The 72,089-nt window shown below is 37.9% G+C and overlaps 5 protein-coding genes and 1 non-coding gene across 7 annotated transcripts; 1 reads left to right on the top strand and 5 right to left on the bottom strand.

Moving 5' to 3' along the window:
- The first annotated feature begins 30,141 nt into the window (after positions 1-30,141).
- On the top strand, positions 30,142-34,725 carry LOC107776763 (derlin-2.2-like). Its single transcript, XM_016596681.2, has 6 exons — positions 30,142-30,445; positions 30,815-30,914; positions 31,292-31,506; positions 31,603-31,686; positions 33,428-33,481; positions 34,266-34,725. Exons 1-6 carry the CDS (start codon positions 30,347-30,349, stop codon positions 34,449-34,451), a joined length of 738 nt encoding a protein of 245 aa, XP_016452167.1. The 5' UTR covers positions 30,142-30,346; the 3' UTR covers positions 34,452-34,725.
- Positions 34,726-35,321: 596 nt separating this feature from the next.
- On the bottom strand, positions 35,322-43,986 carry LOC107776768 (tobamovirus multiplication protein 1-like). 2 transcript variants are annotated; one of them, XM_075250360.1, is made up of 11 exons: positions 43,650-43,986; positions 42,237-42,327; positions 42,104-42,156; positions 41,132-41,224; positions 40,985-41,056; positions 40,209-40,281; positions 40,070-40,115; positions 39,896-39,959; positions 36,475-36,528; positions 35,930-36,007; positions 35,322-35,861 (listed from the first exon to the last, which is right to left on the bottom strand). In XM_075250360.1, the coding sequence occupies exons 1-11, from the start codon at positions 43,797-43,799 to the stop codon at positions 35,763-35,765; spliced, it is 873 nt and encodes a 290-aa protein (XP_075106461.1). In that variant the 5' UTR covers positions 43,800-43,986; the 3' UTR covers positions 35,322-35,762. The 2 variants fall into 2 exon arrangements, with proteins under 2 accessions (XP_075106461.1, XP_075106462.1); XM_075250361.1 differs by having other exon boundaries at positions 35,322-35,855.
- A 2,304-nt stretch (positions 43,987-46,290) lies between these two features.
- LOC142179688 (U2 spliceosomal RNA) lies at positions 46,291-46,486 on the bottom strand. Its single transcript, XR_012708232.1, has one exon. It is a non-coding gene; the product is annotated as a U2 spliceosomal RNA (small nuclear RNA).
- Positions 46,487-53,506: 7,020 nt separating this feature from the next.
- Positions 53,507-53,911, bottom strand: LOC107785523 (uncharacterized). The gene has a single exon (XM_016606850.1). The coding sequence runs from the start codon at positions 53,909-53,911 to the stop codon at positions 53,507-53,509; it is 405 nt and encodes a 134-aa protein (XP_016462336.1).
- Positions 53,912-55,847: 1,936 nt separating this feature from the next.
- Positions 55,848-58,115, bottom strand: LOC107785524 (pentatricopeptide repeat-containing protein At1g77170, mitochondrial). The gene has a single exon (XM_016606851.2). The coding sequence runs from the start codon at positions 58,018-58,020 to the stop codon at positions 56,653-56,655; it is 1,368 nt and encodes a 455-aa protein (XP_016462337.1). The 5' UTR covers positions 58,021-58,115; the 3' UTR covers positions 55,848-56,652.
- A 1,544-nt stretch (positions 58,116-59,659) lies between these two features.
- On the bottom strand, positions 59,660-70,696 carry LOC107813178 (phospholipase A I). The gene is made up of 18 exons (XM_016638406.2): positions 69,748-70,696; positions 69,108-69,255; positions 68,861-68,939; positions 68,595-68,748; positions 68,281-68,490; positions 67,957-68,202; positions 67,689-67,851; positions 67,351-67,611; positions 67,091-67,212; positions 63,955-64,116; positions 63,621-63,813; positions 63,381-63,517; positions 62,587-62,725; positions 62,130-62,333; positions 61,566-62,040; positions 61,271-61,487; positions 61,079-61,168; positions 59,660-60,542 (listed from the first exon to the last, which is right to left on the bottom strand). The coding sequence occupies exons 1-18, from the start codon at positions 70,366-70,368 to the stop codon at positions 60,096-60,098; spliced, it is 4,068 nt and encodes a 1,355-aa protein (XP_016493892.2). The 5' UTR covers positions 70,369-70,696; the 3' UTR covers positions 59,660-60,095.
- Between the last annotated feature and the right edge of the window lie 1,393 nt (positions 70,697-72,089).

Raw genomic sequence — 72,089 nt, 5'->3', positions numbered from 1 at the left:
CGCTGCTGGCTCGATGGGCCCAATGACATCCATGCCCCATGCTACAAACGGCCAGGGTGCTGACATCGTATGTAACTCTGTTGGCGGAGAGTGAATCAAGTCTCCATGTATCTGGCACTGATGGCATTTCCTCACGAAAGTGATACAGTCGTGTTCCATGGTGAGCCAATAACACCATGTTCGAAGGATTTTTCTTGCCAATACATATCCACTCATGTGTGGCCCACAAACTCCAGCATGTACTTCTGCCATAACCGTTGTTGCCTGCCTGGCATCTATGCATATCAACAATCCCAGATCCGCGGTTCTTTTGTACAATATTCCCCCACTGAGGAAGAAACCATTCGACAACCGCCGGAGGGCTCTTTTTTGGTCTCTAGAGGCATGTTCTGGATATATCCCCATCCTGAGGTATTCCTTGATATCATGAAACCAGGGTTCGCCATCTGCTTCTTCTTCTATGGCATTGCAGTAGGCGTGCTGATCACGGACCTAGATGTGTAGAGGGTCAACATACATTTTGTCAGGGTGGTGCAGCATTGATGCTAAGGTGGCTAAGGCATCCGCAACCTCATTGTGAATTCTCGGGATGTGTTTGAACTTTACCGATCGAAATTGCTTGCTCAGATCATGCAAGCATTGTCGGTATGGTATGAGCTTTAGATCTCGTGTTTCCCATTCACCCTGAATTTGATGTACCAAGAGGCCCGAGTCTCCCAAGACCAAGACGTCTTGGACATCCATGTCAGCAGCCAAGCGCAGACCCAGAATGCAAGCCTCATATTCGGCCATATTGTTGGTGCAATAGAAGCGCAGTTGAGCCGTAACAGGATAATGCCGTCCTGTTTCAGAAATGAGTACTGCTCCTATTCCAACCCCTTTTGCGTTTGCAGCTCCATCGAAGAAAAGCTTCCAACCCGGTTCCTCGGGTAATTCCAACTCATTCGTATGCATCACCTCTTCGTCAGGAAAATACGTTCTTAAGGGCTCGTATTTTTCATCAACGGGATTCTCGGCCAAATGGTCTGCCAGCGCCTGGGCTTTCATGGCCGTCCTCGTCACATAGATGATATCAAATTCTGTGAGCAGAATTTGCCATTTTGCCAACCTTCCCGTGGGCATAGGTTTCTGAAAGATATACTTCAATGGGTTCAAGCGTGATATGAGATAAGTAGTATATGAAGACAGGTAGTGCTTCAACTTCTGAGCTACCCAAGTTAGGGCGCAACACGTTTTCTCGAGTTGAGTGTACTTGACCTCATGCACTGTGAATTTCTTGCTAAGATAGTAGATGGCCTGCTCCTTCCTCCCTGTGTCATCATGTTGCCCCAGTACACAACCAAATGAATTTTCCAAGACCGTCAGGTAAAGGATTAGGGGTTTCCCGGGCTTAGGCGGGACCAATACGGGTGGATTAGACAGATACCCTTTGATTTGGTCGAAGGCCTCCTGACACTCTGCTGTCCAACCTACTGCAGCGTCCTTTCTCAGCAGCCGAAATATGGGCTCACAAGTTGCTGTGAGTTGAGCGATGAACCTGCTGATATAATTGAGTCTACCCAGCAAACTCATTACCTCTGTTTTGTTCCTTGGCGGTGGCAAATCTCGGATGGATTCAATTTTGGACAGGTCTAACTCAATTCCCCGTCGACTGACGATGAATCCTAGCAACTTTCCTGATGGAACCCCGAATGCGCATTTGGCCGGGTTAAGCTTGATATCATACCTCCGGAGTCTTTGGAAAAATCTCCTTAGGTCTGCTACATGGTCCTCCTGACGCCAAGATTTGATGATCACATCATCGACGTACACCTCGATTTCCTTGTGTATCATGTCATGAAACACAACAGTCATTGCTCGCATGTATGTTGCCCCAGCGTTCTTTAACCCGAACGACATTACCCGATAGCAGTAGGTTCCCCACGGCGTAATAAACGCTGTCTTCTCAGCATCCCCTTCGTCCATTAGGATCTGATGATAACCCGCATAGCAATCCACAAAGGATCTGATCTCGCGCCCAGCGGAATTATCGATCAGGATATGAATGTTGGGTAACGGAAAATTTTCCTTGGGACTTGCTTTGTTGAGGTTGCGGTAGTCGACACACACCCTGATTTTTCCATCCTTTTTTGGTACTGGTACCACATTGGACAACCACTCGGGATATCGAGTGACCCGAATGACCTTTGCCTGCAACTGCTTAATCACTTCTTCTTTGATCTTTACACTCATTTCTGTTTTGAATTTCCTTAGTTTTTGCTTGACCGGAGGATATGCCGGGTCAGTGGGCAATTTGTGAACCACTAAATTGGTGCTTAATCCAGGCATATCATCATAGGACCAGGCAAAAACATCTTTGAATTCCCTGAGAGTTTTGATCAATTCTGTTCTGACATTCGGCTCAATGTGGATGCTAATTTTGGTCTCTTGGACGTTATCAGCGTCTCCTAGGTTCACAGCCTCAGTGTCATTTAGGTTAGGCTTGGGTTTCTCTTCAAATTGGCACAGTTCTCTGTTTATTTCTTCGAAGGCTTCACCTTCGTCACATTCAGATTCATCGTCACAAACGACCTTTTGCATCATTGAGTCGGTTTCAGATTGATTTATTAGACTAGGTCGCAGATCCGCTGTGCATGCCATGTCATTAGGACCAGTAAAAAGAGAACTGTTCAGAAAGAAAAAGAACAAGACAAAAATTAGAATGAGACAAAAGAAAAGAACTTTATTAAATTTGCGGGATAAAAAGGGTTCACACTTTTACAAAACGAAAACAAAATTTGGATTACACCCTTGAATAATCCGATCAAACAAACAAACAAACAAAACATTAATCAAAGCCTACTACCAAGACTCCCCTCGGACAGGAAGAGGAGTAACCGTCCAATTGTTGGTCTTGGCCTCAGGCCCCACAAATTGTATCTCTGCTCTGCTGGAACCTTCTCCAGCTTCCACCATACTGACATCCGTGAATAGTCTCTCAAAACTCTGATTCAGGTCTTCACTTATGCCGATCAAAGGTCCTCGAATCTTTGGGATCGCTGACCCCTTGGCACTAGCTTTAACAAAAGACCTTGAGAGGCGTGGCACTGGTTTAGGCAGAGACCAGACCCTCTTCTTCATTTTTCGCGCTTGCTTCCTGTCTGCTGCGGTTGGTTTGAACCCCAACCCGAAAGTTTCCAGATTCTTAGGAAGGGAGACAGGTTGGACTATCCCTTGAAGTTCAACTCCCAGGCCTTTTCCCGGCACAAACCCATTACCCAACATTTCTGATACCATCATGACTGTTGCGGCAGCCACCCTAGGGTGCGGGATGATTTCTCCTTCAGAAATTTTGTTGGCCGACCCTGTATCGAGAATCTGGTAGACCCAAGGATCTTTGTCATCAGCGGTCTCTATGAAAGGTACAATGGTTCCGCCCATGGTGCATGTTGTATCCTCGCCGTGCAACACGACCTCTTGTCTTTCCCACTCGAACTTCACTGTCTGATGTAGGGTGGAAGGCACCGCTTTAGCTGCATGAATCCAGGGTCGTCCTAACAGCAAGTTGTAAGATACCGCGGCGTCCAATACCTGGAACTCCATGGTAAACAGGACCGGACCAATGGTCAGTTCAAGTACAACATCCCCCACAGTGGCTGTTCCGTTTCCGTCAAACCCCCGGACACAGATGCTATTTTCCTGGATTCTTCCACGATCAATCTTTAACTGGTCCAGGGTGGATAAGGGACAAATATTGGCGCTTGAGCCGTTATCCACCAATACTCGGGTTACCACCGAGTCTTCACATTTGACAGCCAGGTATAGAGCTTTATTGTGCTCCGTACCTTCCACCGGCAGGTCATCATCTGAGAATGTTACCCTGTTCACCTCGAAAATCTTGCTGGCAATGGTTTCTAGGTGGTTTACAGAAATCTCACTGGGTACATGAGCCTCGTTCAATATCTTTAACAGGGCCCGACGATGCTCCTCAGAATGGATCAGCAACGACAACAGTGAGATCTGGGCTGGTGTTTTTCTCAGCTGTTCGACTACAGAATAGTCATGTACTTTCATCTTCCTCAGGAATTCTTCAGCCTCTTCTTCGGACACTGGCTTCTTGGTTGCCACTGGGTTGGTTTTTCTTAGCTCCACCGGAGCAAAACATCGACCTGATCGAGTCAGCCCTTGCGCTTCACAACTGACTTCTTCCACCGGTTTTCCTTGGTACGTCACCACTGCTTTTTCATATTTCCAAGGCACCGCCTTGCTGTCAATCATCGGCAGTTGGACCACAGGCTTTATGGTCACCCATTCTCTCCATACCCCTTTCAACATGACTGCCGGTGTGGGCAGGATCCCTGGTATTACCAACTTGCTTGGCTCGGGTTTGCTTGCTATGACGGATGGGCTTTTCCCCCATATCACTACCGGCTTGACGCCTTCTCCCTGCGACTGTACACTCGTTCCTCCACTGGCTAAGACTTCCTTCGGGGCGGCTTGGATCATCATCACTGTTTGTGAGGGTTTTCTTAATTCTCCTCCCTCACACACCAACTCAATCATGTGAGTTTCGTGGTGTGCTGGCAGTGGGTTTTGGTTGATGTTAGGAGCCTCCGGTGTCTGGACCTCGATCTTATTGGCGTCAATAAGATCCTGTATAGCATGCCTTAACTTCCAGCACTTCTCGGTATCGTGCCCGAGCATCCCTGAATAGTATTCACAACTGATTGAACGATCCAAATTCTGAGGCGGGGGATTTGGTTCCCGAGTATGGACAGGACTAACCAAACCCAATTGCCGCAGCTTGTGGAACACTGCGGTGTAGGTTTCTCCCAGCTCGGTGAAGGTTCTTTGCTTCCGCAACCTGTCATTCCTAGCATCTGGATTTCCCCGGAAACCTGCCCCTGAAGGGTTTCTATATGCCCTTGGTGGAGGGTAGGTGTTTTGTGGCGGTGCATATATGTTCTGGGGAGCCGGTGCGCGCCATTGTGGGCGAACCGGAGGCTGAGTGTATACCTGGGCTTGGTGTACGGAACAATGTGGTTCTCGAGGTGGATAGAAATTTTATGGTGGGTTGTATGGGTAATTTGACCTGTGAGGCCTGGGTTGGTTGTAGTGCGGCCTGCCAGCCCTGGACCAACTGCCTGCCTCGATCGTGGCAACCTCTTCTTTCTTTCTTCTCAGCGCACCTCCCGTGCCGCTTTGAATAGCCTGGGTTGTGGCCTTAAGCGTCGAATAGTTCAAGATCTTGTCCGACCTCAAACCTTCTTCTATCATGACCCCTATTTTGACCACCTCGTTGAAAGATTTTCCAACCGTTGTCACCAAGTGACCAAAGTAGGTTGGATCCAACGTCTGCAAAAAATAGTCCACCATCTCTCCCTCTCTCATGGGAGGATCGACTCTAGCTGCTTGTTCTCTCCAGCGGAATCCGAACTCGCGAAAACTTTCCCCGGGTTTCTTCCCAGTTCTCAATAACGTGAGACGGTCAGGGACTATCTCTAGATTGTACTGGAAATGACCTGCAAAAGCCTGCGCCAGATCATCCCACGTGTACCACCTGCTGAAATCTTGCCTGGTATACCATTCCAGTGTAGATCCACTCAGACTTTGGCCGAAATAAGCTATCAAAAGCTCATCCTTGCCTCCTGCCCCTCTCATTTTGCTACAGAATCCCCGCAAATGTGCCATGGGATCACCGTGTCCTTCATATAAATCAAACTTGGGCATCTTGAACCCAGCCGGGAGTTGGACATCTGGGAAAGGGCACAGATCTTTGTATGCCACGCTGACTTGATTGCTCCAGGCTTTTGAACTTTCTCAACACTTCATCCTGTTCAGGGGCCTTAACTGGCTTTTCAACCTCTGCCGGTACTTCCAAATGTGGATTGTAAGCCTGTGGTTCCGGTGCGTGGAATGTAGGCTCGGGGGGATAGTATTGGGTGTCGTGAGCCTAAAACAATGGCTCACTAGTCGTTCGCTGCAAAGGGGCTGATGTAGGTCCCACAAAAATGGGAATGTTGGGTGTTGGGAGAGGTTGATGGGGTGGTGGAGCTTGGGAATCATGAGGGCTTCTTTCTTGATGATAGAGGGGATTTGGGCGGCTTGTGGAAGGGCCAGAGTGAGGGTACTCCGGCATGTGTCCCAGTGTCTCAGGGCTCTTTTGTGTTTTGGCCAGGGCTAGCTGCATTGCATGCATCTCTAGTCCCATCCTTTCAATCTTTTCCATTGCCTCTTTTAGCAACTGGCTCATCGGCCTTTCTTCCTCATTACTATTCTCTGAAGTAGTCATGCTTGTTGCTACCGGTCCTTTGGATCTGGTTTGGTATGAATGTGTTGCCAGAATTCTTTAACAACTAACTGTCTGATGTCAGACAACAACAAACTTTGTTAGTGTTAGAGCTTAACAGATTTGATCGTAACACATAGAGGATGCAATGCACCTAGGCAGTTAACCGTTTCTACATGCTTTGCTTCAAACCACATGCGCCATTCCGGCTTGTTCATTCGTCTCTTTTAAAGTATTTTGCGAAACTCTGCGTTTTATTTTATTTACATTTTCTTTTCTTTATTTATTAAAAGCGGTCGAATCTTATGGGGATTGCCTACGTATCACGTCCCCGCGTGAATCAGACCAGGCGTAGTTCTGCCTCAAAGCAAAGACACACAGTAATTCTTCTGGAGTCACTTAATTTTATTATCAAAATTTGCTATTACACAGTACTTAAAATAAAAATAGCAGAAGTACAGACTCCACGGTTTTAAACTTGGTTTAATGAAAAGAAAACAACATATGGAAAAACAACCAAAGCCAAATAAACAGGACTTGACCAAAACTAATTCTCCAATTTAAGGGCCCGCGAGGCATCATTCGGCCTTTCCGCGGCTCTAGGTGTAAGGTCTCTTTGCAGGTTCTTCAACTCGTTCATAATCCGGCGGACGCAGCCCATGATGGAAACAAGGAGGGTCTTCCGAGGTGTTCGCTCACATGCCAAGCATTTCATGTAGATGTAATGCCCTATTTCATCAATCCTTGCTCGAATGCTATCTCTTTCACTGAGCAACTGCCTGATTTGTTGGTTTTTTAACCCCAGTGCCTGAGCATCGTCAGCAAGTTGATCCTGAAACAACTCCATTTGTCTTTCCATGCAGGCCATTGCATCGTAGCACTGTCTTCTGTCAGCCTGGGCGTCTCGTGCTTGTTTGACGATCCGATCATATAGAGTGGAGCTCGTCTCCCTTAATATTCTGATGCTCATTTCATAATCACTTATGACCTGTTGCAAACGCTGCTTCCGGGCCATTGCGTACTTTGCCCATCTGACCTTCATCCTTGTTATGCAAGCTTTTGATTGTTCTAATTCCTCTTGGCTTTGGCCGACCTGATTTCTCAATCTTGCTATCAATCTTTCATCAGAGCGACGCTTCTGTCGGTCAACGTTACTCTTACTGGCTTGGCGAAGGCGGGCCTTCAAGGTTTGGTTTTCTTGGGCTAACTTGTTTCTTTCAGCCTGCTCCGAGGCAACTTGCACATTGTTCTCAAATACAAGCCTTTCAACTTGTTGCTTTAGCTTCCCGATTTCGACCCGGTAACCTTTCTCCCTTTTTAACCATCCCCATTGCTCTTGTGAATCATTGGTGAAGTGTTGGACGTGGGCCCTTTTAGCAGGTCTTTGCCGAGTCTGAAACCTCCTTTCGAACCAAGCATCGTACTTTGGGTCTACCTCACCCTTAGCTAGTTCTCGTACCATAGTTTTGGGCTCCAAGAATCTACATTCATGCCACAGTTTTCTAATCTTCCCCTCGGGGAATATGACTCCCGGGCTCAATTCCAAGGCATGCTTGCTCAGATTTTCATCATTAGGGACTACTTGAAACCTGCCCAGTTGTCGTAATACCCTATGAGGGGCATATGGCTGGATGCTGCGAAGCCCCATTAAGAGAACATGACATTCTTCAGCCGACATGTAGATAACCTCAGTATCAGTCAACCAACCAAATGCCCATTCAATTTGGTCAGATGTTGTTGACCTTAGCCGTGTAAACCATTCTTCGACACCTTCAGGAAATCTGGCGCCTGTCATGCGCTTCTTGAATCCGCTGATACAATTCCTCTCGGTCAACCCGTGGTTCATGTATCCTACTCGGTGATGGAGGTGTTCCTGCATCCATAGCTGAAGTAATAGGTTGCAACCTTGGAAGAACGTACCTCCTTCTCGGCATATAGTTAGAGCCCGGTAGATTTCGGACAAAATCAAAGGAACCACAGTACTATTGGTTCTTTTGATTGCCACGCCGGCCATCCCTACCAGACCTATCTCTATCTTTTTGTCCTTCCTTGGGCAGACCATTACTCCCAAGAATGCTGTGATAAAAGCCAAAGTACGTCTTGGTTCCCATTTGTTTCTGTTCCCTCCGTGAGTTAGCCCAAGGTTCGGTTCCTCGAAACCCTGCGGGGTTCCGTACCGCTGATACAAGAAATGGAGATCACAACACCCTCTCGATAAATCGTCATGTTGTACTTTCCGACTAATGCTTAGTAGATCCAGAAACGTATGCGGGGACACCGGCCTTGGCAAAAGCAAATATTGCCCTCTTAACTTCTCATTCAGTCCCGCATATCCGGCAACTTCCTCAAGTGTCGGTGAAAGTTCGAAATCAGCAAAACGGAATACATTGCAGGTGGGGTCCCAAAATGGTATTAGAGCTTCAAGAATATCTGTCCTCGGCTCAACACCCAACAAATTTACAAAACCTCCCAATATTCTTCCTATTACCCCTTTGCTATCGGCTTCCAAGTCATTCCACCACATGTGGAGTTGTAGAGGGACCTCGCTGAGGGCTGAGAATGGTTCATTTTGCTCTGTGTTCATCCTGCACATTTATTAGGGTGACCTTTTAGGTGAAAACAAAAACCTTTATTTGACTTTAACCAAAATCTTTGGACGAAACAAAAAAAATTTATTTATATACATGTGTATACATATATAACTATGCTTTATGGTATACCATTTTTGGTAAAAACGGGAAAAGAGTTGGACCCGATGAGGGTTGCCTACGTATCTCACATCCGGTGAGAATCAAACCGACGTAGTTCGGGTGATAAACTAACTGGTTTGTTTATTTCTATTTTTTTATTTTATTTTTATATATATTTTTTGTAAAAATTTCCCAACATTCAAAACCGGTCATCATGCATGTTTGAAGCAAATAAATGCACAAGCAGTGAGTAGGATGCATCAGGATGGCCCTTTCTATTTCAGGTTGCTATTCCTAGACGGACCCAACCCCTGTGTTGAGTCCCCTAAGTCAAATGCACATGATGCAAATAAACGTTCCTACTAGGGATCCGGCATGTGGCTTTGTTACACTAGGTTCAGAACCTGGGTATTTGTTCTAGACCTGGCTTACCCTAGCGGACAGCTCGAGCCGAGGGGGGGCAGCGTACCGGGAATACAGAAGCTTCACCGGCTTAGCAACTTATCCGAACCTCGTTCTAAATTGGGATTTGACGCTATACAGAAAAGAAGTCATACGAAGTATGCCCTTCTTCATGATTTAGAAGACTCAGAAAGTATAGGGGTTTCGGCGTAGTTTTATATACACAATTCAGATAATATCAAAGCGGTAAAAGCATCATTTAGCACATTAGGCATATATCATGTAAAAATCAGATAATAAATAAAGCCAAATAACAACAATTATTCTAAGCTCGAATTCTTAACCCTGAACCAGTGGTTCTGGGTCAAAAGGCTCCCCAGCAGAGTCGCCAGAGCTGTCACACCTCCTTTTTCCGCGCCCGAGAGGCGCAGGGGGAGTTTTTCCAATTAAAGGACAATCGAAACGGGATTTGTTTATTTATTTCAGAGTCGCCACTTGGGAGATTTAGGGTGTCCCAAGTCACCAATTTTAATCCCGAATCGAGGAAAATAATGACTCTATATTACAGTCTGTATACCAGAAATCCGGATAAGGAATTCTGTTAACCCGGGAGAAGGTGTTAGGCATTCCCGAGTTCCGTGGTTCTAGCACGGTCGCTCAACTGTTATATTCGGCTTGTTTATCTGATTTTTAATACAATTATGAACCATGTGCAAATTTTATCTTTTAACCACTTTATTAATTATTATTATTAGGAATGTGAACGTCGCTTAAAACATGTCTTTGGACTGCGTCACATGAAATGCACCCACAATCCGGAACATATCTTATTTGACGTTTTGGGATTTGGATTTGGGTCGCATGAAATGCACACCCCAAGTTTTAAGAAAGTAAATTATTAAACACGCGCCTAAAAGACTATCGCGTTATTATTTTTGGGAAGGCTACGAAATTCACTAAGCGGCCCTCCTGAATTCTAAGTAATTTAAAACAAGTATTTACTGAGGGCCCCGCAATTTGTATTTTTATTCGGCGAGGCTCATCTCATTCTTATTTTAAAAGGATATCCTATAGCAACTACGTTTCTTGTCGTGTTTGTCTCTATCAATCGAAAGCAGTAGATAGTCCTAATTAATTAATACTTGCAAGTTATTTTATAACAGAATTCGGAAATGCTAAAATCAGGAACAAGGCTGCGCGCACAGTCAGTCGAATAAATAATCATGGGCCCAAATTCGACCCATGCGTGATGGGCCAAACCTGGGCCACTGCTTGCTCGAAGCAGGCCGGCTAGGCCTGTTTTGGCCTGAACTCGACCTTTATGGGGTTGAGATTGCAAGTTTGGTGTTCTTTGTCTTAACAGGTGGTTTACTAGTTATATGAGACCATCAATCCGAAAAGGAAGAACTTAATCCAGGATGTACAGTGTTCATACTTGGTATACATTACAACATATACTGCAAAGTAAACTAAAATCTGAGACGCAACCTATCTCATTGAACATATTATCACCTATCAGCATACATATGTAAGCTACCATTTAGCTAACTTATATTGATATACACTAGGCATACAGGCTGCTTCGAGTGTCAACACAAGAATGAAAATTATCATACAATACATGATATCTAATATAACAGTATATATATGAAAATCAACTTCAAGTCTTTTTCCTTTTTTTGCATTCATGCTCAATGTTCCAATTACATTTGATAGTGCCTTGGTTGTGTACCTGATGTAGAGGAACAGAAGAAGAAGGAAAAGGATCAGCTGAGTAGCACACAGCAAACAACAGCAATCAGCAGATTCGCAGCAACAACACAGCAACAAACAACCAGCCAATAATGATGAAGCTCAGCAAAGAGTCGAACAACAAATGGACAATACCAGTGGTGTCCACAGTCCACAGACAAACAACAATACTTCCCAGAACCAAAGAGAAACCAGCAAATAGTCGAATACCAAACCAGTGATCCCAGAAAAACAGAGTGGGGAACAACAGAGATAGCAAAGTGTTCAATGCAGCAAACACTAACAGTTCAACAAACAACACACAACTCAGTCAATGCAGACGACAGAACTTGGCCAAGGCAGCTTGACCAATATGAGTTCTTATTCAACTTTCAGATGGTGTTTAGTTACAATCTATTTGGAAACTAACTTATGTTTTCAGCTTTCTTTGAACTCAGTAAACCTTTCTTTAGACTAAAAGTTTCAGCTTTAGGACTAAAAATTTCAGCCTTTTTTCTCTTTTTCTGAAGACTAAAAGTCCAGCCCCCTTTAAGTTCTCAAATGGCCTCTTTATAGGCCAAATGCACTAGTGCAGCTGAGCTGCCTGCCCTGCCAATTGGCAGAATGCCCATACCCTTTAAGCCCATGCCTAAGCATCTTTGGTGCCAGCCCCTTTGTTCCCCACGCCTGGTCTTTTGTTTAATCAAGAGTTATGGGCTCATTTTATTTATTCATTTTAAGCCTCATACTCTTATGTCTTGCTCCCCATTAGTATTAGTTTAATCTTAATTAGTACCCTACTTGCCAGCTTCATTTAAACTAACCTATTCTGCCTTTTTCAAACCCCAGAATACCCCTGCTTGACCTTGATTATTACTGCCCTGCCTATTGCAGCATCAGGGCATTTTTGAACTGATGAAAGTTCAAATTCAAGACTGCCTGGACTGAACCTTTTCAGTCAGTTTCACAATGCAAACAAACCATTTCAAACAATGCTGGGGCATTCAGTCAATGGCAAGGTTCAATTAGTCATGCGACATTATTAGCTCATTCGATTCATTAGTTATAGAAAACTGATCGACGACATTTATCGAGTCGACTATACTAATCATAACAGGTAATGATCAGTCGTTCAAATAAACAACACCTACAGGGACCTAAAGGGCTTCGGACAACTTGGTCAGTCACTAGGAACCTATATAAGTTTATTCATGCGACGACTATACTAATCGGACATGCTTATCATAGGATACATTTAAATCATACACAGAAACCAATCGACCAAATAAAAGGTCTTTACAGAGATGAAGAAATCCGAATGAAAAATAACAAAAAATAACAAACAAACACAACGAAACATGCTGACCACTTAATCAAAACTAACACAAAAGAAAGGAAAACTTACCGAAAATGTTTAAATCAAACAGACCCAAATCTGATTCAACTTCGAACTTTTGAGGCCGAACAAACTTTAATCAGGGTGTTCTCACATGAGAACACCTTGATTAAGGTCTATTAGACCTCAAACCCATGTCCAAACCGGCCGGATTCCCCGGGTGCATGTGTTCTAAAGTCTGGATTTCCAGATCTGATTTTTAGGGAGTTGTGGGTAGATTCGGACCAAACCAAGTTTGGTTTGGTCACGAGGAAGGTCAGGGGAGTGTCTGGTATGAAGATGGGATGGTTTGGCATAGATCCGGGTTCGACTCAAATCTTCAAATGAAGATTCGAGACGAACGAAAGTGATTCGAGGCTCGTGGTTAGTGGATTCGTGTTCAGGACAGTGAGGTGGTCCTAGGGTGTTCAGGAGGCGGTCATCGGCGTTCATGCCGCCGGCTTTAATGGCGAGGGATACTGGGGCGGCTGCTAGGGTTCGGGGGGTTTCAGATTTGGGTTTGGGGACGATGAAGGGTGGGGTTGGTATAGGGGGTGCGGGGTACGATAGGAGGCTTATATACGGGGAGGCTGATTGGATCTGAGCCGTTAGATCAGATGATCTCAACGGCTTAGATCTGATCCTGAGAAATGAGACGGGGTCGTTTGGTAGTTAAACGAGGTCGTTTGGTTTAAGTGGGGGGTTGGGTCAGACTGGTTATTGGGTCGGGTTTGAAAACGGGTCGTTGAAAGGGGTCCTGAGCCATTGGATCGGCTGGGACGGACGGCTCAGATTGATTTGCCTGAAACGACGTCGTTTCAGGAGGTGCCTGGGCAGGCCTGGTCTGGACTGGGTTGAGTGCTGGTTTGGGCCTGTTTTTGTTTCATTTATTTTGGGCCCAACCGATTTTCTTCCCTTTTTGTTTTTCTAGTTTCATTTTTCTTTTAAAACAAAAAATAAAATAATAGACAATAAAATAATGAAATTAAAACTAAACAATAGTGGAACATTTTAACACAATTATCACCAAATATTCAAGTAAGTTAACTAAAAGCCTAGAACGAACGATGCACACACATATATATATATTTTATTTTTTTTTGAATTTTCTTTTACTGACACATATTTTTGTATTTTTGTTTGATAATGACTAGATGCAAAATGGACATACCCACAAATGACTAATAACACATGTCACGGAAAAAAAATCGAAAAATTATACAGCGAAATCATCCGTCACTATTTTTATTTTTTGTTTTCCTTTTGGAGTGATTGCTCGTGAAGCAAAAATCACGTGCTTACACCACCAATTGAGGTTGAGATAACCACATAGCTTATATATTTTCTTGTAGTATATATTGTATGTTATGTATATATATTCCCTTATATATTTTCTTGTAGTATATATTGTATGTTATGTATATATATTCCCTTATATATTTTCTTGTAGTATATATTGTATGTTATGTATATATATTATAGCTTATAAATAATTGCAAGTTAAAGACAAAAAAATATTGCAAAAAGATATTCAAGGGCATGTCTTATAATTTTTATTACCAAAAATGGCATATCTTTCTTAGTCTTCCTCCCCCCAATGGAATGAGCACAACAAGGTACTAATACCACCATTAAAAGGGAAAAAAACTAAAAGAAGATATGCCAAAGTACAAGTTACACCATAATCTACATTGTATCTCTAACAAATTTTATAATTTTTATTACGAAAAATGGCATATCTTTTTTAGTCTTCCTTCCCCCAATGGAATGAGCACAACAAGGTACTAATACCACCATTAAAAGAAAAAAAATCTAAAAGAAGATGTGCCAAAGTACAAGTTACACCATAATCTACATTGTATCTCTAACAAATATCATAAATCCTTCAAGGTTCGGAGGAGGTTGCGTTGGTGGTGGTGGAAAAGAAGCTTGTTCATCACCACTTCCGGGCGAAGCAGAATCCTCCGCAAGTTCCGCCATCATTTCTTCATAATTTCATCTATCGCCGGTTGTGATTCCGCAATTCCAAAGTTTCTTCTTTCCGAGCGGATCCAATCTCTAAATAGTATTGATTTTTCCAAGCTCTCCCTCATAGACGTTCTATGATCACCTATTTGAAGTCTTGCTTGACTGAAAGCGCTCTCTGATGCAACAGTTGAAGCTTGAATAGATAAAATATCCCGAGCCATCCTTGCAAGAACCGGAAAATATTTTTCCCTAGCCTTCCACCATTCCAAAAGATCAAAAGAGCCGTCTGGATTCTCCTTTTCAAGTCCCTGAGACAAATAAACTTGAAGCTCATTTAGATGTGAAGTTTCATCATAATTATCACCTTGAGAACCCCTGAACTCCGTCCAAGATTTAAGAGCTTTTAAGCCCGCAGCTCTTTTAGACGATTGTGAACTAGACGAAGTAGGGGTTTGAATATTTGGCCTAGCATGCTCTAAGGCAAGTTGATAAGCATTATAAACTGTTTGAGCATTAATTTTAATTGAGGCTTTTGCATCTGCAAGTGTAGCAAGTTCCTCATTTGAAAGATCTAAAGCCTTATAAATATTTGAATATCAAAAATGAGGACCTCCCAATTTCATTGTAGGATTTAACATTGCAGCAAGACCATAAATAGGAGGGATAGGAAAAAAATATTTTTTAAACTTTTGTTTCATTTCATTTATAGCAAGTTGATAAATTTCCCCACCCTCCGAAAATTCAACAAACAAATCAGATAGTGCTGCAATATAAACTAAACAGTTTGAAATAGTAGGATAATATTGCCCAGAAAATGCATTTGTAGCATATTGAAAATGTTCTAAAAAATCTAAAAGAATTTTAACATTCGTCCAATCTTGAGTAGTAAGCATTTCATCATCATCCTCACCACCTACCCGAGCATTAAACGTTGCATTAATTGGGTTTCTATATTCATATGCAACTACTAAACTTTCGTACATATAATTCTATCTAGTCGGGCAAGGTTTAAGAACCTTTCTTTCTCTAAGGTCATATTCATCACATTTTTTAAAATATTCTCTTAGTCTACTTCTACGGTTTGAATTAAAAAGCCAATTAAGAGCCATTCTAACCTTTTCAATTTCTAAATTTAAAATTCGCATACCATCACCGACAATTAAATGATAAATATGACAAATATATCTAACATGGAAAATATTACTAAATGCAGGATTTATTGTTGTTGTAAGTATGCATATAGCACTAGTGTTACTAGAAGCATTATCCATGCCATTATTTTATCTCTAAAGCAAAAATATCTACAAATATCTGCAACAGTGTTAGCTATAAACTTACCTGTGTGACGTGAATTAATTATTCTATACGCAATTATGCGTTTTTGCATTGTCCACTCCTCATCTATCCAATGACTTGTAACAGTTAGATAATCACAATCATTACCACTTCTACCAATATCAGTAGTAATAGAAATCCGATTAGGTATATGAGTAAATAAATACCGCAAATATTGTTCATATTCATGTTTATATTTATAAATATCGCTCTTAACTGTTGCGCGAGGCCAACCTTTATAAGTAGGATTAAAAACTCTTCGAATATAATGAATCCAATTAGGATTAGAAACAAAAGTATAAGGTAAGCACATAACGGTAATCATCTTTGCTAATTCTTCACGATCTCTATTAGGATCGTAGTATAAAATACCTCCGGTCACAGTGTTAATTCCTGGTTGAACTAGATTTGAAACTGTACTAGGGTTAACCGTAGAATCTACACTTGTCCCCTCTAGCTGCGCTTTCATTTGTAAAAATCTAGCTTTATCTCTAGGGTGTGTTTTTATGTGCCTAGTCAAACTACCCATGCCGCTACGGTCTCCAGTATATTTATGCGCCATTAATTTCCCACAAGTTTTACACTTAACCTTATTTTGTTCTCTTACTTGAGTAAAAAAATTCCAAACTAATGATGTTTCTAGGCGTTTAGCAGGTTCTCTATTAAAAGTAGGAGTTTCTACATGTGGGTCAGCCGGTGCATCAGTTGGGTTATTAACAGAACTAGTAGGTGTATCATCTAAATCCGGTGCTTGAGTTTCATCATCATCCTCATTTTCCTCATTATTTTCTAAGATAGTTTCATTAGGATAAAGAGCGTTCATAATTTCATCATCTAATCTTTCACCTGGTGCAACATTATGGCAAAATTCACTATCGATAAATTGAAAACAAGGGTGATCACTATCAAGAATTACGGGAGGAGGAGGACGTCTAGGTTGGCGACTACTTTCAACTTGCTTATCTTTTCTAAGTCGGGGAGCCGGGGGAAGGGTAGTTGGTTGGCCACTACTTTCACCGGTTTTATCTTTTCCCTTACCAAACATTTTTTTCAAAGAAAGTGCCATATTAATTACAATTATGCAAACTAAAACACACAAAAATATATTCTTAAAACTTAAGAGTTGAAACGAGTTTACCGGATTGCCGAACAACTTCTTGAAAATTGAAAATCGTTGAAGACTTGAAGACTTCAATTCACTAACTTCACAATTTTTCACGAAGTTTCAACAATAAAATAAGCAATTCTAGTAGAGAGATTGAGAGAGATTGATGAATTGGTGAGTAAAAATGAAAGAATTAGGGGGTATTTATAGTTGAGAAATGGGGAAAGTATAATTATATAAAGTTTGGGGGCCAAATGACTATTTTATAAACTACCAAACGGTCAAAAAAAGCCCCAAACGGCTACTTTTTAAATATGACCGTTGGGCTATTTTTTTTTAAAAAAAAAATAAATTATAGCTGTTAGGCCCGGACCAGGCCCGCCAGCCGGTCCCGGGCTAAACGGTCCCGGGCTTGTGGGCTTAACGTTGAAGACCAACCCGCCTCGGGCTTTAAGGGACCGTTAGGACCGGCCCACCAGGGCCGTTAGGCCCGTTAGGACTGCGGGCCCGATCCGGTCCGGTTCAGGCCCGGCCCACAGTGCAACATTACATTACAATCTTCAATCACATCCTACTTATAACTCGCATGAAGATCATAAAGTGGTGAAACACATATTTATTTAATTTAAAAATAGTCTCATATGAGATAATAATTCATTTTAACCTATAATAATAATAATAATACAATAAAAAATTATCTTCACTTAAATTTAAAAGGTATTTTAACTCAGATGTACCCAAACATTATTGTCCAACATATTTTCTAATAAAATACTAACTTCAATACCTCGATTTATATAAATCTTAGTCTTATAATGATTAACATGTGTCATTCTATACTATACTAGTCAATTTATCCGCGCTTCGCGCGATCCTATTAAACCAATAAATAGCTAATCTATACCTATATTTTAATCTATATACGCAAATATATACCTCCAATTAGACCCAAAACGCTCCATATTATTAATCCACATTTTTTAAAAATAATTATTGTTCTCTAGTAAATGATCATCCACTTCACTAATTTCTATAACGAAAGTTCATGTAACCAAAAGAACATTAAATAATTGAGTACTACTTCTTTTTCTGTTACTCCTTTCTTAATTTTTGTGTACTTTAAAATGATCTTCTTTTCTTGTCAAAACTTTGACAAACTAAAAACTATAAAAGCATTAAAAAGAAAGTTGATATTTTTAATTTATCTTGTCAAAGTGTATTTATGCTCAAATTGCTACTATCCAAAAGTGACTTCCCATTCTTAATTTCTTTTATCATCTTTGTTAAAGCTCAAGGGCTTAAATCGTTTGATAGCATATTTATAAATATTATTTGTCATCTAGTTGTTTTAGAGAGATATTTTGAAAATTGAGATTCTAACTTAGAAAAAATTAGAATATTAGTTTTTTTTCTTTGTCTCCCTTTAATTGGGAGGAAATTTTTTGCTTAAATGAGACACACATTATAATAAATAACATATATATAATTCGTGAAATATTGTAGTTACTTTAGCATTCCAAATTAAATGTTAAGAACACTAACTTCTATTAAAAATACATATGAAAAAATTAAATAGAAAAAAATCTTGTGAAAAAATAAAAGTAGAAACAGAAAAAAAAAAGTCGGCTTCTTGTCGTCGGATTAATTTGCTATTCCCTTACCTTTCTTTTCCGCTTTTTCTTTTTCAATTTAACTCATACCTCAATCCTTCTTCCTTCTTCCCTCACCGGCCTCTCACCTTCTCCCCTTCAATAACAGTGGAAGAACATCTCATCTCAGTACAAAAATATGATTCTTTCTCCATATAATTATTATTGCTTTTGGACACTCTCCCATATGAGGAATTACATCTTTCCGTAAAGCAACTTGACCCTTCTCATTACACACACCTTCAAAAGTATTATGAGATAATCTTTGTTTGTCTTATGTTAATAAAAAAAATCGTTTGAGAAGTAGAGCAGACAAAATTATGGAAATGACTCATTGTTATTGGTTACAAATGCTAAAGGCCTTTTGTTATAATATGCTAAAATAAACCGTTTTGAAAAATGAAAAGTTTTTCTTTTCATCTTCCCTTTACTTTAATTTGTTTCATCCTCACTTTTTAACGGATGTAACCGAAGGGATATGTGTTTCTCATTAATTAGGTAGCATTTAGACACTTTTAGATTTTTGAAAATAAGATAAATTAGAAGAAAAAAAGAGATAAAAAGCCAAAAAAAGGAGGAAAAGGATAAATGTGTTATGAAACAATAAAAGAAGAAGAACAATATTGCAGAGAAAGAGAGGGGAGGAGAATTCTTATTGAATTTTGGGATGAATTACAATGAAATAGAACCCTTTTATTTATAGGGGAAGAATGACTTAGCCATCAAGTAACAAACCCTAAGATCTCTCTAAATATAGACATTCACCATAAATAAAATCTTATTTATAACACTCCCCCTTGAATGTCTATTCAACAGATAATGTGCCTCGTTAAAATCTTAACTAAAATAAAATCCAATGGGAAAAAAATTCTAGAGAAGGAAAAAGAGTACACATATCTAACTATACGCCTTTTGGTTGCCTCGTTAAAATCCTTGCAAGGAAAACCTAGTGGGACAAAACCTTGTAAGGAAAAAAGAGTGCAACGCATATTAACTCCCCTTGCTGAGAGCATTAATTCACATATTTGAGCCTTCACATTCCAATCTTGTGCACCATCTTCAAGAGATCGTTGGTAGAGATTTGATAAATAAATCCGCCATATTAACTTGAATGAATATATTGCATCTTGAAATTATCATTCTTGATAGAGATGTAATGTCTTCATAAACTGCCGTAGAATGACCTTTTCAATATCTCCGTAGAGGTTTTCTCGCTATCACATTATCATGCTTATAGTTATAGCAAGATACATTTGTACACAAATTGCACTGAGGAAGTGGTACTTCAAGATCAAGAATTGTATATGCTTTAAGCAGTTTAAATCCTTTGGGGATTGTCATATAAGTATATTCAAATAAGCCATTTAAAGAGACTTTAGATGCATATCAAGTTTTCATGTCATGCTAGACATATAAGATATCAAAAACTGATTGCACATACCATTGACTTTATACTTTCAAGTGTTTGAACTGCAGATCCAAATACTTGTCTTTCATATGAAGCCAATTCTATTTGAATTGTGTCTCTTCTATTTGGCCAAAATTTTTGTGTCTATATTCGATAGACTTAAGATCCTCATTTATACTTAGCGCTATGATAGATGTCATCGACGAACATTTTATATCGATTCCAACATTTTTTCATAAAGACATAACATAGAGATCTCTTCATTCATATATTCAGGTACCTGAATCTCTCATGAGATTTTATGAAGTGTTATGTCATATGATCTTCTAGATCACTTACCTCCTTATTATGATCACTTTGATCATTTGCTCATCTTCTTTATCAAGAAGTTTATTTGAAACCGATTTGTCTATACGCTTTAAGCGTACCATAGACTTTGTCCTTCTAGGACTTAATATGAGCATTTGTAATGAGAATATAGTTACTTTCTTTGGGTCAACAAATGCGTCTAGCATACTTTGCAATATATTGCAGATGGATTATCTTTTTATGAACTTCAAGTTCATATTATCGTATTCGAGGATCTAGATATACAAATGATTATTCATTCCACGTAATTTTTTCTCAACTGTTTATCATGTCTCCCCCTCATGTTAGAAAAACTAACTTGCTTCCTCAACTTTGAAAGCCCATCTTTATGTGTCATGGAGTTAATCAAAATATACACCGCACATCAATAATAATAAGATGGAATTATTTGGTTCCTGACCCTGAACCACTTGTGAGGGGAGAAAATAATATACTTTCGTATATAACGTATATCAAACTGATATAGATAACTTTGTTCTCACAAGCAATAGTTTAGCTATTAAGTGGAGACACTCAATAAATTATTTTTCTAAACCAACTTTGATGTAAACTAACTTATCAAGATGAACTATCTTGAATAAAAAATCTGAAAATTATGCTCTAAATCAAATTATTGAGCAAGTTACCTCGCAAAAAACACCATGTTGCAGATTAATAATAATCGCACATGTAACCATCTCATAGATGCATCTTATGTGGTATACATGACAAGTGAATGGGTTCATATTCACCTTTTATATTTCCAGCATTCATGAGATTCAATCCCAGTTTTAGTTGGTCTATTAATTAATGAGAACAAACAATATAAGAGAATTCGTAAAGAACTTTCTAGTTCTTTAATATTTACCCATGTAGATTCTCTTTTATTTTTGCACATCATACTTAAATTAATATGGCTAAACCAATTATGCCAACTGAATAAATTATCAATATTGATAAACTTCAGATTTACACATGACATGTGCATTATCAATAAACTCCAAGTTTATTATGATATGAGTTTTTATATCAATAAACATCCACTTTATTGTGCCATTCTTTTATTTATGTAGTACAAATTGGAGAATAAAACAGGTAGCTTTTTACATACATATTATCCCGCTACAAGTTGTAGTAATAGAAGATATTAAATTTTTCCTTTATTTATAGTCTCAATATAATCAACCGCTTTCGCGTATACTTTAGAAACTGAATAAGTTTCTTTGTGACTTACTACAACACAATACCTTATTGGTAATCAATTGTGTTTCTCCAAAATATTATAGTTGGCTCTTGAAGAGTTCTCAATTAATTTTGTAGTACCACATATTCATAAACATCCATATGGTAAATATTTCTTTGAAGAAGGAAGTTATACCATTATGGTAATTGTCAAAAATATATGCAAGATTTGTTCCTTGCATCACTGTTGTCCTTTAATAATCACATTACTAGATTATTTTGGCGTACAATAGGTACATGACCAGTGATCATTCATGCCATAATGATGACATTATTTTCTTATTTCATATCAAACCTTCCTCTAGAGGTGAGTGTGGTATATTCACTACCACTAGCACGTTCATATTCTTCCAATAATGAATATGTATTCATAAATCACATGTTGTCACATTCACATCATGAATGGACCATAATCATCTATATGTGCTTTACAAAATCTCATGTCAAATCGATGACAAATATTATTTTCACAAAGTGAAGGATTATTTTGAGAATCATTATTGTTCTCATTACCACAATGATGACGATTATAATTTCGTCTATTTCCACGTCCACATCCACATCCATTGATACATTCATAGTAATAATTTTGTCTTCTTTCAGACTTATCACATACTGCTATCACATTCTCTAAAGGGAATGAGAATGGAGTAAATTCAGTGGGACGGATTTTAATTTTTTGCCCACAATCATACATGAATTTGATCATGGCAAGGCATAGAAATTTTACCACGTTGGGTGGTTATAATTTCTTTCAAACTCCATTAGAGTTGCAATCAAAATTTATCGTCTTTGCTTGTATTTAAAATCAACTTATAGAATGTCAAGAATTTGAAAGAGAAAGGTAAAATACTTACCTTAATTTAGAATTTAATCATGAAGGAAGTTCATAAAACAATTGACAATCATTATGCTCAATTCCAAAGTTTCTACCCAATTGGTTAGAGTCTCGTGCTGATAACATGTTATGAAACAATAAAAGGAGAAGAACAATATTGCAGAGAAAGAGAGAGATGAAATTCTTATTAAATTTTGGGATGAATTACAATGGAATAGAACCCCTTTATTTATAGGGGAAGAGTGACTTAGCCATCAAGTAACAAACCCTAAGATCTCTCTAAATATAGACATTCACCATAAATAAAATCTTATTTATAACAAAATGGCTATTCTAGCATATAAGAGGTGACACATCAGATTGTCAATTCCCAACTTTATATATATATAAAGATACATATTGACTTTGCATGATTAATAGCCCGTTTGGCCAAGCTGCAAAAATCGACTTATTTTGAGAAGTGCTTTTTTTCAAAAGTGTTTTTCTCAAAAGTACTTTTGGTGAGAAACAGTTTGTGTTTGACTAATTAGTTTGAAAAACACTTCTGAGCAGCAATTAGTGTTTGGCCAAGCTTTAAAAAACTGCTTCTAAGTGTATTTTTCTCAAAAGTGCTTCTCAAAAAAGTGTTTTTGGAGAGAAGCTACTTTTTTCTGCTTCTGCTTCTCCTCAAAAGCACTTTTTTTCCTTCCAGAAGCTTGGCCAAACACCTCAAATTGAGGCCAAAAGTGTTTTTGGCAAAAAAAAATACTTTTGACCAAAAATAAGCTTGGCCAAACATGCTATAAAAGATAGGGGAATAAGAGTTGTCACGATATAAAGGATCTTCTTAAACAATCTATGTCTTCATCCCCGATTCTTCATGATAGATTTCATTTTTCTCCTAAAAACAACTAGTTTTATGTCAGTCACATTGCAGTTAACCATCTTCGTGTCATCTTCTCTTTTTATAGGTGAAGTATTGTGTAAATAATTCTTATTTAGTTTGTCCAAAAAGATTGTCATATTATTTTACTTAGAAACAATTTAACTTTACAGTTCTCATAACTCTATTCTTAATGAGATAAATTTTTGGCTGCATAAATTCTTATGGCTTGTTTAGACCACACGCTGCAAACGTATTTCTTTTAATTTTTAAACATCGTGCCTAGTTAAATACCACCACATAATTTGGGATGAAGCAATAATTTATTTTTTATGGCATCATAACATTGTTGTGCATTAGTGGGGTTTGACAAAGAATTTATTTGCATGGTAACTATATAGAAATATATTAGCAATAAGTATTATATAACCCAAACTCATAGCATATATACCACAATTCAAATTGTTTCTTCTTCTCTTTTTTTGTGTGCGGGTGTACGCGTTTTCTTTTTTCGCTTTTTGATCATGACTACGAACATTTTAGCAATGAGTCTGAGCTGCAAAATGTAGATGGATACTAGATTGCTACTTAGATAAATGGAATCCAAATGACATAGACTAAACATCATTGGCATCTTGGCATTCGAACCTTACCCCTATCTGGAAAGGTAGTGTGCAGACAGACCTTACCCCTACCTGGAAAGATAGAGAGGCTATTTTTATAGACTCTCGGCTCAAGAATATGTAGAAATGAAGGAAAGGGACGAATAAGAAGAAGAACAAAGAGGGGGAAGAAAGAAGTTAATTGGAATACAACAAGTGAAAAATGATAAAAACAGGAAGCTCCCTTCCCTGAGAAGACATAAGAGATTAAATCCTAATTACACAACCACTTCTATGCCATTTCAAGAATTACTCTCGTGCACTTACTATGAGTCGTGCTGGATAATTACTCCATACTAGTACTGTCAATTTACAGGATTCTAGCTATGAAGATTGGTAATTAACAGTGAATTATAGAGAGAAAGCTAGACAGAAGGAGGAGAGAAAATGAAGGTCTTCATTATTATCGTTATCACTGTTGGATCAATAATTGATCCTTTTTTTTTAACAAAACTAACTTCCTAACTTTTCTTCATTGCAATTTTGTATTCTAACTTTCTCTATTTACACTTTAGTCCCTAACTCTTAAGTAGTATCAAATATCACAAAACTCCCCTTCAAGCTAGAGGGTGAAAAACATCCAACACTCCCAGCTTGGACACAAGAATCTGGTGCAGTGCAGTGCAGTGCCTAAGGCTTTAGTCATCATATCTGCAACTTGCTCTTTTGTTGATATGTGTTCTGGTGCAATCAGTCCACTTTTGATTCTTTCCCTCACAAAATGACAGCCTATCTATATGTGTTTAGTCCTTTCATGATTGATAGGATTGGCAGCAATCTGTAGAGTTGCATTGCTATCACAAAGCAGCCTAACAGGTGTTTGAACCTCAATCCCAAGCTCTTTCATCAACCCTATAAGCCAAACTACTTCAGATACCACAACTATCATGCTTTTATACTCAGCTTCTGCTTAACTTCTGCTCACAGTCTGTTGCTTTTTTGACTTCTATGAGATTAAAGAATCACCCATCTTCACCACATACCCTGTAACAGATCTTCTTGTGTTTGGACAAGCTACCCAGTCTGAGTCACAATAGGTTGTGACTTGTTCTACAGGTTCCTTTTCAGCAGTACTCCTCTTCTTGGACATCCCTTGATATATCTTACAACTCTCAATGTTGCCTCTAGGTGTGAACATTTTGGATGTTGCATAAATTGACTCAGCATTTGAACAACAAAGCATATGTCTGGTTTGGTTATGGTCAGATATATCAGCTTTCCTATAAGCTTTTGATATCTACCTATATCCTGTAACTCTTCATCTCTTATTGCCCCTACATGTTTGTCATAGTCTATTGTGGTTAGCTTTTGATTTTGTTCAAGTGGGGAACTTTCAGGTTTTGACCCTCCCAGTCCAACTTCAGATATCAGACTAAAGGCATATTTCCTTTGATTGAGAAGGATTCCCTTTGGTGGTCTCATAATCTCTATACCTTGGAAGTATTTCAACTCCCCCGGATCCTTTACTTTAAAATTCAAATGCAATGTTTCCTTTGTTGCCTGTATCATTGCTTCACAACTGCCTATAATCAATAGGTCATCAATATAGACCAATATAATTACTACATATGTACCACTTTTTTGGTGAAGATTGAATGGTCATAGGCACTTTGCAGAAAACCAGCTTCTGTCAAAACATCAGTTAGCTTAATATTCCATTGTCTAGATGCATGTTTAAGGCCATAGAGTGACTTGGACAATTTGCAAAATTTGGACTCCCCTGCCTATGAAAACCTTAGGCAGATGCATGTAAACCTCCTCATAAAGGTCTCCCTGCAAAAAACTTATTAACATCCATTTGAAAAAGATGCCAACTCTTTGAAGCTGCCAGGCTAATCACAGTTCTGACCATCACCATCTTTGCAACGGGTGAGAAAGTTTCATGGTAGTCTGGGCCCTCTTGTTGTGTGTATCCCTTTGCCACAAGTCTTGCTTTGAGCCTTTCTATTTCTCTATTTGCCTTGTATTTGATCTTGTATACCTATTTAGACCCAGTTGCCCTTTTCCACAGGGCAAGTCTACTACTTCCCAAGTATTGTTATCTTCTAGGGCCTTGATCTCATTTTGCATAGCTTCAACCCATCTAACATCCTGTGAAGCTTCTGAGAAAGACCCTGGTTCTACTTCTGTTGAGATGGTTGTTAGATAGGCTTGATAATGAGTTGAAAGATGATCATAAGACACATATTGAAAGATAGGTAGGAATTATGATTGAAGGAGTTCCCAGGAGTATAGTAGTCTTTCAGCCAAATAACAGGTTTGACCCTTCTAGTTGATCTTCTAAGTGCAACTGATGGTACAAGTTGAAGCATAAGAGGATCTACAGTAGGTACAGTTTGAGGCAATTAATCATTGGGCTGAATGACTGAGGGATCTGCAATAGGTTTTGGCAGTGTATGATGCATTTGATCATATGGATCTTCCTGTGTCATTTCTCCTGATGCAAGTATTGAAGTCTCAGATGCTGGAATGACTTCATGTTCTTGGGAGGATTCAGCTTGGTCAGCTTGATTATCATTGTGATCACTAGCATGATCAGGTGGCATATCCCTACTATTTTTTTCAACAACTTCAGTTGTGTCTATAGTATTAAGAAGGAATAGATCCTCATGTTCCATGTGATTGTGATCAGTCTTAAAGGGAAACCCATTCTTTTTGAAGTTGACATCTCTGCTAACTAGGAAGGTGTTATTGTCTAAATCAAGCAACTTGTAGCCCTTTTGAGTCTCTGAATACCCTAAGAAGACTGTTCTTCTTGCTCTTGGGGCAAACTTGTCACCTTTAGGCAATGTGCTTGCATATCACAAACAACCAAACACTCTTAAATGATCCACTTTTGGTGGCTTCTTATGTAGCAATTCAAAAGGAGACTTCCTTTTCAAGACATCTGAAGGTAGCTTGTTGATCAAGTACACAATTGTCTTCACACAGTCTCCTCGAAACTTCACTGGTATACCACTTTGAAATCTTAAAGCCCTTGCTACCTCTGGAATGTATCTATGCTTTCTTTCCACAACTTCATTTTGTTATAGAGTACATGGACATCTACTTTGATGCACAATACCAAGAGATGCATACATATCATTGCACTGAGTATTGAAAAACTCTATGTCATTATATGATCTTATAGTCTTAATCATTGTGTTAAATTGGTTTTTGACCAAGGCAAAAAAATCTTTCAACGTTACTATTACTTCACTCTTTAAATGCAACAAGCAAATCTAAGTATATCGACTGAAGTCATTAATTATTGTCATAAAATAATGCTTCCTGTCATAAGTTGGGATCTTATATGGACCACATACATTAGCATGCACAAGTTGAAAGATACTATCAGACTTACTACTACTATTTGGAAACTTGAGTCTGGTTTATTTAGCTAGTGGACAGACTTCATATAGCTTGTGCCAGCCTGTGTCAACTTTATTTTTTAGTTCCTCTAGTTGCTGTAAAGTACTTGGTGGTGCATGTCCTAATCTTTGATGCCACAATTCAGTATATGTTATCTCCTCTTTAGAAATCTTAGCTGCTACCACTCCTTCCCTTCTAAGTATGTAGAATCCACTATCTTCTCTACTAATTCCCAGAACCTTGCCATTGTAAAGCCCCTGAAACACATAGAAATCAGGGTAGAAGGTAGCCAAGCAGCACAACTCTTTAGTTAGCTTGGATACTGAAAGTAGGTTGAATTTAAAATCTGGCACCTGTAACACATTTGTTATCCTTTGTTTTTCCGGGATAAGAGCATCTCTTGAGTGTGTGATTTTTGACTTATCTCCTGTAGGTATCTCTACTCCATAATTGTTCTCACTTTCAATTTATTTAAGACTTTCTAACAATTCTTTACAGAATGCTATGTGATATGATGCACATGTATCTATTATCCAATCATATACCATGTTATTGGATACACTAGATATCAATGACACTATACTTGCCATGTTTGATGAACTTGTTGCAGCAACAGATCCTTCTCCAATAGAAGATTTGGTTAGCAAATTGATTAAGTATTTGTAGTGCTCCTTTGTCATGAAGCTTCCGAGGATCTGTACTTTGACATCTGCTTCTCTTTCTGCATTCACATTGTTAGCATAAGGTTTGTATCCACCTGGTTGCCCTTTCTTTTTGCTTTTAAAATCAGCTGGATATCCTATTATTTTATAGCAATTCTCCTTTAGATGACCTTTCTACCCACAGTGTTCATAGATCAACCTAGGTTTCTTTCCTTTGAACATCTGTTATCTACCTGCTAACATAGTCAAGAGATCTTTATTTGTCTCAGCTACTCCTAATGCTCTTTGGCTTTCCTCCTGTACTGCAGCTGAATATGCTTGATTTACAGTGAGTATTGGCTTCCTATGAAGAATGTTGCTTCTTATTTGGCTATAGCTCTCATTCAGTCACATAAGGAAAGGAACTGCAATAACCTCTGTCTCACCAAGTGATCAATATATGGCCTTGATTCTTCACAATCACATGGAGTCAAGTGTGCCAATATTTCCAATTCATCCTAAAATCTTTCATCTTTTGAAAAATAAAAGGTAATTGAATCTGTACCTTGTCTAAGTGTCGCAATTTCTGCCTAGAGTTGATAGATCCTAGTCAGATTGTCTTTGTCAAACCTCTCCTTGAACTCATCCCAATCCTTCCTTGCACTCGCAACGTACATCGGTACTAATTCGCTTGACACTGTGCTACTTAGCCATGAAGGTACCACCTGGTTACACCTGTCCCATTGTGTAATTAACTCGCCTCTGTATGAGCTCTTAAGGCAGCTTCTATCCATAAACCCTAGCTTGTTCTTCACCAAGAGTGCGACCTTCATCGCCGTACTCCACAACGTGTAATTCTTTGGCCCTGTGAGCTTTAGCGATATTACTGCTGTTCTAGGCATGTCAGAATCTCAAAGGAAAAAAGGATGATTATGAGGTAATTGATTAATCTCACTGTCCGCCATTGTTGAGCTTCAGATCTACACAATTACAGTGATCGCGGCTCTGATACCATGTCAATTTACAAGATTCTAGCTATGAAGATTGATAATCGATAGTGAATTATAGAGAGAGAAAGCAAGAGAGAAGGAGGAGAGAAAATGAAGATCTTCATTATTGTCGTTATCACTGTTGGATCAATAACTGATCCCTTTTTTAACAAAACTAACTTCTGAACTTTTCTTCATTACAATTTTGTATTCTAACTTTCTCTATTTACACTTTAGTCCCTAACTCTTAAGTAGTATCAAATATCACAAAAGGTACTAGGTGTACTTGTGATATTTTAGGCAATGTGTACAACTCTCGTTATTAATTCCGCACTTAACTAAATTTGTACCGCTAAATAAGTTGAAAACGATGAACTAACTTTCGCAGATACTCATTACATTTATATTTGTAATCTTGTACAGATTATATGGTTTTAAGTGACAAAACATTCACATTCTCTTACTTTTTAAAACACGATATCACAAATGAGATAATCAATGTTAAACATTCGTATAAATAACGACAAATTTACAGTATAGAGATACATGCCATTTATGCACAAATAAGTATATGTATCTTACTACATAACTAAAAAGAGGGATAGATGCGATTTTCACAATATAAATATGAGAAATTCTCATAGTTCCCTATTTTTCTTCGCTTCATCTTTGCCTTTCTCTTCTCCCGTCTAATGAAAAAAATATAAACTAAGTAATCTCAACTAAAAACAAAATAATTTAAGAAAAGTGGATGGTCATAGTAAATTTAAGTTGTATACACTATACATTGAGAGAGTAAAACTTTTATAGTGTAAGTGAATTCTAAACATATGATCATAGGTTAATTATTAATTTTGTCAGATAACTTACTAATATTTATTCCAAAAGTTTACTCGTGTCACTTTAAAATTTCCGCAAATGAATCTTCTCTTTTAGATTTTGGCCTTGATGTAACTTATCTTTGATTGAGATTTCAATCGAATTGCCCTATTATTCCCTAATAATAATAATAATAATAGATTTAATGAAAATATCATATAGTTTCCTCTTTGAAAGGAAACTTGAAACCACAAAAATCCAACAGCAAGGGCCATTACAAACGCGCCTCTGACATCAATACCATTCTCCCTAACAATCTCATTGGCTTTTACTCGTCACTGGAACATTTAATTGGCCCGTGTGTAATACGCGCTCAAATGCTCGTGGAGCAGCATACCTCAACGAAACAAGATTAGATTAAACCAGAATCCTATGAAAGCTTCAATAGCATTTCCTTCGCCATTCCCCTGTTTGCCATTCATCTTTTCATTTCCTTTGGCTAAATAAAAATACGACTACATACATATATATGCATGTCCGTGTATATATGAAATCTATTAGTTGATCAATTTCCAGATAATTCAGAGTTTTCTTCCGGAAAGTTTTGTTTTGGGGAAAATTTAATTTTACTGAAGATTGAAAAGGGATTTAGGGGAAAAAAGAATGGCACAAGCAGTGGAAGAATGGTACAAACAGATGCCAATAATCACGCGTTCCTATCTCACTGCTGCTATAGTCACCACCATCGGTTGTTCTCTTGAGGTATTATGATCCATCTTAAGGAAAAAAACATTGGATTTATCAAGATTGGATCTTTATTGTTTTCTTGTTTGAGGATTCTGTATTTTGGTAGGAATGAATTTGGATTTTTCTTAATTTTCTTTTCATTTCAAGATTTTTACCGATAATGGATTTTTTTTTGGGGGGGGGGGGGGGGGTTGTAATTTGGGATGTCGAAATTAGGGTAGAATGGATACAGAGGATTTATATAGCTGCCACCAATTAATTTGGTATTGTGGCATAGTTGATTGACTTTTGTACTTTTCTTGAGGCTGACTCTAACTAGTTTAGGACTGAGAGCTTAGTTGATTCATGATTAATTGATAATAGTATTTTGGGTGTAAATTGCAGATTATATCTCCCTATAACTTGTACCTGAACCCCAAGTTGGTGGTGAAGCAATACCAGGTCTGGCGCCTCATTACAAATTTTCTCTACTTTCGGAAGATGGGTAATTTCTCCTCTCCCAGCAGCTTTTTTTCCCCCAAAAAGATTATATCCTCCTTTATTTGAACAGCCATGCATCTATTAAGCCTTTAATGCCGCTCATTTGTTCAAGAGCTATCGTGGCTAAATAGTGGGTTTAGCTAGATTTAATCCATAATGGAAACTAGGCTTATCCCTGCCTCCTATCTAGTGCAGTCTGTGAATTTCCTGTCAATCCTTTATACAAGTTTCTCTTTCAATTATGTATTTTATTTGTGAGTGCATCGGAGATTATGAGATGAAGGCAGGATGACTTGCTATGAGGAACACATCAACATGAGAAGATATTTTCTCGCTCTTTTTCTATATTCTGATGTCCTTTTTTGGTTGTGGTGTTTTCAGACTTGGACTTTCTCTTTCACATGTTTTTCCTAGCTCGGTACTGCAAGCTTCTAGAAGAGAACTCCTTCAGGGGAAGGACAGCAGATTTCTTCTACATGCTCCTGTTTGGTGCAACTGTTTTAACTGGAATTGTTCTTGTCGGGGGGATGATACCTTATGTCTCAGAGTCGTTTGCGAGGATCATATTCCTGAGCAATTCACTGACATTTATGATGGTTAGATCCTCTGCAGCAGAACTCCATTTCCTACTCAGTATTTGTGGTCTGTCTTACCTTTTCCTTTTTCATCTTTTTGTTTCTCTCTGTTTGTAGGTTTACGTATGGAGCAAGCAAAATCCGTTTATCCACATGAGCTTTTTGGGTCTCTTTACTTTCACAGCAGCTTACCTGCCATGGGTTAGTGTCTATTACTTCATCCATCATATTTTGCTTTCACAAGTCTTTAGCTTTTAACTGCGGGAGCTGCTTCACCTGTGATTTGTCCTGTAGAATCTTTGTTTTTCTTCTGCTAGGTATGACATTAGCAATTTGCCTTTGCTTTGGTGCAACCCTTAAGTAGGCTGCACTTACTCCAGATATTTCCTCACTAGAGCTAAGCTGCTGTAAAAGTACATGCTGCAACCAGACACATTGCAGAACTCACTTGGTTCTTTTTTTCATCTGACATTTTACATGAAAGAGCTACACTTCAAAGCTCATGCCTAGTGGATTTGGTTTTCCTTGTTTGTATATGCTAGGAAGGATTTGGCTCAATGCATTACAGATGAAAATGAACATATAATCAAGGGAAACCACTTAAGATTTTTTTTGATACAAAGGACTTGTGCATTTTGGCGCACAGGATGTGTGTTGCATGGTCTACTTATGCTGGCATGGTCAAGGATGCTTCTGATGTGAATTACTAGGAGATAATCATTTATTTGGAGATAGTACTCTGTTCAAAATCTGCCATATATCTTTCCAGCCTTACCGTTGGTTCCATGACAACAGATTTGGAATTGAGGATGGCTAATATAACAGTGGACTGGCATAAAACTTGGGAAAACAATTTAAGTTTGATAGCAGGTGTGACAACTAATTAGGACAAATGCTAAAATTGTAAAGATTAATGGTTAACTCTCATGAAAATATGCAGGGCGAAGGAATATGTTACACGAATGTTGTAAGTTGATAGTTTAAAAGACCACCAATTAGATGGTTGCAGTCATGTCTACCTGTTAATATGAGCAATCCTTATATGTTGTGGCTTTTTTACTCGTCTAAGTACCTAATATCTACTTTTGGTTACTTGGAAGAAAGAGTTAAAGTGTTAAACTACCAGGAATCTACCTTTAAAGGTATTGGTATCAACTTGGCAAATCAGTGCATTATAAACTATGTTTTTAAAGAAGACTTCATAGGTTGCAATTGGGGTAAAATATTTTGTAGTTGCTAAATGTGAGCTGTCAAACCCGAAGGGTTACAGCAGATCCATTACCAAAATATTTCCCCCCTCCATTCTTTTTTTATTTTTTGTGATAAGGTAAAGGTTTATTTTTCTCTTCATCCCTATTCAAATGTGCTTGGATTTGGATGTAGGCCCCTTATTCATTTAGTTGTGGGTGTAGCATATGCAATCTTAGGTGGTGTTTTGCAGTCAAGACGGTAAACCTTGCAGTATGTTGATTTTGAAAATCAATGTTGACATGCTCAGCTCATTGGTTGTCATTATTACATGAAGGGGCTATTTCCAGGGCAATTTTCTTAGTCTTTTCATGTTTTTAGTGTATAGGATCTAACTGGCTTGAAACCCTCTCTAGGACATAGTATGGAAATCTTCGTCAGCGTAGTCTTGCACAAGAAAAAAACACAGAGAAATCCAGAAACTTGCTCCTTAGATATAGCTCAGCCAGTAGCGTCTCAAAGCACTCAGAAATTTGAGAGACAAGGATGTTCTTTCTTGAGAGGACTGCTAAAAGGATAGTGACATGCTAATAGAAACACTTAATTGTTGAATTGGATAGAATAAGGAATCCATGATACTAATATTTAAATGACGGTCCCAATCTTTTTATCCTGTTGTAGTTTCACTTCCATGAAGTTTGATAGGTGTACTTGTCGCGGATAACTTAATCACACTTCTTTCCCCTTGTTGCAGGTTCTTCTGGGTTTCTCTGTGCTTGTTGGTGCCAGTGCTTGGGTGGATTTACTGGTACACTTCTTGCGACCTGTGTGCTTCTATTAGGTTTTTACTTGTTTCATCCTTACCTATTAAAAAAAAAAGATTTTACTTGTTTCATTCAACAATATGAAACTCTAAGAGGTTTAAAGTTACATGGTTTTTACTCCTGGTTGAGCCTTCCTGTTGGATATCTTGCCTGAATCTTAGATAGAAATCCTGCCAGCTAGGATTTTTGACTTTCTCATTTAGTGAGAGAGCTTCCACTTCTTATCTGCTTTTCTTAACTTTTAAGAATGTGTGAGCGTCTTCACCAACCAGCAATTTTCATGTTTTCTGCTTAGGATTTAGCCAAAGGTGCTGATACCGTAGTATATTCTTGGCAAAGCAAAGCAATTCTCATTTTTTTTCTTAATTCTTAAATTTTGAGAATATTCTAGGCTGCAAAGCAACTCGGTTGCACTAGGAAGGGCAGAGTCTAGCATTTTAAGGCAGATTACTGTTTAGCTTACCAACTTTTCCTCATGCATTTCTTATATAACGAGATTTGAAATGGATAGTTGAACTCATGGATTTTGTACATTTACTTTTGACTAGTTTCCTTTGTTGTCACAATACAGCATTATGCTAAAGGATGCTTTTCTGTTTGAACTTTCTACCTGCATCTGTACCTGTTGTTTTTATGCCAGCACTCTGTTACCTGTACCTTGGTTTTTTAAAACTCCTTTAGAGGACTTTGAATATTCCTATTTCCTTCCATTTACTGTCTATGACAAGCAATTTTGTGCTATACTGAAAGTGAACATTCTTGTTTCAGGGAATGATTGCAGGCCATGCTTATTATTTCCTGGAAGACGTCTATCCACGAATGACTGGTCGTAGACCCCTGAAAACTCCAGCTTTTATCAAAGCAATGTTTGCTGACGAGCCGGTAGTGGTGGCTCGGCCAGCTAATGTGCGCTTTGCTGCTCCTCCTGTCGATGAAGTTCCACAAATTCGATGAGCTCATTATATAAGTAAACCAGTGGCACTGGCTTCAGTTTCTGTAAATTGACCCTAGATATTTGGTTGGAGGGAATCAAGGTTATAGGTCGATGATGATTGTGCTGATTACCTGTCTTCATTCCTTGTCAAATTGTTGGTGTGTTGTTTACACTTAGCAATTTGGGTTTGAAGATGCTTTTTGTGGGAGAATTGCGGGCTGGTAGGGAAAAATGACTTTTCTAACAGAAATTATTTCATTAGTGTATACATGAATGGAGCGTTCGTTTTCCTCTCTCTTGGTCTTACAAATCCATTGCTTGGTGTCACTTTTCCTGCCGGCCAATTGCAGATTTTTGGTATTAGAGGGGTGCATTATTAAGTTTTAACCAAGAAAACTGGTTGTACCTAAAAAAAATTTTCCAGTTTGGGAGTAGTTTATCCATCGACAAGCGGAAAACCAAAAATTTATCAATTTGCTGTATTAGAAAAAAACCAAAACTGTGTTATTGTTGACGCTGTAAATTAGAAACAACTGACTACCTAGGCCTTTGATCTAGTGGTTGGATTGAACCGTATGATTCGAACTTTGTTAAACGTAAGTTACAAGAATGACTCTGCTGCATATAAAAGCATGATACTTAAGCGAAAACGAGCAGAGGAGCACACCTTTTAGTCATTGAATTTCAACGCACACTGGCTCTCCAGGATTTCGAACTTTGTTAAACGTAAGTTACAAGTATGACTCTGCTGCATATAAAAGCATGATACTTAAGCGAAAACGAGCAGAGGAGCACACCTTTTAGTCATTGAATTTCAACGCACACTGGCTCTCCAGGATTTCTCAGTTAAAGAAAAGATAGAAGGGGGAAAAAAAAAGAGCTCTAGCCTAGTAGGTAAATAGTCACTACAGAGGGCATTGCCATTATTCAAATGGTGAAAGTTACATCCGTACGATCTTACAGTAAGGAAATGCTCAAATGCAGAACATCACAGTTAGAATGAAACAGTACAATAGATGACACTGAGGTAACCCTGTTGCATCATTACATCAGGACTTCGATACTTTTCACAAACTTGTGGAACAATTAATAACCAAAATGTTAACGATTCGTCTGATGCTTCACGCCACGACCACAGAAATAATACAATATAGGTAAAACAGCTTAAGCTTTGTTCAACAACTGGGGAAAGAGTTGACATCATTGGCCTTTCTACAAAATTAATGCACCTGGATCCTTTTCGCAGCTCCACTTTTCCTGCAGAATTCCACTTAGCTTCTGCAGCGGCAACCATGTGAAAGTGTAGGACTGACGATAAAAGTCTGCTGCAGCTAACTGATTGGGTGGTATTGTGCAGATACTCTTTTTGGAGGCAATTTTCGCAGGATGTATAGCACAAGTGCTGAAGGAAGAATTTCTACCAGCTGCCACTGAGAAGAATGTGATCAGAGAGAGAGAGAGAGAGAGAGAGAGCATGGAATAACGGAATAAGACATACCAGGTAGTATATCAGATTGAGAACAGGATGGTCCAAGACATCAAGAGATACGTCAGAATCAAAAGCAGATAACACAACCTGCAGTGAGTCACAAATTAGACATAACAAAGACGCTCATGTGCACAAAAGCAACTGCTGTTTAGAGATTTGAGGCAGGTCTGGCTCTCAAGTTCAAAGCAACATTTACTTTAAACCTGATATACTTTCCCTTTTCTTGATTATGTTCCTATTAAGGTCTTCCTTTTTCGTTTCTTTAATTTTTTCCCGGGGAGTAGTTTGGGTCATTTTCGGCTGAAGCCTGAAGACATATGTCACAGCCTTTTATCTCATAAAAATAGCCTCAATGTTCTCACCTCTTACAAGCAAAAGCACCAATTGTATAAAACCTCGTTTCCCTGTTTGGACCTCCCCATGGGAAGCTAAGAGTACCTCATTTTATTTACCAGTTTGCAAAAACTTTATAATGGAGCTAGGATTATTACACTATGGACAATAAAATGTTGACCAGCATTGAGAGAAGAAGAAACATATGCATAAAGCCTTACCACAAAGCAGCTAATGAGGAAACAGGTGAAACATATGGCAGTCACAGATCCAACCTGCAATCATATGCATACATCATATTATGTAAACCAATTTAGAGTAAGAATTGTTAAAAACTACAAGTCATGCATTATCTATCATGTTATGCATGTGTTAAGCAACATTGAGCTAACTGAAACTTCAGATAACACAAACGTATCCACATCACAATCTTTAACAGTGATGTAGAAGAGGTTGTTAGAACAAACAGATAGATCATGAAAATATTTTCTGGAGATTGGCCACTAATTATCAATTAAGAAAAGGAAATTGACACTCCGTTGGTTCACCAATAATGACAATAAATTTCTCTCTTTGTAAAAATCATAAATTAAAATTGTGTTTCCATTTAGTCGCACCAAACTTAGATATACTTTCACCTGTTGATTATTCATCAGCAGAGAAGAAAAGGAAATCGGCCAAGAGTAGTTTGTTTTCAGTAAATGTTGATTATGAATATGATAATCTAACAAGTATTCTGAGAGTGTGAAGTACTTCCCCGCAAGTTTATTTGGGGCAGTGACTAGGAGCTGAATACAAGGATTCAAGGGTGTGACAGGGGAGTAATTTTTTGTGTGTGCGACTATTCTATCGGGCAACTATATCCTCCCACTGGTACAGGTACGGGGATAAGAAGCAATCACCCAACAGGCCAACATTGCCTCTACTGAGGTACAGTGAGAAGTTATTGAAAGATGTGAAAGGAAATCAGCCCCTTGAAAGAAGCAATATCTCTCACATGGGTAAAGGATGAACTTAAAAATAGGGTATGACTTGGATCCTTACATATCTAAAATCACAAGTTCCAATTCCTGCTAAAGTTGAAAAACAAATGAATAAGTTGAGAAGTAACTTTTTATGGGGATTTAATTGTGAGACAAAGAGGATGCATCTGTTAGATAGTCAACTATGAGTAAACAATAGGGGACTAGGTGTGGAAGCTTTAGACTATTAATAAGTGTGTTATGTCTAATGGTTATGGAGATTTAATATCAACAAATTGGAGACGTGGAAAGGGAGGATCAACGCATAATATTGAATTGATGGACAATGATGCGCTAAAGCAGCAGTCACATCTTCTTATGGAGTTTACAGTAGAGAGACAAATAGGAAATTCTTGGAGAGAGTTTGAAGAGGTGGTAGGGTCAAAGTGGGTAACGACAGAAGAGCACGACTATGGCAAAACAAACCTCTGCAAACCAGCACTCTGAAAGAACTATTCCCAGATTTATATATTGTCTTTAACAAAGAGTGTTCGGGTGTACTATTGCAGAACGCTTCAAAGCAGGATGCTGGAATCTTCAACCTTGAATAAATTATCAACACTCTGTATGGAGTGCTAGTGTGGTAATAGTTAAATTAGCCAGAGTGATAGTAGGGGATCATTAGCCTGACTCCTTCCTTTGTATGTCAATGATTGACAGGAAAATCCTTAGTTAAAGCAAGCTATGTTTGTTGTTAAGGAAGACCTCTGGTCTATTGGCTCAAAGGACATGGAAGATGACTTGGAGGATGAGAGCTAGTTCCAAAGTGGCTGGTTTTGGATATTAGCCCTACATGAAGCATGTGTACAATATAACAGCCTGCAGAGGGGAATATTTCACTTATGCAGCGGACCTTACTACTGCAAAGAAGACTGTAAATTCATCTTGTAAAATTTGATGTATGCTTCTAAACCTGTTTGGGATTTTTCGGATGATCCCCGGGAATCTGACAGTGGCTGTAAACAGTTGGCAGGGCAGAAGATGAAGAAACAGAGAAGTTATGGAGCCTCTATTTATATTTTGGATGGTCTGGATAGAAAGGAACCACAGATGCTTTTAAGCATAAAGCATTATCCTTATCTCTTGTAATACTTAAATGCTTAAAGAACATGAACTTTTGTTGTAGCCCAATGCAGTAACTGATTTTGACCATGTAGTGGAGTTCATCGACTCCTTAGATTCTTAAAGGAGTAAATTCCACAGCTACTTCTCTATACTCTTAGCACCTTGTTGGTGCTGCAGATTGTTAATAAAATCTTACTTTAATTATCAAAAAGAGGACTCCAGAAAAGGGAGTCACCAAAAGTGGTTCCTTAATGTTGTATATTATAATTTGGCCCATCCTGCTCATGTAATTGGGCAATAAAGGCACATAGTTCTTTGTCACTTGACATCTTCCATCTATGTAAACCCAATCAATTTTGAACTGTCCCATGATGATTACCGTAATTACCTTCAACTGACATGCATTGGTAGATTTGATAACTTTCAGATACATGAATTAACAATTTCCCAGTTGAGTTTATGGTAAGTGGTAACACACATGACATGACACAATCTAAATCGGAAAAAGATGGTGTGCATCAGTCTTGAATCCCATACTGTTTAATGGTCCATTACAAAAAGTGTTACCCACTCAGTACTGAATAAAAATGTCACAACAAGGTTCCATCCTATCCTTGTTTTTACCATTTAAGAATTTGATTTGAATATAGACACAAATCTCAGGAATAGTCTTACTCACCACCATCTTGGAACCAAGCCAAGAAACTATATTAAAATTCCTTTATATTTTGAAAGAGTCTGGATTTTTCATAGTTAACATGCAAGAGAAGTTAGATCTTCAACATAGATATGAATCCGTTTAGCCGGACATAGTCACGGCTGGGGAGAGAAACTAAGTATATAAAATACTAAAGAAAGAAAAATAAATAAGTAAATACCAGTTTATCAAACCAACCATAATCATAAATGGTTTTTATAGAAACTTTAGGAATCGTCTGGTACAGTCGACTCTGGTACTACTCTTATTGGCTTTGCCTTAGTGGCTCCGTCTAGCCAGCTGTGACACTATAGCCCGCTGAAATTGTCAAAAGGGCTCTCTCTTTCACAGTTAGAACCGCTAGACACATGGGCTCAATAAGAGTATGTAATCGGTTGAATTGTTGTTCATATTGAAAGGAGTCGAGATTGATAAGGAGTTGCATTGGACCTAGACAGGCCCCTTGCTTGGGTAAAAGGATATATCCTTCCATACAGTCATTAAAGCTATAATAAAATTCTTGTATATTTAGAATCTTTACTGGTCGTGCGGATTACCGCCAACCTTTAAAGGTACTGAACTGTCCATTCGAATGTTATGTGGGCTAAATAAGCAGTCAGTCACTGCAAGCTAACAGTATGATATCGCAGAAAATTCCCAGGACATCCTAGGACAAGGAAATTGATCAATGGAACCAGACATCAAGTCGAAGAATTTCCCCCCTCGGTGCTGTAGGGAGGAGAATGTAGTGAGGAATAAATCTTATGCCTTACATGAAAATATATTCTATGTCAAACCAAAAACACTAAACAAGTTTGTATTTACATAATAAGAAGATAAATATGTAAATACACAAACCTCATGAAGCTTCTTTCTTCTCCCTTTAGATTCAATAGGAAAGCGCCGGAGCATGAGAAATAACCTGATGATTGTAAAAACTTGTAAATACGAATTCCCAATGAACAGTATCTAAGGTAGTTAAGAACAGTGAATTAGAAGATAAATGCACAAAGAAATAGCACTTAAATTCACCTTCCACCATAGAGCAGAAAGCCCAATGCTGCAATAAATGATACAACTGCACGAAATAAACATGCAACGTTCAAGAGATCTAACCTTCAGTAAAATAGGCAAAAGGAGAAAATGAAAAGATGAATATGAAGAAATTCACCTGCTATAAATATCTTCCCAACGAATTCCACAGTGCTATTGTCATTGACCCAGAGGTACACCCAGATACATGCCTGACCAAAACCATTTTTCAGTTGTATTTAGTTTATTGCCTGGGATAAGATCCAGAAAACTCAAGCAGCTAGTTAGCTTTTGAGACAAGTGGTCCGTTGGGAATATTTTACAGAGAAATCAAGAATAACAGACAGCTTTATTCATTTAGAAGTGATCCATTCTTTAGGAAAGGGGAGAAAGCTAGAGTCCTCAGGGGCTGGAATTAGGAGAATTTATCCCTATTTCAAGGCTAAATTTGCAAATGGTTTTGCAAATATTTATTGCAAGATCGAGGAAAGATATATATCCAACTGCTTTAAAGAAAATTAAAGGTATAATCGGGGCCAAAACCATAAATATTTGATAATGAAAGTAGGACCAGTTAGAAGGGAATGGAGGACTGAGAGGAGAATTGTTTCTGAAATGAAACTATTCTCCAAACGTGTTAAACCTAGGTAAACAAGGCATAACATTTTGAGGGACAGAAGAATATCTCAGAATTCAACATATTAAGTAGCATACATATGGTCGCATATTTATGAGACCACCTAAATGCAAGGAGTTATCAACCAGGACACAAATTGACTCGCTTGAAAAGAATTCACATATTACTAACACACAAACAAAACTAGTACTCCATGAACAATTACACTTGATCAACTATATTTCCTTATGAACAACCATGATGTCCAAAAGCATATGAAGAGGGGCCAAGTTGCAAACCTGAATGAAGTACATTGCACCATTTATTGAAATATAAGAAATTCTGAGTTTATCTGTTGGTAAACTCCTAGCCTGCCATTACATAAATGCAGGAGTTAGAATTAATAAATCAACAGTTTGCATGCAGGATGCTACAACTTCACTTGCCTGGTGATATATTTCAGCCCAAAATAGAACCAGGAGAGTAAATGTTGAAAAGAAAAGGAGCCCTGGTAGGTCCAATATTGCCAGAGTCAGCACCTGGTGTAATGCGGAGCAAATCTAACATCAGGAAACAATTAAGCAGCAGCTTAAGAGGCAGATGTTGTATGCTATTTATTTCTTTTTCTCAGGCCATCAGCCTAAAAGTGACAGTACTGCATTAGACCACCACTTCCAAATGAAGGAAAGAGATCATAGAAAGTGCTGTCAGTCGATTAATTTATTACTAACAGAATATTCATCACAATAAAATGACAGTCAAAGCTAAATGTTTGACAAGGCAAAAGTATAGTGCTGTAGATAAAGTAAAAACCTAAGCAGTTGAACAATTGCTATCGCAGTCAACCCAAAAGTTTACAGCAAGTAAAGGATGGGGTAATTATGTGATAAGCTTCAGACTGAAAAATGAAAGAAAGAAAGAATCTAGTGAGCTTTCAATCAAATTAGTTCACATATTAAACAACAAGGTCCGACATTATTGCTGTACTGCTCTAGTGCTACTAGACTATATAAGCAGCCAAAGAGCAGGATGAACTTCCGAATGAATAAATTAAGAGGTGAGGAATCTAAAATGTCAAACTATGCTCAAAGTTAAGAGAATCAGAGATATAAGATAGCCTGCAGCTCGAAGTAGCAACAAAAAAGTCATGCACTTCCACTTGAAAATGGTCCCATCAGGTTAAAACTTTTAGAGGTACAGCTTTAACTTAATTCTGATTTCCGATAGATCCTAGATTAGTTGAAACACTATAAAAAAAAATAAAAAAAATAAATAGTTCGAGAAAAGGGTAAATTGAGGATAAGAACAAGGTAACATTCAAGTTGGCATGCATTGTCGGGTTCTATTGAAAACAAACTGAACATAACCAGGAAAGAGATCGACAATTAAAAAGTTACTTTCAGGAAAAAATAACATACCTTAGGATGGAAGAGAAACACTTGTTTGTGAAATCCAAAGACAATTGCACGAACTGAAACAAAAAAGATTTGCATTCAAAACTAATTTCCAGATAAACAGGGGCAGGACGGTTTGCTCGACCTGAATCCGTACCTCCATTTACAACAAAGTTCATCAGATGGAAAACCTTTTGTGTTGTCCAACCATACTCGGGTACCCTCAATTCGATCCTTATTAATTGAATCTGCACACAATCAACTCACACACTCAACCCGAAGCCCAAAAAACTAAGCTTCACGGGAAAAATATGTATTTTACACATGCAGCATTAGGTATATACTTAATCTGAAACATATTTATCAATCAAAAGTATGGAAAACCATCTTTCCATGAAAGTCATCTGCTTATAGAAAATTACTTAAGCCCAAACGAAACGAGTACTCCGTAATACTCACATCAGACCTTAGATGAAAGATCAAATCTTTGATGATACAGTCATATCAGATAAATGAACAATAGAATCTACATGATAATTGGTGAAGAAATAATTTGGAAATCTCACATAGCTAACCAGACGCGTATCTAGGATTTTTAGAACATGGGTGCATCACTAAAGAAAAGAGAAAAAAGAAAGTATTAAGTGGGAATCAATCCATGTTCCTTTGGGTAAATAACTCAGGATTCAACCAAGTGCACCATTCAACCTTATTGGAGCATGAAGCAAGTAGATAATATTAGATCAATTCTAAGAAATGTTTACATAAAATACCTAGTTTGGCGGAAAGATCATGAGTTCATGTGCACCCTAACTTGGGCAATGAATACGCCCCTCTAGCTAACAGAGACCAAAATTGCCATAAACATCTTAAAGCTATGCAGAATCCAGAGAAAATAAAGGACAGTACACAAACAAAAGTACTGAATTTGACCCTAAATATAGCTATTCAATAGTCTTAAGCTAACAGTCTAACTGAACAATGATTAACCAGTCAGTCCATTGCTAAAAATCTTTAGCCACATACTAAAAGCACCAAATATCCCGTAATTCTCTTAATGGAAGAACCCCTCAAATACACTTCGTAAACACACATCCTTGAATCATATTTTTGTGTAACATCTAAAAGAAAAGGTAAAAGCTACACTTCACTATTTCATTATCTAATTTGATTGTCAAATTCACAAACAAGAAAAGAAGAGAAAAAAACCAATCTTGACATAACCCCACATCAATTTACATACAAAATACAAAATCCAAGAGTCTATTTATACAAATAAAGGGAGAAAAATAAGAAAAAAGTAAAAGCTAAACTCCATTATTTCATTCCTACAGTTTCCCAAGATTTTCCATTTCTAACAGCAGTTACCTAATCCCAACTTGCAGCAAGTTTTAACTGTATAACATCAGAAACAAAAAAAGGAACATAAAAAACCAATCTTGACACAAACCCACATCAAATTAACATACAAAATACAATCCTGACACACCCCAACATCAAATTAACATACAAAAAACAAAATCAAAGTGTCTATTCATATAAACAAAAGAGCAGAAGGAGACAAAATTACAAGGGCAACGGCTGAGACAAGAGCATAGGAAGCACAAAGAGAGTAAAAAATCCCATCTTGCCACTGAACGGACTCATTGATCTGGTCCCACCAGTTGGTCGTCGGACCGGCGATGTCAATCGGCGACGACCCAAGTGGCAACCTCGTCATTTCACCTTTCCCAGGTAACCAACCCCCTACTTCTGTCCTTTAGAATTGTTTGGCCTCAAAGAAGTCAAAACTGATGATGCTATAAACAAACAAGAAAAATACAGAAGAAGAAAAAGAAAAACCAAGGAACGTGCTGAGGTGCTATACACACATGAAAATAGTGGCACAGACCTGTACAATCAATCATAAATGGAGAACCTTTAACCTTCGTTACTTGTGTCGTAATTAGGGGTGTTCAAAAAATCCATAAAACCGAACCAAACCGAAAATCAAATCAAATCGACCAAAAAAATTAATACTTTTTGGTTTGGTTTGATTTTGGTTTTGAAATTTAAAAATCCATCAAATTTGGTTTGGTTCTGGTTTTAATAAAAAAAATCGAACCAAACCGAATATAAGAGTAGTTATTTTAAATTTATTATTTTAAATTTATTATTACACCTATATATATGTATACTTTTATACAAAGTTTCAAAAAATTTATTGTAAATGTTAATCGTTTGCACTTTTAGTACAGGTCTTTACCTTTATATTCTAGTTTGATTGGTAGTTTTCTTTTGTTAAGTGTAAGAATCTATTCATATTAAAAATAATATATTTTTAATTGAGTTCTTAAATTACTCATCACTATTTGATTAAATTATCATCAATTTATCTTGGTAAATAATAGATTTCTCAAAGGACAATTGATTTGATAGTGTTACGTTAAAAATGTGGTCGCCGAAATATGTGTTTGGTAGTGTATGTCTTATATTTAAGAAAAAACCGACAAATAACCGAAAAAACTGAAAAACCGACATAAACCGAATCGAGAAAAAATTAACTTAATTAGTTTGGTTTGGTTCTAATATTTGAAAAACTGACTTTGGTTTGGTTTCTTTTTAGGGAAAAAAACCGATCCAAACAGAACCATGAACACCCCTAGTCGTAATAAGATATTTACTCCTAATCTTTTACTTGCTGGGAATTTTAATTGGTCCAGCTAGTCAATTTTAAATGTGAGCATCAAACCACAAAATTAAATAATTATCAATTCAAATTAGTTAGAGCTATCTTCCACAATTTGTATAAAAGAAAATAATAACGCGAATGTATCTTATTTTTTATTTTCAAATATATACGTCTAAAAGTTATGTCTTGTGTTTTTACTTTCAAATGCTGTCGAATTATTGTTTTTCATTTCATTTATTTCATATAAAACACCATTTTTTGGGTTTGTTGAAAAATATTATACATTTTTTATAATAAAAAATCTTTAATTTTGTCATCCTTATATTGTTGTTAATGATTCTTTTATAAAAATTACATGTCATGTTAAAGATCACACGATTTTCAGAATACTTTATTATACGTATATCATCCGTATCCCTCTTTTATCCAAACATAGAGCGAGACTTATAGAAATTTGAAATGAAAAATCCTATATAGGAGTATTATTTATATTTACACTAGAACGCCGAGTGTTGGTGGAGGATTGAAGGAAGATATCAGTAGGTCCAAGGGTATTCCTCATTCTGTTAGAGGTAACAATATCCTTTTCAAAATTACTTAAAAGGTGTTTTCGTGATTGGTTAGTCATAAAAGAATGAATGGATTGATCTTCTTGAATAAGAATTTGGAAAGAAGGGGGACGTAGATTAGTAAAATTTTAAACATTTGCTAAACTAAGTAACTAACTTTAATCTAAAATCAATTTATGATTTAAAAATAGGGATTCAAAACTAACTCCCTATTTCTAAATATATGATAGATTTTATTCGTGCAGCACATAAATACATGAATAAATAAAAATGATGGTTACAATATTTTATGGTTGTAAGACAGAAAGCCAAACACAAATTCCAAGTCCACAAAGACCAGCCGTATGCCTAATACCCAATTTTCATCGCCAAGCTTGTGAATTGTTATTTTATTGTGTACTATGAATTAAGTCAGAATACAACTAATTTTGGAATTATAGGAGATATGTATCTTAATCCAAAGCAAGTAATAAAAAGTTTCGATCACTTCATTAGCAATCACTTTCTTCGGTATGGTTCTGTGCTATCATGCTACGGATTGGGAAGGAGAATCAAACTGACTAAATTGTTGTCGTCCTTGCTCTTTGATTTATTAAAATAAAGCTCCTATTTTGTAGACCATAATTACATTTGCTTATAGCTAATCAAGTCATTCTCATACATATTACTATGGGGTAGAATACTCGTGCTTCACTTTTTATCATACAGGAAGAAAGATTAACCAATAACTGAAAAATCACAATGAAAGAAATTCATTACAGATTAAAGTGTCTTGTGACTTATGGTCTTACTTAGCACTGACCATGTCTTTGCACATGCTAACATACTTTGAAAGAAATTTATCAACAATAGAAATTGGCACTTAAGAATTAACTAACGTACTTTGAAAGTAAATTCTCCCCAAGTTAATATAGTCAATATACAATTGGGCCACTTTGGGCCACGGAATCAATCAAATTTGGACTACTTTGGTGGGGTGCGCCAGGCCCGTGCAATAGTGCAACGCATGGGCGACGCGCAAGAGCCCAAGTAGCAAGCTACTTCAATGGACTCTTCCCCTTAAAAAATTGAGTTAATATCGTGTGGGCCGATGACCCACATATCAGATATTAAACTGATAAGAACAGATACTACACTTGATCTTAGCCAAAAGGCCGAGAAAGGTATGCTTTGAATAGCTGCCCGTTTGGCCTTTTATAATGCTGTAGCTTCCCTGTTTCTTGGTTTGTTTAGCGGTATGGGACTGCTGAACAAACGCTCTGCTAATTGCTAGAAAATGTACTTCGCCAGAAATTAGCAGTAATTTATTATAAAAGAATAATAGTACTAGACATCTCTATAACAATATCCTTATATAACAACACTTTACTATAAAAGTCAAATTTTTTCGGAACCAAATTTTATGCTCTGTTATAATATATGTTTTCTATAACAACAATTCGCTATAACATTCAAAAATATTATGAACAAACGACGCAATTATAGAGATGTTTGACTGTATTACTCTTTTATACATGCATTTCAAATTGTATTTCCTCTAAGTTTGTATTAATATGGCGTTTATCTGTTTTTGATAGTTGAAATTGGTAATAATACTTTGGATGAATTAATATCCTTTCTATAGGCTAATATATTACCACCTACAGCGAAAATAAAAGGAACAAAAAACTTTCAGAATCTTTATGAAAGATAGAATTATCAATTGTCTAAAAATGTTAATTCATAATTACAATTTAAAGTCAATTATCATATTTTACTGATAGCTAAAAGAATTTTACTGAGAAAACATAATGATTTGTTTCTTGTCAAGCTCCTGTAGAATTTTAACTGTTGAAATCAGCTAAAGCTAAGTATGTCCGGTATATTCTAAATAGTCTTACTTAAGTGGGTGTTTTAGCTTTTGATGCTCAAGAATCAAGCCTAATGTTTTGAAGATCCAAATTATATCTTTCAAGAATTTTGTCATAATCTGAATAATGTATATGAAGATGATATAAAATTTCTTTTTTCGACAGAGAAAAGTCTTATGCAACATAGCCATGTTGAGCTCTACAATATGATCATATCAAAAGATGAAGATGATAGCACATCAGATGATCAAAACTAAAGAGTCGCGCCCGCTAGAGATTGTAATTAGCAAGGGAAACAAAGATTTTGTCTCATCTCAAATAGAAGTGAATCCAGAATTTAAAATCAGTTGATTCAGAATGGACGTGATTTTAAATATACTTGCTTCGAGTCGAAGTTGAATTGAAAGCTATAGATTAAGTTGAATTGAAAGCTATAGATTAAGTTGAATTCGCTCTAAATCCACCTATGATCTTAAGGGCTAAAACAGACTGTGGACTCCTGTAATTTTTGAGTAATAAAAATGAACAGACGTGTGGCCTCCGAGTTTATGTTGTTTCCAATTGCTTCTTTTAGTATATGTGCATAAACATCATAAAGGATAAATCAATAACATGAATATGATGGTGTCTATCTCATTCAAATGGTTTGGTAGCCAACCTTGTTGAATTGGTATTGGTTTGGTAGCCAACCTTGTTAAATTTGTATGGTTTGGTAGCCAATTTTATTGACTTGGTTTGGTTTGGTAGCCAACCTTGTTCAAAATTGTGAAAAGTAAGTGCAAATTATCAAATATTGTAGGCTTTAGAGAATGAGTTTTTTAGCTATAAAAGGAGAGCTTCAACCCTCATTTCATCACACCAACAAAGAGAGAAAAGAAAGAGAGCAATGTATCCATAAACTATAAGAAAATAGTTTGTGAAGAAAAATAGAGTGTGAGAGATATTGTAGTGAGGGAGAAAAAGCAAAAGAGTGTTTATTTCTTTTGAGAGTGTAGTGGTATTAGGAGTATTTTTACTCGTTACTACACAATGTAAAATTCCTCGCTATAGTGATATCAGTTGCTCTTCTTGGCCGTGGTTTTTCCCTTATTCAGAAGGGTTTCCACGTAAAATCATGGTGTCATTATTGCTGTATTTCTATTCTTGCTGATTTAACCATAACTTAGTGTTCTGCGTTTATCACTAATACCGTGAATATTATTTTACGGGGTTTATTCCCAGCAAGTGGTATCAGAGCCAACGTTCTGTCTGAGTATGCTCTGTGGTTGCAGCACAATATGAACTTCCACATCAGAAAAGAATTATTTTGGTCTTCTAATAAATAGTATTTATATTTGTGATAAACTATGAAAGCCAGCACTAGTAGAATGATTACTTTGAATGGCACAAATTATGCCATCTGGAAGGGCAAAATGAAAGATTTGCTCTATGTCAAGAATTTTCATCAACCTGCCTTCACCACTATAAAGCCTGATAATAAATCAGATGAAGAGTGGAGTTTGTTACACAGGAAAGTCTGCGGCTTTATTAGACAGTGGATTGATGATAATGTTTTGAATCATATTTCTGGGGAGACACATGCTCGGACCCTATGGGAGCACCTTGAAAGTTTGTATGCTCGGAAAACTGGAAACAACAAGATGTTTCTGATAAAGCAGATGTTGGGTTTAAATTACCACGATGGTTCCGTGATGACAAATCATCTGAATAATTTTCAGGGGATCATGAACCAGTTATCTGCTATGGGCATTAAATTTGATGAAGAAATTCAAGGCTTGTTTCTACTTGGTTCCCTACCAAATTCTTGGGAAATTCTTAGAACTTCATTATCAAATTCTGCTCTGGATGGTGTGATCTCTATGGATCTTGCCAAGAGCACCCTTTTAAATGAAGAGATGAGAAGAAAATCTCAGTGTTCCTCCTCATCAGATGTCTTGGTGATTGACTTTAAGGGAGAAGCAAGAATCAGGGTTCTCAAAATAGAGAACATAATAGAAGCAAATCCAGAAGCAGACTTAAAGATATTGAGTGCTACCATTGCGGGAAGAGAGGGCCCACAAAGAAGTTCTGCCGGATTTTGAAAAGGGAGAATAGAGACAAGGAAGAACAGAAAGAAGATGGCAATCGTGTGGCCACAGTTACTTGTTACTGTCTTTGATGCGGATCTGATAAATATTGCTTGTGATGAGTCAAGCTGGGTTGTGGACAGTGGTGCCGCATCTCATGTGACATCAAGGAAGGAATTTTTCTCATCTTATACTCAGGGTGACTATGGAACTTTGAGTATGGATAATGAGACTGTATCTAGGGTGGCTGGTGTTGGAACGATTTGTTTGGAAACTAGTATTGGAACTAAACTAGTTTTAAACAATGTAAAGCATGCACTTGATGTTCGTTTGCATTTGATCTCTGTTGGTGTTTTGAATGATGAGGGATATGTCAGTACCAACGGTGCTGGAAAGTGGAAACTCACTAAGGGTTCCTTGATTGTGGCTCGTGGGAAAAAGCGTCATGGTCTATACTGAACTACGACCTCTACCTGTGTTGATATGGTGAATGTCGTTGAGAGCAATAGCTCTTTAACGTTATGGCATAAGAGGCTTAGCCACATTAGCGAGAAAGGACTAAATGTTCTAGCCAAGAAGAAATTGTTGTCAAATTTTGAAAGTGCAAAATTAGAAAAATATGAGCACTGCTTGGCTGGAAAACAAAAAAGAGTTTCTTTCCAGTCTCATCCTCCTTCAAGAAAGACAGAGTTGCTTGAGTTAGTGCATTCAGATTTATGTGGTCCAATGAAGACAAGGATTTTGGGTGGTGCACTTTATTTTGCTACCTTTATTGATGATTGTTCAAGGAAACTTTAGGTCTACATCTTGAAGACTAAAGACTAAGTATTGAGTGTCTTTAAGCAGTTTCATGCTTCAGTTGAAAGAGAAACTGGAAAGAAGCTGAAGTGTATTCGTACTGATAACGGTGGTGAATATTGTGGACCGTTTGACGAATACTGCAAACAACAGGGTATCAGATACCAGAAGACTCCTCCTAAGTCTCCTCAACGTAATGGTTTAGCAGAAATGATGACTAAGACCTTGATGGAAAGAGTCAAATATTTGCTTTCTGAAGCAAAGTTGCCGAATTCCTTTTGGGGTGAGGCTTTGTTGACCGCCGCACATGTTATTAATCTATCCCTTGCGGTTGCTTTGTAAAGTGATGTTCTAAACAGAGTTTGGTATGGCAAGGATATTTCCTATGACCACTTGAAAGTGTTTGTTTGCAAAGCTTTTGTACATGTGCCTAAAGATGAGAGGTCAAAATTAAATGCGAAGACAAGGCAATGCATCTTCATTGGTTATGACCTTGATAAGTTTGGTTACATGCTATATGATCCAATTGAGAAGAAGGTCGTGAGAAGCCGTGATGTTATCTTCGTGGAGGATCAAACCATTGAAGATATTAACAAAGCGGAGAAGCTAAAATCTCCAAGTTCTGAAGGTTTAGTTAATCTTGATCAAATTCCTCATACAAATGCGGATGACGCTAATGGGCTCAATGATGATGGTGATGCCCAGAACCATATTCCAGATCAACATATTGATGGTGATGGTGATAACAATGCTAATGTTGATGAGGTAAATGCTCCTACTCACAAAGTTGTGGACGGGTTAGATATTCCACTCAGGAGGTCTTCCAGACCTCGTACTTCTTCCTCCCGTTATTCACCCAATGAGTATGTATTACTCACTGATGGGGGAGAACCTGAATGTTATGCGGGGGCATAGAAGATGAGCACAAGGATCAATGGATTGAAGTCATGCAAGATAAGATGAAATCTCTGCATGAGAACCATACTTATGAGTTGGTGAAATTGCCTAAGAGCATGAGAGCTTGAAAAACAAGTGGGTGTTCAAAGTTAAAGCTGAAGAACATAGTTTGAAGCCTAGATACAAAGCTAGATTAGTTGTCAAGGGATTTTGTCAAAGGAAAGGTATTGACTTTGACGAAATATTTTCTCCTGTCGTGAAAATGTCCTCCATTCGGACAGTTCTTGGTTTGACTGCCAGTCTTGATTTGGAGATTGAGCAGATGGATGTGAAGACTGTTTTTTCTTCACGGTGACTTAGAAGAGGAGATTTATATGGAACAGCTTGAAGGCTTCAAGGCAAAAGGTAAAGAAAATCTTGTATGCAAACTTAAGAAGAGTCTATATGGATTGAAGCAAGCTCCCAGACAATGGTACAAGAAGTTTGAGTCTGTTATGGGGGAGCAAGGCTACAAAAAGACTTCTTCAGACCACTGTGTGTTTGTACAGAGATTTTCTGATGATGATTTTATCATCCTCTTGCTATATGTGGATGATATGTTGATTGTGGGCAGGAATGCTTCCAAGATTAACGAGTTGAAGAAACGGTTGAATCTTTTGCAATGAAAGACTTGGGTCATGCTAAGCAGATTTTGGGCATGAGAATTACTCGTTCGAGAAATGAAAGAAAGATTTACTTATCACAAGAGAAGTACATAGAACGTATACTGGAGCGCTTCAATATGAAAAGTGCTAAGTTGGTTCGCAAACCCCTTCCTGGTCATCTTAAGTTGAGCAAGAAGATATGTCCTACAGCAACGGAGGAAAAAGAGAGAATGGTCAAGATTCCTAATTCCTCTGCTGTCGGAAGTTTGATGTATGCAATGGTATGCACTCGACTAGATATTGCTCATGCAGTCGGTGTTATTAGCAGATTTCTTGAAAATCCAGGAAAAGAGCATTGGGAAGCTGTAAAGTGGATACTCAGGTATCTAAGAGGAAGCTCACATGAATACTTATGTTTTGGAGGATCAAATCCAATTTTGAAGGGCTATACAGATTCTGATATGGCAAGTGACCTTGAAAAAAAAAATCCACTACTGGATATTTATTTACTTTTTCAGGGGGAGCTATATCATGGCAGTCGAAGTTGCAGAAGTGTGTCGCACTATCTACAATTGAAGCGGAGTATATTGCGGCTACTGAAACTGGCAAAGAGATGATATGGCTCAAGAGATTTCTTTAAGAACTTGGATTGCGACAGATGGAGTATGTTGTCTATTGTGACAGTCAGAGTGCAATAGACTTGAGCAAAAACTCCATGTACCATGCGAGAAAAAGACACATCAACGTTAGATATCATTGGATTCGTGAGCAAGTGGAGAACGAATCAGTTCAAGTCAAAAAGATTCACACGAGTGAAAATTCTGCAGATATGTTGACCAAGGTGGTACCAAGAGACAAGTTCGAGCTATGCAAATAATTTGTCGGCATGCACTCAAACTAGAAGACAGTGCTACCTCCTCTAAATGAATGAGACTGGAGGGGGAGATTGATGGTGTCCATCTCATTCAAATGGTTTGGTAGCCAACCTTGTTGAATTGGTATTGGTTTGGTAGCCAACCTTGTTAAATTTATATGGTTTGGTAGCCAATTTTATTGACTTGGTTTGGTTTGGTAGCCAACCTTGTTGAAATTGTGAAAAGTGTGTGCAAATTATCAAATATTGTAGGCTTTAGAGAATGAGTTTTTTTGGCTATAAAAGGAGAGCTTCAACTCTCATTTCATCACATCAACAAAGAGAGAAAAGAAAGAGAGCAATGTATTCCATAAACTATAAGAAAATAGTTTGTGAAGAAAAATAGAGTGTGAGAGATATTGTAGTGAGGGAGAAAAAGCAAAAGAGTGTTTATTTCTTTTGAGAGTGTAGTGGTCTTAGGAGTATTTTTACTCGTTACTACACAGTGTAAAATTCCTCGCTATAGTGATATCAGTTGCTCTTCTTGGCCGTGGTTTTTCCCTTATTCAGAAGAGTTTCCACGTAAAATCTTGGTGTCATTATTGCTGCATTTCTATTCTTGCTGATTTAACTCTAACTTAGTGTTCTGCGTTTATCACTAATACCGTGAATATTATTTTACGGGGTTTATTCCCAACAGAATAATTACCATGAAATGGAAGATGCAGATCTATATGACAACAAGAAAATTCGTTCTGCTGCAGCTAAAAAATGAGAATGTTCACCTCATATACAATCATCAAATATGACTTCTCAACTATATATCTTCAAGTTCCTCTTCTTGAATCTTGATCCAGGATATTTGCAAATTTCTTCCAGTCTCTTTTGGTCTGCACAAAACATGTTTTATGTTGCATTTCTTGCTCATTTTCGACAAGAAACAAAAATGTTAACAGATATTAACACAATCTTTCTTTAGGCCTAGCAATCAATTAGAACACGAGATTTTTGGCTAAAGAACAAGGCAGAATTGAGGCTCTACAAAATCCAATGAGAAAAGTAACAAAAGTTCAAAGCTTCTATGAGAGTGTTACTTCTTCCTCAAATCTCTTAGAATCAACCTTAAGATTTCTATAACTGAACCCTGGGATTTCATTCATCCTACAGTTCTCAGAAACTTCAACCATAGAACACATTGCAGGTAATCCACCACCATTGCCTCTTCTCTTCTTCTTTCTCCATTTCATCGTCAAGAACCCGAAACTAGGCCAAGAACTGCTACCACCCGAATTTATTTCCACTGTACTCTTCTGGGATTTGTTATTAGAATTTCCTCTACAATCCGGCTCGAGTCTTCTAAAATACTCAATCTCCTTCTTCAAAAGTGATCCTACAGTTCCCCTTGTGCCTACCTCAACCGGCACACTTGCACTCATTTTATCAGAGAACCGACTAGTGATGCTGCTAGTAGCTCTGTATAACATTTTTTTGAGAGTCTTGTTTGTGAAGAATAAATTGGCAGTAGTTTTTAAGTCATATTATGGTGGTAGGGATGATATTTGCTTGCATTAAGGAGCAACTATTCTATAGTGCTAATGATAGTGTTTATAGACAATGCTTTTTTGTTGAAAGTGGACAGCGTGAGGCTCTGCATAATTGTAGCAGTGGATGGATGGAGATGTAATCATCAACCAAACTTGTAATCAACGCATACACCTAAATATAATTACTATTGTTTTACCTTTCCGTCTCTGACTTATTTGGCTGATCCAAGTTAGTCATCATGATCAACCCCATTCAGGACCTAAGTCAAGAAAGAAAACTTGGGGTATATAATACTTACACCCTTGACCCTTTCCTCTCTTTTTTTTTTTCAATTTTTTCAATTTTTTTGCTTATTAATCTAATGCTAAAAGATTGAACTTAATCATCTCTGTCAGCAGATCATGCTTGTGTGGTCCTCAGCAATCAATGTCCAGGCTTTTTTAATCCCTTGCTTTGTAAATAATCATAGGATAATCCGAATTAATATTTGGTGTTAACTTCTTACCGGGTATAACTATAGTCCGAAAAGATTATAGTGGCTACGCCGCCCCAATAAATTTAAAATAACCTTTTCGCTATCCTTGGCTATTTAATTGAAACCTTAAACAAATAACAGCAGGCACCAAATCTCTTCTTCTTACAAGGTCCTAAAGCGACGTTTACCTAAGATTGCAATCCTTTTCTAAGCTAAAGAGACCATTACCAAATAAGTATTCTTATAAATGTACAATGCTGCACTGCTTCTTATTACCAAATAAGTATGTCTCAATTTTTTTAATTTTTTCGGAAATAGTGTCCGAACCAGTTTGCAAACTATTTTATCACTAGTACCTGCTACCTCCCATCAGATAACAGGTAACTGAGAGAAATCATCTACCGAGGTTTGGTCAGACGAAAAGAGACCAGCTAGTGTGATTTGAACCCTAATCCTCCATAATTTTCATCCACTTTATTGACGGTTAGACCTCACCCTTTATATTGATATTTCGTATGTCACAAGAGCGCATGAGTTGATCCCAACTAGTTTTTGTGTAACAAGCACCAACATCTCATCCTTTATAAAGTGCACGGAGCACTTGAGCACACCAGATTCTGATAGCATGTTACAAATTGCGTCACCATCCAGCACTAACCAAGTAGAAGAACAAAGAAATGAGCCTGCTTTTTGAAAAAGAAAGTAAAGAGACAGCACATCAGAATTGGAGGATAGTGCCCATAAGAGATACTACTAGTAAAGGTAGTAACTTGGTAAGGAAACAAAGATCTTGTTTCTATCTCAAGGGCTAAACAGAACTGAATGCAACTAGAGCTGTGTCTAAGATGAAGCTCCTTGCGGTTTTAACTAATACTATTTATATAGTCAAAGCAGCAAAAGAAACAGCTTTAATGTTATGCAGACTGTGGGCTTCTGTGGTTCTGGAATAATGTTATGAACAGACATGGTAGCCTCAGAGTTTCTGTTGTTTCCCATCTTTTAGCAGATGTGCATAAACATCATAAGGGATAAATAAGTAATAAGAAAGATTTCCACGAAATGGAAGATGAAAATCTGCACGAACTACAAGAAAATTCGCTCTGCTTGCAGGCTAAACATGAAAATGTTCCCCTCATATACAATCATCAAATATGACTTCTCAACTACGTTGAAGTTCCTTTTTTGATACAGATAAAACTGCAAATTTCTTTCAATTACAAGAACCTAGAAATGTCCAGTCATTTGATCTGCACAAAACATTTTTATGTTGCATTTCTTGCTTACTTCCACAGGGAACCAAAATATTAAAAATATTAACACAATCTTTTTTAAGGCCTAACAATTGAAGGCAATCAGAAACACAAGATATTTGGCTAAAGAATAAGGGAGAATTCAGGCGCTACAAAATCCAATTAGACGACTAAAAAATTCAAAAGCTTCTTGAGAGTGTTACATCTTCCTCAAATCTCTTAGATCAACCTTAAGATTCCTATAACTAAACCCCGGGATTTCACTCAGCCTACAGCTCAGAAACTTCAACCATAAAACACATTGCAGGTAATCCACCACCACTGCCTCTTCTCTTCTTCTTTCTCCATTTCATCGTCAAGAACCCGAAGCTAGGCCACGAAAGGCCACCACCACTAGAATCTATTTCCAGTGTACTCTTCAAGGATTTATTAGAAATTCCTTTTCCACAAATATTCTCAAGTCTTCTGAAATACTCAATCTCCTTCAGAAGTGATCCTACAACTCCCGTTGTGCCTACATCAACTGGTACACTTGCACTCATTTTATCAGAGAACCTACTGGTGATGCTGCGAGCTCTGTATTAACATTTTTTTCTCAGAAAAAAAAGAAGAATTTCCGAGATTGTGGAATGCTTATTTGTGATGAATAAATTGGAGGTTTTTAGTGCTAATGATAGCGTTTATAGACATGCTTTTTGTGGAAAGCGGGTAGCGTGAGGCTCTGTATAATTGTAGCAGTGGATGGGGATGTACCTCAATATAAATATATTCTTTTTGGCAACAGAGCATTAAGTGGATAAAAATTAAGGCTCAACGAGTAAGTCAAAATATGTGATATATTGCTCCTATAAGACCACTTTTATGAGGTGCAGATGGCAACCATCTTGTGCACTCAGTGCTGTAAGAGAGAGCAACATTTCTGATCCTTTATCCTTGGCTGGTCCAACATCAACTCTCAATCTGAACTTGTGGACAAGCTATAAGCAGGAACCTTGGCAAGTTTTGTCTCCTTCATAATTGCTCTCATTCTCCTTACCTCTTCCCACATGCCATTACTGGCATAAATGTTGGACAATACCACATACACTCCATCGTTCCACGGTTCTAACTGTTGCAGGTGCTTAGCCACCCATTCTCCCATTTTCACATGCCCATGCTTCTCACAAGCCCCCATTAGGCACCCCCAAATCACAACATTTGCTTTCATTGGCATACCTTCAATCGTCCCTCTTGCCTCCTCGAGCAACCCAGCCCTACCAAGCAAATCCACCATGCACCCGTAATGCTGCAACATGGGTGCAATACCATATTCATTCTTCATCATGCTGAAATAATACTTTCCTTCTTGCACCATCCCACCATGTACACAAGCGCTCAACACCCCAATAAATGTCACATGGTTAGGCCTAACACCTGCCTCCCTCATGCAACGGAAGCATTCAAGCGCATCTCTAACATACCCATGCATCGCATAACCAACAATCATAGAAGTCCACGAGGATACATTTCTTTCTTTCATACTTGAGAACACCCTATAAGCAAGATCCATCTTCCCACATTTACCGTACATATCAATGAGAGAATTCATCATCAAAAGATCAGACTTTTCCAACGCTTTTGCTTGAAAGACGCATTTATGCAATTGAAAAGCCAAATCCAAGTCTCCAAGAGCACCACAAGCTGATGTCACACTAACCATGGTTACATCATCAGGCTGTAACCCACTCTCTCTCAACTCCAAGAACATTTCTATCGCTTCTTTAGCACGCCCACCTTGTGACAACCCTGCTATAATAGCATTCCAAGACCCCAACTTTCTTTCAGTATTTTGTTCAAACACCTTACGAGCATTCTCAAAGTCACCACCCTTTGAGTACAGACTAATGAAGCCACTCTCACAATACATATTAGTGTCTAAAGCGTGCTTTACTGCAACCCCATGAAGCTGCCGTACCATAACAACATAATTCAGAACAATAGCTTTTAAAACAATAGGTAGGGTGAAAGTATCAGGAGGAACACCAGCTCTAGACATAGTGATGTACACATGTAGTGCCTTACTGGGGGATTGAAGCCTAGTATATGATCTGATAATGTTGTTCCAGTGAAATTCTGCAGGATACAACTCCAAGAAGTGATTTCGGATTATGTGGGCGTAAATTTGGTCGAGCTGCTCTAGATTATTGCAGTTTGATATTCGGGTCGCTAGTGTCTTGGCATAATCAGGAATATCAACGAGGGTGGCTAAACTATGACTAAGCTGAAATGAGTTTACTACTCTGTTTCTACCAAATCGGAGCAAGAAACAATGAAATAGACTCATTAATAATATTTAGTTGGTATTAAACTCACTTCTTACCCTATCGTCCAAAAAGATTATCGAGCCTACGCCGCCCCGGTAAATTTAAACGCAGACACCTGAGATTGCAATGCTGCTTAACTAAGCTAGAGACCGTTACCTTTAGAGCTGTCAATATGGGCCGGGCTAGGCTAACTAAGCTAACAGTCCGGCCCACGGGAGCTTTAGCAATTGACGGGTTGGGCTAGCCCACTATTTTGATGGGCCTTATAATGGTCAGCCCACCTTAGCTCTATGTGGGCCGCGGGCCCTCACGGGCCGACCCATTATTTTTAAAAATATAATTTTATATTTTTTCTTTAAGTTCTGACCTAAAAAAAGATAATTATTTAAAAGTAAAAAAATATCTTATTGGAAAAAATTCGCAAAACTTAATAACTTTTTATATTGTTCCAATATATCACAATAAATACTAAAAAAAGAAAAAAAAACATGACTATATTTCATTCACTAAAAGTCAAAACTTAAAACAAACTATTCAAGAGAACGTCCATGATGCTTATGAGATATCCAACACATCATCTTCACCAAACACATTTGAATCCGCTTGTGACAAGGTTGTCTTAACATCTTCACTTTCATCTACAATTCATATGCAATATTAATTAGTTAAATATTAAAAATAATTAAATTTTAAAAATTAATAATATTTAAATTCACATAAAAAAATATTACCAGTTTGAGTTCGGGAAAACCTATGCAACCAATTTCAAGTAGTAACAAGTGTTTGGACATTTTCATAATAAATGCAACTTCTGTACTTTGTAAGAACACGCCATCAATGCTAAATGTTGATTCCGATGGTACAATGGTAATAAGAATGCTAAGTACATCACGCACCATCATTCAAAGATCGAGATATTTTCTAGAATGGTCCTTCCAATACATGACAACATCATCTCTTGAAACTTCTCAAGATCAAGTTTTGGTTTCTCTTAGTAAAGATCCAATTCTGACTTTTTCCATCTCTAAAAACAGTATACTTTTTATTTTTTATATATTTTAAATAAATATTTTATTAGGCCCATGGGCCGGGCTGGCCCAGCCTCACGGGCCACGAACTTACTCGGGCCGGGCTTAAAAGCCTCGTTTTTAAACGGGCTCCAAAAATTCTAGCCCAACCCTGCTAAATCACGGGTTGGGCTGGACTTATTGACGGTTCTAATTACCTTATTACATACATGACCATATTGAATAGTCTAGGAAAGGAATAAAATCTTTACGTGGAGAGAGAGGGGGCTAGGTCAACCTTACGCATAGTTCTCTACCGGGGGCTACTAGCAGCGTTGAGAGAGGGCTAGGTCAACCATATGCATAGTTCTCTACCCGGGGCTACTAGCAGCGCTGAAAAGAGTTACTCGATATCTATCTACACCACTGTTATAAAATGCTGAACATCCTTCTTATGCTCTCTACTTTTATAGCATGCCATAAGAGCTTAGGTGCATGGATTCCTCGTATACTAATTGCAGTTGGCCGCAGCACTTGAGAACACTAGATTTTGGTGGAATATTTCAACTTGTCAACGTCCAAGCAGAAACAACAAAGAAATGAATCTGCTTTTCACAAGAAAAAGAAAATAAATAGCTAACCTCCACTAGGGTGGTAATAAAAAATCGCTGTTTTATCCATTAAATTAATTGCACTGTACATGTTACTAATTGGGATACAAAACCTTTGTAAATCTGAAAGTAACTTTATACGGAAGAATCTACAAAACTGGGCCATATAAGAAAAACAAAAATATCCATCAATGACTAAGAACATAACAATTAGTTCAGAGCCTCAAAATTGGATCTTTCTCTCGCTTCTTTAAATTATTATTACTCATTTCTACTGATTTTTTCTCTCGCCACGCTTGCTTCTTTCTATCCTTTTCCTTTCATTTGCTTGTACAAGTATAATTCTTCTCTACAAAGTATGGAATAATGAGGAGACCATGCAAATGCCCGTTACTCAAGCAACAACATGCAGTCAGCATAAGCATTAGCTGACTCGCGCCTCCCTTGGGACTATCCAGGCCAGAGAGGACCAATGAATTATGGTACACTGTGAAGATGGCATGAATATCTTAGGCTCCGATGTGAGGCACGAGCATGTTGTAATGCATCATTTATCTTTGAACCACCCTGAAAAAGAGACTCATAGAACTGACATATGAACTGGGACAACTCCCCCTCATCATCATCCCAAAAGAACTGAGAGCGTCCTTCACTTTTCTCTGGTTCACTATCTTCCCAATCACTTGCTGGACTAGAAGGTTCAGTATCATCATCCTCTCCTTCTTCTTCGCCAATTTCAAACTTCCCATTATCAAAAGAATTAAAATCACCTGACCCGTGAAGTGTAGACAACTGCGCTTCATCAGGCTCAGTGGAAGGACATATAACAGCTTTAGCTCCTGAATCTAGAAAAGCCTTGATTAGAGGTTGGCTAGGGCCATAGAAACCAGTGAAGATTATAATTCTCTCCCTCCATGCTCCAATCTGGAAGGTTTAACAAATATTAAAGAGTTAGTGTTGCCTCCTTTCTTATTCATCTTTTATTTTCTTGGATGAATGTGTATGCATAGAGTAATAGGTCACAAAAAAGTATAATGAACAGGCCTCTTTGTCTTCGAACCCGAGACAGAAACAGACCAGTCATTAAAAAATAAAAACTCAAGTGCAGATCTTGGAATGATGCAGATGAAGTATGATGCATGTCTCCACTAGGGAGCACCAGCACTACAGAGCTTTATCTGCAGACGACCTCACTGCTTCCATGTCAGGGCCGAAGCAAAAGTCCCCTGCGAGCTCTGAGTGCTGAAGGGCTTATCCTTTCCGCGGATACTTGAACCCAAGCAAGTAAGTTTAGTTGTCATATATAGAACCCAGCTGATTGCTGGTTAGTCGTGACTACTTCAATCAAATGATGCAACCATATAACATCATTGCGAAGAGATAAATTTCTTCTCACATACATAATCTTGCAATGAAAGAAATATGCAACACTGAATCACAAAAATGATCAGAGAGAATACCATCCACCGAATATCTTCTGAGGTTAAATGCATTGAAGGAACGGTCCTACGAAACATATAGGCACCAATTTCTTGGTCATCTTCCATGACCTTCAGAAGACAAAGACAAAATAGGAAATTCATAAATTCTTAGTTTCCAAAAGCAAAAGTATTTATCAAATAAAGGATGACCGGCATAACATTGAGGCATACCTGCGTCTGACGCCCAATATAACGGTGGACTACACCACCTATTTGGAAGCATGGCCTACATTTAACAAGATCAGCAACGGTTGAGATATCCGTGATAGCTGATGCATACTTTCTCCGGCGGCCCCGCATCATTGACAGCAAGCTAAACTTGACACTCTGCAGAAACTTATCGGCTAGTTCTCCAGGTTCGGCAACCACGAATACATCATTCTGCCAACTATCTCGTAGAAGTAGATGACATTAGGACGACAAACAACATTTCCAGCAAGTAACCATAAAATATGGAATATCTAACCTCAGTACAGATCCAGATGTATCATTTTGCAGAGCCAAGTGCACAACTCCAACCTGAGGTGAATTCTTTAGTTTCTCATACAAAGAATGCACAGGCAACGAAAGCTGTCGACGCTTTCGAGGAGACTCAGGCGGCGAGGCAGTTGTTTTCGCAGATTGTAATCCATCCAAGCTTAGTGGTGGAACTAAATCAATTCTACCAACCCTATGAGCCCCAATATCAGGACTGTATAAGAGAGGGCTTGAAGGGAAGCTCCCAGTGAACAATGGTGAAGCAAAAGGTGTCGGAAAAGTTGATCCTGGAGCTGCTTTCTGAGTGCCTGATATGCCACTGAAAAGACTGAGTTTTATTCCATTATGAGCACAAAATGACTCAAGTGAGCGAGCATGATGAAAGACTCTTCCAGCATCTGCACTATTTGAGGCCTCGACAAGTAGCACGCTCCGCCTCCAACCTAAAGAAGGACTGCTCTCATCTGGAAAAAAAAAAAGAATCCTTCAAAGGTCAATCCATCTTAGACAAAAGAATATCATGGCAAGCAATCAAATATGATTCAGCACATACCAGTTTTAGAATTCTTCGATTTGAGAAACTGATGGGACTTGAAATTATCTGAAAATTTCTCATCATGTGGCCTCTCTAACAATCTTTGACAAATATTCTTGAAAGCAACAGAGGTGTTTTGAATGTACTCATCTGTTGCGGCCTCTAACTTTAACCAGACAGCAGGGTCCGTCTCATCTAGCTCCATACCACATCGGTCGTCAACTGCATCCCAGATATATAGAAGACATGTTAAGAATGTGAAAAGAAAACCAAAAATTAATATCACCATGGCACAAGACTAGATCATACTAATAACCATTTTCTTTTGTTCTGGGTGATTCCAAAAACTTGAGATGTTAATGAAATGCCAAAATTCAGGTACAACAGAATTAGGAAAAGAAGGTTTCAGAAAAGAAAAGAAAGCAATCTTTTTGCTTTTAATATTCACCTCAGGCAACATGTAAAGTAACTTCACCTGGATTGAACCGAAAATAGTGCACATCAGGAAGCAGTTGAAGCAATGTACTTAAAGCTTCCTCCACCCGGTCAACTGAGCATGCACTCTCTATCAACACTTGGCCAGTGTCAAGGTAACGCCAGCCACCTTTGCGGACCTAACATAGCAGGGAAAATAGCAGAAACCCCTATAAATTGAACACCGAAGTAAAATGGCTTGAAGTAAATTTTATCTTGATTTTATCAAAACTTCCAGTAGCAATGGAGAGTAAACTTCAAACCTTGGCAATAAGATTTTATGCACATTTTTCAATGATTTTACTGTTTCTCTTAAAAGTAACCAACTGTGAATTCAACTCCAAAATTAGCAGCAGAAGATATGAATATTATAGAAATGTGCTATGATACAGGGAACACCATAAGAGAAAGAAATTATCAGTTAGTAAAAGTACTTGCTGACATCATGACATATTAAGAAGAAGAATAAAAGAATCTGCAGCTGACTAAAGTTACCAATTACAATAAAATTTTGTGAGTATCACACAATCAAGATTTTAGTTAAGAACTGTCTCAAATTGCCCAATTACGCTAAAATTTAATGAGTATCACATAATCATGATTTTAGCTAAGAACTCCCTCAAAGGTGCATTTCCAGATTCCCCAATCTAAATATATGGAAAGCACAAGCAAGCATATGCAGTCAATGAATACACAAGTTTCAATAGCATGTCAGAACCTTTTTAAGCCAGTAAAAAGCAAAACAATTGGTGCTTTGGATCATAATAGGCAAGCATTCGCTAAGCAACAGTATACCTTCATGGGAACAGATCCGCAACCAATTGAGACTAAGCAGTCAATCCGTGCATCTGGCCATAATAGTTGTGCTTCTCGTATGGCAAAAATGGTAGGATTGTTGGCAACAATTGCACCATCTTGCCAGCGGTATACATCTGAAATTAAACAAACAGCACAGTCAGGAAAGATGACAATGACATGCATCCAGAGAAAAAGATTTGCCATGAGTTAAATTTTTAAGCACATGCAAGAATATACCATCAGAGTAATCATCAAGATAATAAGGTGCAGCAGATGATGCTCTTATGGCTTGCCATATCCTATGCTTACAGCTTCCCATGAAAGCATTTCGCTTATGTTCAACTTGAATTGGATCACTTACTGCTCCTTGGCCAGCAGTAGCCAAATTCTCAGTGACCGCAAGGGGAATTTCTGGTGTCCCGGGAGGGTACTGCACTTTCCCAACAAAAGGGTTCAATAACAAACTAACAGAAAGGAAATAATAGAAGCAGAACTAGTAAACACTACTCAGGTAAACTGAATAGTAGAGATCAGGTCTAAGTATTGTGTCGTATGAGGATTCAGTAATAACCTGATAGTTGCGGAAAATAAAGGGTTGAGCTGGTGTCGCACTGACCAGAGTTGATACCACAAAAACTTTAGGAATCCTTTTAACTGCCGACTCTATCAGAAGATCCCCATCCTCGTCAGCACACATCTCCTTTAACAATCTCTCAAACTGATCTGCACTGTGCTGGAAGAAGATAGAGGGTCAATTACTATTTCAAAGTTGCAAGGTCCCTCTTATTCAGCAGCATTTCAAGCACGAGAAAAAAAAATCTAAGGTAGATGTGTAAAAACTACAAAGTTGCATCAGTTGAACTGTTAAACTAGATATATTTTCCCACATCAGATGAAAGTATATGTTTATTATTATTTATTAACCATCTACAAAACCTCCTAGGCGTAAGACACTTGTCTCATGCATTCTCCAATCTCCTCTTATTTCTCACATGGTATCAACGCCAATGAGTTTCATCTGAGTTAATTTATTTTTGCTGCTCGACAATTTTGTCCATTCTCTTCCCCAATTTCACTATTCCAACTCTTTTCTGAAGGACTTCTCCAGTGGCACCACACATTTTCCGGGACCATTCGAGCAACACCATCTATTTTCCCTGATCTTACTAGAACAATTCTTTCAGTGACCGTTTCAGCAACACCGTGCCTCTTTTAGGTAATAGTTCCGACACTGTTCCATCACGATACAGACTACTTTGGCCAATGTTCTAGCTACTATTCCACTGATGTTCAGACACTATTCCACGACTATACCGGTGCAGTTTCAGCGTAGCTTTTACTATTGAATACTCGAGCTGTCTTTAGCACCTTAAATTTTGAGGAAGTATCAGAATGTAAGAATGTTAGATTAGAGATATGTCCGTGCATCAGAACAAAGTTGATGAGAAATGAACCTTGGGCCTCTGAATATTTTCCCAAGAGATAAACAGATATGGCTTGGGGCAGCCTTATTATAGCAAATTTAACTATATATCCAAGAAAACCCTATATTACTTTTTTTTTTTGATAAGGTAAAGGTTTCATTAAAGGAGTACCAAGAAGGTACCCAAAAAATTACAAGTTACAGCATAGCTGCATCAGTATCCAAGAAAACCCTATATTACTATAGCTGCTCATTTTGGTTTTTCAGGTACCCGAAACATTAAATTTCGAACACAGAAAACTGAACCAATCAACTAATTTTTCAAGCACCAAATCAAAAACCAACCAAAAGCCCAAACCAAGAAAATTTGGTTCAGTCGCTTTTTCGGTTATAACCAATTAATGCCAATGCTGGCAATGCTCAGTTGCTCAAATATAGTGCATAAGGAGGGCTTTTCCTTATTCCAAGGGTATGGAATTTGAGGTTTCATCTTTGTAAAATAATATATATTTTTGGATTAATACACAAAATGGAACCTCAACTTCAACTGCTTTACATAGCGAACCCTCTAACTTAGACTTATTCCAATTTAACACCTCTACTTGTTTAAACTTCACATAAGAAACGCTTCTAACCCTTGACCATACTTATGTGACATTGATTTAGCTTATGTGGCTAGAGAGCATGTGAATTACGCATATAAGAAGCGTGAACATATGAAAATGCTCCTACTTACTCATGTCTTCTCCCATCTCTTATCTCTTCCATATTGTTGATCTCCAATTTTTTATTTTGCTTCCACGAACAGTGATATTTTTCTTAGCTTTTCAAGATTCTCTAAGAAGGACGAACCTTTCCCCCACCCTGGCCACTCCCCCAAAGCTCCAACCATACTAAGATTGGCAACTAGATCAGAGAAGCAAAGCTCATAATTGGCACAAGATTGGAAACTCGATCCCTTTTCCCCTTAACCCATCCCCTTCTCTGTCCTCCCACGGAGCGGCAATTTCACTGGCGCTTGACCCTTATCCCTTTCGTTATTGAAGGTTGTGTGTGATTTTCGAAGGCTTTCCTGTGAGCTGCGGTCACTTTCACCATGGACAACTATGAGCGCACAGATTGCTGAACTGCGCTTGTGGCAGTTTTTGTACACAGGCCCACCATTTCCATGTCCAAGGACCTTCAGCTTTTCAAGTTCTGAAATGACGATGTTAGTGGTGGAAGAAGTGGTGGTTTTGGTATTGGAGTTGGTGGTGGAGATCATTCTCAAAAACAAAGTTAGTGGTGGAGATGAAAGAGGGAGGGAGACAAGAGACCGTATTATTCCGGCAATTGAAGCTGGAGATTGGGCTGCCAGCGCTCTCGAACTAAAGCCATTAGGTAATTGAGCAGATTGGTTCCGTTTGGATTTTTTAGAGTGGAATCCAAATGAATTCTTCCACTCTTCTGGTTAACAGAAGGGTATGTGTTGTTAAGTGGGATAGTCTTAGCCAAGTTCGCACACTTGATGTGCGAGTTACGTGTCATAAAGTTGGGCGTGCATTTGACGAACACGCATTTTGATAAACCAAGTAAAGGTGCTTAAAACATGTGTTTCAATCAGCATCCAAGGTTGTGGTCTAGAGGTCAATGAAGTGGGTGAAGCACCGAGAGGTCCCGGGTTCAAATCCTAGCATAAACAAAACCACTAGGTGATTTCTTCCCATCTACCAAAGCCTTGGTGGACAGAGTTACCTGGTACCTGTGCAGGTGGAAGGTAGCAGGTACCCCGTGGAGTTAGCCGAGGTGAGCGCAAGCTGACCCTAACCACGATTATCAAAGAACAAAAACATGTGTTTCAACCAACTAGAAGTGTTTATTTGGCAAGGCCGTCATTGCAAGTTGAGGTGCAATTTTGTGTGTTAGGCATGTTCATTTTGAATAGTTCGTAAAATCAGTAGAAGCAAAACTCCTTAACTCCCTCTTTTTCTTTTCACCAGTATAGCATGATTGGAAATGGATAAAAAGTTAGCTCAACTTACTTATCATATTTATGCCAGTGGACGAAACGACTAGATCAGTTCTAAAAGATTCACAAGGGTACAAGATGCAGGAAATATTACCGCATAGAAAAACTTTTTGACTTTCTTAAACTATATGAATTCTTAAAGTTAATAAATAACTACTTTATGTAAAAGTTCTCTAATATTTTTGAAAACCCTATTACCAAAATACGCAAGACATAAGTTGCATGGCAAGAGTAGTTGTAAATTAACTAAAAAAAATAACTTATGGCATGACATACTTTAGATCCATGTACAACAACCCTGAAACTCTGAGATGAGCTCTTGTAGAGTTGATCCAACTTTTCTCTCCATGTTGCTGCTTCATTGTCCTTGGGAACAGGTTCGGCAAACACAAGTTTGCCTGTAAAAGAATTTTGAGAGGCAGGGAATACGATAGAACATGCATCAGTGCTGCTACTATGTCAAGCAATCTACAGCAAGTTTGAGAACACTGAAAATGACACAGCGAAGTTGAGCTTCTTTTAGAGCAGAAACTCACCAAGTTTTTTGTATATTTCTTCACATTTTTCCAAAGACATCAGTTTGATCCCAAGAGCAACAGCAAGCATACCACCAGTTGACGTGCCACAAATGAGGTCAAATAGTTCATGTATCTGCTTCCCAGTACCTTTCTCAATCTCCTTAAGGATTCTCACAGTTGCCAGCCCTTTCATGCCACCACCATCCATTGAAAGTATGCGCAACCCTTGCTTTGGGACCTGTCTCCCTCTTATAGCACGCCGTAGAATCTCATTCTCCCCTACAATCAGATAGAGTTTGAATTCAGAAGGCCAGGTTGAAGAATAGCTGAACCATAACAAATATACAGAAACCAACCTAGAATTGCCAAAGCGCGAGCCGCAGCCTTACTGACTTGTGGCTCTGATGCAACTGTCAACCGCAATAGCAGTTCCCGTAAACTTTCTGAAGTAACTAGAATGCGGCGATTTTCCAAGCAGAATGCTAAGTTACCAACTGCAAGTAAAGCTAGTCTTTGCACCTAAGGGGACAAAATAATCAATTTCAAAGACCACTCAACAGAAATAGGAAAACAATTTTTTATAACTAAATCGCCACACAGGAAAACAGAAAAGCAAAGGCTTGCCTCTGGATTTCTGTGAGCACACAAAAGTTTCAATGATCTCAATATGTCCTTTGTCAGCAGCTTTTGAGATACAATATCTGATGCAAACGCCAATTTGCCCAAAACTTGCAACACAGAGATGACTTCCTCAGGACCAGCAGATTTTAGTACTCTTTCTATGGGTTGCATAATATCTGATTTCATTAACTGCATTGCCACAGACACATCTGTGGCAAGAGAAGAAAGTGCGGAGCAAGCTTGTTCTACCTGAGCAAAAACAAAATTTTATGCATTAACTGCTTAGGTTATTAGATAAAGCGTCCTACAGAGTATAAGGTACCATACCACATGCTGATTGTCGCTACTGATCATACTTATGAGTTGCCTTACAGCATTCTCATCTTTCCCAACAACTACACGATTCCCCTCATCTTGCATTATTTTTGCCAGGGCGGAAGCTAGCAGGGGATGATGACAAGAAGAGAAACGGAATATAAGAGAGAAGAAGGCACTCAATTTATGCCGAGATGCAATAAAGTAAGAATTATTCTCCGTCTGCAGTTCAGCCAAAAAGAAACAAAAAAGGGAGAGTTCTTCAACTTCATAAGGCAACCAGATAAGAGAAACAACTCAAAGTTCAAAAAGAGTGTGATGATTACCTCCATCTGCACATTCACCGATCGCAACTGATCATCTGCCACCACCCTTATGTTTGCAAGAGATAAGTGGCGAACCTTCTGGAGTGGCAAAATATCAGGAAGAAATTCAAGAGGATTACCAAAAAGCCTCAAAACACGTAACTTTGTCATGGCCCTGTAATTAAGTTATTCAAATATTAGACCTCACTCAAAGAATGACACAATATTTGACTAAGAAATCAAGTAGAAACGGAGAATTCGCCAATCATAAGTCTTAATAGAGAGACCTGAAATCGAGAAGAGGTCGGACCAGCTTGTTATGTTCTAGCGATAATTCAACTAGCCCAATACACTCTCTTAGTTCAACTGTTCATCATATCCAACCACGTCAAAGAATGAAATAATTAAGGAATGAATCATCTTCTTGTATTCTAACTCCTTATGAACAGAGTAAGATGTAATTCAAACATATATACTGTTCACGACCATCTACATCATACTCTGTTAGTTTTTATGTGAAACTTTCAAGCTTACCAGGGACAGACACTAACATGTTGTAGTCCACGGCAAGAACTTTCAAACATTTCAGTTCACCAAGCTCAGGTGGCAAATTTGATAGCTTATTGTTATCAAGATATAACCTTTCGAGAAGAGGCAGCTGGGTTATCTCTACTGGCAGCACCTGGAACATATAAAAAGATGGGTGACCCAATTGATGGCAAACTGCTTATCAGTAGAACCATTCTAGAAATTAAAAACAATAGTTGCATTGGCTTCAATCATGAACACTATCAGTAGTATCAGTTTCTGCTATCCTACCATTCCCTCAGAATCAGAAAAATAAAAGAAAAGGATTCCAGTACTTATAAGTAATGCTTTTTTGAAGTTAAAAGTTCCCTATCTATTGAATAACACAACATAGTTCATATCCACAACAACAATTCAACTAACTCCAAACTAGTTGGAATTGGCTACATGATCCTAGCAATTACTTCTGCTCCACTTGGACCCTTCTCTTCCCGATATTCAATAGTTTGTCTTTTTAGGACCATTTATTATGGCTTGGCAAGAACATAATACAAATAAATACCTCAAAAACACTCATCAGAACATAAACGCAAATTCATAAACACTAAAAAAGACGGAACTAATGTTAAAACGAAGAACCACTCACCATTAGTCCAAGACCACATAGACTAACAACAGTAACACTCTTCCAATGATCAGCACAACCCACGGGCACGCCTTCCCCACTCCCTCCTAACCCGACCCCATTGGCGAAATTCGACCTCATCAACCTCGACAACACCCCCATCCCATCACTCTGCTGGCTCGAACTACCCACCCGCCACATCATCACACCTTTCAATGGCTCTCTCCTTTTCACCACCCTCATTTCCACAGCCACCTCACCTGTTATATCCTCCTCCACATCACCATTTCCATTTTCATTTTCATTTTTCTCCTTGAATTCAATTTCCACAGTGTCTTGCGGTAAAGGCAATGCCACCATAACCTGTGACTGCAGTTTTAAAGCCACTTGATCCTCATCATCCCCCACATTCCAATCTAATTCCACCCTAAACCCTAATAACTCCTCTTCTAGGTTATTAATAGTATTCTCTTCTTGACCCTCCGCGGCCCCCGCCGACGGGGATGATCCCAAGAATGTCGATGCCGATGATGACGATCTTGATGACGTGGGTGTGGACTCATCTAATGCCTCGTCTTCACCATAGCTTAATGTGAGGTGAAATACATCTGATGACCGCTTCCAACCCAATCCCCAAGACATCGAATTATTCAAAGAGTTTTGGTTATTAAGAGACCCTTTACGTAATTATGTTTGTTGTTTACATTACAATGGCGATCTGATCAAAGAATGTGAGAAACTGAAAATCCAAATTGTCCCTATGCTGGAATTTGATATCAGGAGGGTTTAAAAGTTTTTTTTTTTTTTTTTTTTGGGAAAAAGAATGGGATTTGGTGAAAGAGAAAATGGTTTATAACCTTTGATGAATGTTGATTTGTTGTTCGGGTGAATTGTTGCAGAGGCACTTTTACTCCATTTTTCAGTCTCGTCTTCGGTGTGTTGTTTCTGTTTTTGGTTTCTTCGCGGGGCCGTTTTGGAATGGCAGAGTTACGTAAATTTGTGGAAACAGGGGAAGACTGCGAAAAAGTCAAGAATTAGAGTATTTAGAAGACTTACGACGTCGTCTCAATTTGGAATTGCTCCTTTCTATTTGTCTAACTAAATATGGTTAGAATTCATCATAAACTAATTGGTAAATATGGTTACAATTCATCATAAACTAACTGAATTTTTTAACGTAGTAAGAAGATGGTTCATTTTTCAAGCATAATTTTAAGAGTCGTCAATGGGATTTTGTAGTAATGCTTACAAAACTAACAAGAGCTAAAAACAGTCTGTGTTCGATACTTGTTCCATTACTTGGCCAAGTGACGTGTGAATTTTAAGGGCTCATTTAATTACTGTACATTTTACTTTATTTTGCTTCCATAAAATGTTAGATCTAGAATATTCGAAAATCTCTTTCATTTCTAATTAAGTATCACTTGAAATAATCTTCAAGAAAGGAATTAAAAATGTAGAATAATATTATTTTAAAAATACCATTTGAAATTTCTGTAAAATCTAAGTAGAATAACGAATGAATGTATCTTCCTAAAAGATTTAAAACTTAATTCATCAAGAAAATATTTAAGAGGGTCAAACTGAAAGGAATTAAAGAAAAGGGTTGCAGGAAAAGAAAAGAAAAAGTTAATTACACATGAAGCGCAAAAAAGTAATAGCATTTGACGAAAAAAATAAAGTAGACAGTGATTGATTGTGTGATTGAGTAATTTGCATTTTTTTTTTAGGAAAATTACATATTAAAACAACTGAGCTGCCTACTTTTCAACTTTATAGCTCACGTCTCAATTTAGAATTGAGTAGCCCAAAAATAACAGGCTCATATCCGAAAAAAGGGGCGTTATTTCCGTTTTTTTGGGATTTGGAAGCGGGATTTTGTATCTTTCAGCGGGATTTTCTCTCATTCTTTCCATTCTTCGTCCCCAAATCTACAAAAAACGCGATCTTGCAGTCAATGCAACTCCAAAAACCCTAGAAATTCTTCTTCATCTCGAATTAACAGCAAATCAAACACGAAAAGTGAATTTTTTTTGCTACAATCAGCGCGATTTTCATTTTTGCTGTAATTTTGATTTCAACTTTTTGTTCGATGGAGCTTTTTCTAGTTTACGTTCTTCATAGTGGTGAATGGGAAGAAAACAAGTTTATCAATTTCGTCAGCGATTGTGTAATAATCGAGTCGACATTCAGCTACAACAATTTAGTTGCAACTATTTCGGAACAGATTAGAATCCATTGTGAGTTAAACACATTAGAGATTAACTTTCTCCCAAAGGATGGTTTACCACCTATCCTGATTTATAACGATACAGGTGTTAAGGTGTATATCGAATTAAAGAAGAAAAACTTGACTTTTACTG

This window comes from Nicotiana tabacum, chromosome 3, assembly GCF_000715075.1.
Source record: "Nicotiana tabacum cultivar K326 chromosome 3, ASM71507v2, whole genome shotgun sequence".
Taxonomy (NCBI): Eukaryota; Viridiplantae; Streptophyta; class Magnoliopsida; order Solanales; family Solanaceae; genus Nicotiana; species Nicotiana tabacum.
This window is presented reverse-complemented; position numbering and strand designations above follow the sequence as displayed.

Bases quoted from the DNA above. Each gene is read 5' to 3' on its own strand.
- LOC107813178 (XM_016638406.2), bottom strand. From the start codon at position 70,368: ATGTCTTGGGGATTGGGTTGGAAGCGGTCATCAGATGTATTTCACCTC. The intron at 68,203-68,280 runs GTATGGTACCTT...GTTTTTGCTCAG, and splicing joins GTAGCGACAATCAGCATGTG to GTAGAACAAGCTTGCTCCGC. The intron at 61,488-61,565 runs GTTAGATATTCC...TCTACGAGATAG, and splicing joins ACATCTGGATCTGTACTGAG to TTGGCAGAATGATGTATTCG.
- LOC107776763 (XM_016596681.2), top strand. From the start codon at position 30,347: ATGGCACAAGCAGTGGAAGAATGGTACAAACAGATGCCAATAATCACG. The intron at 31,687-33,427 runs GTTAGTGTCTAT...CCCTTGTTGCAG, and splicing joins CAGCAGCTTACCTGCCATGG to GTTCTTCTGGGTTTCTCTGT. The intron at 33,482-34,265 runs GTACACTTCTTG...TTCTTGTTTCAG, and splicing joins GTGCTTGGGTGGATTTACTG to GGAATGATTGCAGGCCATGC.
- LOC107776768 (XM_075250360.1), bottom strand. From the start codon at position 43,799: ATGACGAGGTTGCCACTTGGGTCGTCGCCGATTGACATCGCCGGTCCG. The intron at 42,328-43,649 runs GTAATTTTGTCT...GATTGTGTGCAG, and splicing joins TTGTCTCAGCCGTTGCCCTT to ATTCAATTAATAAGGATCGA. The intron at 40,116-40,208 runs GTGAATTTCTTC...TATTTCGTGCAG, and splicing joins TGGGAAGATATTTATAGCAG to TTGTATCATTTATTGCAGCA.
- LOC107785523 (XM_016606850.1), bottom strand. From the start codon at position 53,911: ATGTTATACAGAGCTACTAGCAGCATCACTAGTCGGTTCTCTGATAAA.
- LOC107785524 (XM_016606851.2), bottom strand. From the start codon at position 58,020: ATGAGTCTATTTCATTGTTTCTTGCTCCGATTTGGTAGAAACAGAGTA.